Genomic DNA, 68,571 nt, shown 5'->3' with positions numbered 1-68,571 from the left:
TTTTTTTTTTTTTTTTTTTTTTTTTTTTTGGCACCAAAAGAAAAAAGCTTAGTTAAGTATAAATAAATGTAGAAATGAAACCTTCAACAGCACCAAAAGAAAAAAGCTTAGTTAAGTATAAATAAATGTAGAAATGAAACCTTCAACAGTTTTTCAAAATGGCAATTTCATGTTTAAAATGAAATATTTGAAATCCCCTTTCCTCTCTAGTGTGGCTGAACCTATGTGCCAAAATAGGCCTGGATTTTGAAGTAGTTTAGTATTCTTCATGCTTATTGATAGGGTTATGAAGCAATATAGGAGAGCAGGGGCAGTTGTCTCAGAGGACACGTGAGTGGGTTAAATTAGAGGGAAAGATTCTAATACATAAAAATAGTATTTCTAGTTCTTAGGAGCGCTTTTCACTTGTATCTCTCAAAGTATCTTTTGAAGGGCAGGGTCCTTAGTAGGAGGCCTACTAATATCTAAATAACAAAAATATCATCTGTGAGGAGTATTTTAGCAAGCAAGCACTGACAATGGAAAATAATTAAAAATGAAATACTATATTCATGATAACTTCTTAAAGGAATATGAGAACAATATCAAACAATTCTAGTAGCTGACTAGAACAAAAATGAAAATATCCAGACAGCTTATTTTATTTTACTGAAACAGAAGCTGGCATCTGACTATACAGCTATGAAAAAGCCACCGCCCTAAGAAAATGAAAATGTCTGAAGCTGTATACTGAGATAAGGTATTTTGAAACCTGGCTGAATACTCAAGATATCTAGTTGAGTAGTTGCATATTTCAACTCCCCATTTTTGACATACTTATTTAAATATGTTAGACATATAGATGTTTCTGCCAATTCCTRTTTTAGACTGCTTTTACAAACAGAGAAATAAGGACCTAGCTTCCATATTACTTCACACATAATTACTGCACTAAGCCAGGAAGTTAGTGTAAGGGTGAAGGAAAGGGATAGAGAATGTGGTTCTTTCAAATTACCTGCCTGTATTTACTAAAATTTCTTTGGACAAATGTTGGCTTCTCTGAGGATCTCCAGAAGTTCCTCCACTGATTGTGTAGGAAACCTGTAAGAAATACTAGGTATCTCCAATTGCCTGGAAGTCAGACTACTTAACTACCTAAAGATAGATGCCCACTGGAGTGACAATAGCTCTTTAAGAATGGTGACACCAGTGCCAGTCCTAGGATCCTCTTGCCTTGTTGCATAACAGTCTAATGGGTGACACGGTTGTCTGGGAAGTGGAAAATTTATGTTCTAGGTTCCTCTTAACCTGAAAGGCTCCAGACTTACACTTGCCAACTCATAGGAGTCTGTCTTAACCAGCAGGTGAAGGCCATTCTGGGATGGTTGAAATGGAAGAGGGGAGACCCATCTAGACTCTCATCTGAAAGATGGCACAAGGAGTATATGATGCCCTGCTTTTAGACATTTTACACTAGATCATCCCTGGTCCAAAAAAACAGAGACTATTATCCTAAGTGGGAGACAAGTGTTTCAAGCTTCATCAGTCTCAGAGAGCTAAATCTACACCCTATGTGCTTCAGCCACTGGGTTAGAATTTATCTGTTCCATGTTTGCTCTCTTTTTGACTATTTGACTTTAATCTTCAAGTAACAGTAAGGCCTGCCTTAAAGGGAGGGATGAAAAACAAACTCTCTCAGAATGCACAGTACCTGGTAGTGGAGATGTTTTCTTTGCAATACAAATTCAAGCTACCTCAGACTGATGCAGGTTTGAAATCCCAATCTCCTATTCTTGGAGAAGGTGCTGTAATAACCACAGAGAGACAGCAACCAACTGTCTTACATGAGACCAAGACTGTGTTCTGGGTGACTATGGGCAAACCACTTTGCCTCAGTTTATTACACCTCATTATTTTCAATTTTGAAAAAACATTTAAAGCTCACTGTTTTTAGCTAYCTTAACATTTTCTTTTTGCTCAGCCCCAATTTCTACTTTCACCCTATGACTTAGAAACCACAGATGAGGTAGAGTGGACATGGGAGCTTTGTGTCCTAAGGTCACAGAGAGTTTGTGCAAGAGGAAGAACATTTTTTTTGTGAAAAAAGAAAAAGAAATCATTTGCATAGTTGTTGATCTTTACAGTGGTAGCTTTTGTACTGCATAGTAAGTAGAAAATATGTATTTCTAAATCGATGAAAGCCTCCMGAAGTTGTCAATAATGTCCACAACAGTCCAGTCTGAAGAGCAATTACCAGCAAYGAAAGCAGAGTTTTTTTCAGCCATCTAGTCAGGTCTTTCTGAGTAACTGTCATTTGAACACTTCCTTCCAGAGGCATATTAGTTTGATAACACACACCAAAAGCTCCATATAAATAATTATATTTCACACATTAGAGTATAAAATTAGATTTCTCTGACATTTCAAAGTGTCCATCAGTTTCACTTTGGTTCTGAGAAGGAACATGCTCTTCTTAGTACCTGGTACTTGAAGACGTTATGGTGCTTCAGCTGCAGATGAAAATGTGCTGTAGTAAAAGTATGAAACCACATTTCTCATTAAATGGTTCTACTATGGAATTTTCAGCAGCTGAAATACAAATTTCTATTAAGAATAATTTTGCATTTTCAGAGAGCTTCATCAGTCATTTTATGATGTGGAGGAAGTAATTTGCGTGGGCACCATGTGTAYTTGGAATGTTTGGGATACAGCTTCCAAAAATTTGAACCTATTCTAGAGAATAACCTTTTCACTGGAAGGGACTTAAGGGTTAAAGAAACGAGTGATGAAGCAGAAACAGGTTCCTGACAAAAGAAAAAAAAACTACCATGGTGTAGCAAGAATTTATTTCAACAGAAGAAAAGAAGGATTATTATTACACTTAAGGATATAGTACTCATCATTATCTTATCTGACTTGTATTAGAACACAAAGAAGAAATACTGCGAGGCTGCAAAACTGCATTTGAAAAAACTGCTCTTGATTTTTGAAGTCAGTATGTCTGCCCACACAACCAAACTGTAGCGCTATTGTGTAGAAACCACCATAGAAATGGCTTCTACCATTAGGAAAAAAATAAGACTCCTATTTAGAAATATCCAGTCCTCCTTTGGACAAAACTCCTATTTCCGTATTCAACCATATGCAGAGATTGGAAGAAAAAACATTGAAAAGAAAACAGTTATTAAACTGAGTTGGTTTCAATTTGAACTGGAAACAYCAGTTCATTTGGACTTTTCTGTTAACTAAAAGGCCTTCAAGGAAAAAAATTAGTATGCATCCTATAGCCAGCTGTTCATAAGCTGGTACCAATCTACTCACTTAAATGTAATTGAAGCCTGTGCCCAACAGCTGTGTTTGCAAAGCTGTTGATGGTACAAAATATGTGGTTTTTTAAAAAAAAAGCAGAATGGGAAAGAAATGGAGAATGCAGAGTCTGAAGGTAATTACCCCTTCCTAAGCCTGTCATCAGAACTATCCCAAGAAGTACCAAGGAGCAGACTGGAGGTTTTTTTGATGCTCGCTCCGCTTCCTTGCAGTTTTTTTGGCATTTCATCAAGCTCCTCCAGCTACACAGCTGAGTGGCTGAGACAGTCCCACCGCGCAGAATCCCTCGTTCTGCTTGCCATCGTCTGTGTGCTTGATTTCAGTCCCTTTCTAAATCTCTGTGTTTGCTTCCTACTTCCCTCTGTCTTAAACTGCCCAAGCCTTCATCTCCAATTGTCTTCCCTCACTTCAAAGCCCTCTACTTCTCTGATTTCTTTAGTCACCTATTATCGTGGTCACTCATATCTTGATTTGCTAGGCTAGGCTATTCATCTAGCCACTGGTATTTTTATAGCCTTTTTGTTACTTCATCCTTATACTCTTCTGGATTTTTTGGACCTATTTCTATCACTTTTGTAAACAATTTCTGACCCTGATCTTTTCTGTCCTTGCTTCAGTCTTGCCCCCCAGGCTTCTGATATTGCATTAAAGCCTTTACATCTGAACCAGAATATTTATTGCATGGTCTTACTTAATCTCGCCGTYTCATTTGTTCTTTGCATGTTCACAGCTCTTACTTTAAATTGAAAACACAGCTTTTTACCATACCATTTCAGAACTACACTTTTGATTTCTTACATCTTAGCAAAGGGGGACATCTGTATCTGTATTATTTGTAGGCAAAAAGGCATTTTGGTCATGCACTTTGCGTGACTATACAAAACTGCATTGGGTGTCCATGCCACCTCTGAGGGTTCCAGGATTCTGTGTGGTGAAAAAGCACGGGGGAATTTTGGAAGATCGTATTTTCCACTGACAGCTCATTCTGAGTTGAAGTGAGTACACACAGCAGACACATTTTTAACTGTGAGTCCAAATGAAATTATTTTTTGTGGTAAAAGCCAAGCTTACCCAATATTCATAGGCCTGTTGGTATATCCACTTCCTTCAGTTAGACGCCTGGCCCAACCGCATCTACCTCTAACCTGACATTCAGCTTCAGTCTTGTGGCTTTTTTGAATCTGGCATAATCTACATAGCTGCAAAATACTTAGCAGCAGCCTCCACTAGTCTGGAGTTGTCATTAGAGCATACCTAATATGTCTTACAGAAAGGAAACTGATGATTCTGTGAAAAACAGATATGTTCTCATAAAGACAGATCCTGCATCAGACACTGCCTTATTAGTAGCTAGGTCTGAACCGTATTATCTCAGTCATAAGGCACCCATCTTGCGCCCAAGTGCAGTGCATCCCCAGAGAAGAGGAAGGAGTGTTGCCCCACTTCTTAAGCTTGGGTAAATAAAGAGTAGGAGAAAGTTTCCGATGTTCTTTTCCCACTTGCATCTCTTTAAAGGGCAGAGAAAAAAGTATCATAGCAGCAGAAGAGCATTATAAATCATACTTGTTGACAAATATGGACAATCTCCCTGATTCAATTTCTTTTGGTAATTGACTGGATTTTGTCCAGATCAGGTCGTGAACAGAACTCAGTAATAGTAACACTAATGAAGTTAATGTAGGCTAGGCACAGAGATCTCTCTGTTCAGCTGTCTGGGTACTTGAACCCAGGAGGAACATAGTCGRGGAAGAGCAGAGACAGGGACTACAGTATTGTCATGCAGTTGATCAGATTCTTGCAAGACTTTTCTGCTAGGCCCCATTCATGCTTACATCTCACTTCATGCGTTCTCAGTGTACGCCCTTCATTGGCCATGAAATAACAGTGAGTTTCAACCAGGCGTGAAAGAAAGTTTTAAGACACTGGAGCCAGGAAGATGGAAAGTACAGCTTTTGCTTCCTTGCTTGCAGTAGTTGTTTTCTCCTCTAAACCCCAGCTGTTATTTTAGCACAGTCATATCCTGAGTTGTCAATTCCAGGTCTGTTTTATGAGATATGGACAACTGTGCCTGCCATAAACAACCTCTGAAACACTCTACACAGCTCTGATTTATATACGTACGAGTGAAGGGCTTTGCCACTAACCCCCACAAACACTTTCGGGACTGGTAAAAATTAAAACCAGCTAGCTTTATTTTGGTTCCACGATATCTTTCCCTTACTCCTCTGTGGCTGTTATGTTTGTAGGGACAAACAGATTATTTCAATAGATGAGAGSTGTGCTCATAAGACAGGTTTTTTGTGCATTCCACGGCTCTGCTTGCTCACAGGAGTAGACTCTTCAGAGTGGCATGCTGGCACGTGAGTTGCAATTTTGCCATGAGTTCATTATCAGTGAGAAACTTGCAGACTTAGCTGGCCCTGATATGGCACCAAACTGAAGTCAACTGARAAGCTGAACTGTTATGCATTTTCTAGGACAAAAAAAGAGTGCCAAGCCATCTGACAATGTTCTGGATAGTTTCCTGCTAGAGTTAAGCTTCAAATTGTTTTCCCCATTAGCATGCACTCCAATCATATATATTCTGTCAATCAGATTTATAATTACCACAGGCAAAACTGCTTGATTTTCTCTGTTTGTTTTCTAGCAAATACATGTGTATTGGAAACAAACATGCTACTCATTGATGCTAACCAGAATGGCTGTTAGTAAAATTTGTGAACTGAGATCCGGGTTTCTGATAATACTGAGACACCCATGATCATTTCTAAAATCAGTTTAAGCTTCCTGACAAATAGCTAAGTGGCCAAAGACCAAGGAATCATATTTATCTTTTACTTGCTTAACATGAAATGATGAGAACGAGGTTTCTCCGTCTCAGTTCCACCAGCACAAACCCATTATTTATTGAGAAGAAACTGTTCTGGATTTCCAGGTGAAACAGTTGGTACATTTCTGAGGATCTGCCAAATTTAGGTGGCTAGATCCCATTTCACCAGCACGCAAATGAATTGTGAATTAGACTATGAAATATATAAATTACTTTTTAAAATGGTATATCTCTGCCTAAGATGCTTATAAACTACAACAGTGAGTGAAGCAACATTAACATAACTTTTTAAATTTGGATCTGAACTGAGCAGTGATTAAGGTATTCTCCCTCTGTAAGAGGTAGCCCCATAAGAAATGATTTAAATCTCAGGGAGGCAAGCCCCTGCTTGCCTTAAAGTTCTGACTTGGACATCAGTGGGAACTTTATGTAAGTGACAATGGCAGGAATAGTGTAAATGGTAGTATATGTACACAATTAAGCCTAATAGCATCTATTCTAACAACACAACAACTAAGTAAAAAGTAGGAGGACAGAAGCTTGCCAAATCCAAATATGAAACTACAACATGAACATATTTGTTTTGTAAAAACAGAGTTCTGTTTAAATAGAATAGAAATAGAAACATACAGATGCTTCCACACATATGTTAGACCTCAGCAAAATAAAATGGGGTAACTGCTTTGTCCTGCTTCAAAAAGTAAAGGAGCAAAACAAACTCTCATGAAGCTTGCTGCCTGAATGGCCAGGTGGCTTACAATATCTGTAAGAGGTACATAGAAGGACATCTACATCACACCGTGCAGCAGGAATTAGCTGGGAGGGTTTCCTTGTAGAGCAATGTGGCTCAAACATTTATCATTCATATAATTTCATCACAGCTACTTGGTCCTGTCACCACTAAACCACTGTCGAAATTGCTTTCTCTTCCCCATTAGGTCTCACTARCTAATCTTTTCTTCTTGGTGATCTCATATAATTGTGAATTTTACACACTGCTTTCTTGGATGAGTTTTGTCTTTTCAGGTGAGAGCTAAACAGTTATTTCCTGCAGCACAGATACTTGAGGTCCCTTATCTGTCTTTTTAAGTGTCCTCCAACTTGCTTTCCTTTCGTAGTTCTCCCCACGCAAGTGTTTTGAGCTTTGAGTATTTCAATTATGAGTGTGTGTGTGTGTGTGTGTGTGTGTGTGTGTGTGTAAATCTTCATTTTAGATTTTGCCGTCATCTCTCAAAGCTGCTTTCTAATGTACATCCCATGTTCTGTTTTAGAAAGCCAAAACTGCTGAGGTAGGTTTCTAAAGGGGAACAGATACTCATGGCTCTGCTTACTACAGCTGGTGKCCACCACCTGCTTTCTTCCACCACATCCCACACCTCCATCTTTCTCTACCTTCCTAATTTTTTCATTGTTTTTCATCTGTGCTGGGTGTTCCTGCAAGGTAACACCAGTAGCATGCAGAGGTGGGAGGCTCCCTGCTACAGGCCTGGATTTAGTTCACAGGAATGAGCAGGTGGGGCCTGCAGTCAGCCAGTGAACTCATGCAATCATGCAGAAATCCATTCCCTACCAAGGGAGCGATGTGTGACATCCGAATGCACATCTGAAAGCAAACATTTGAAAACTTCAACAACTACAAATCCCAGGAAGTAGTTCAGCTTCTTAAACAGAAATATTGCAAATCCATTTTGAGTGGAAAGTTTAAGGACTTGCCTGTGTTTAATAAGATTTTAAAATATTACGTACACCATTTAAAAGATATCTTTTCCCTCTACATCTTGCCTGATTGTACAACAAATGCAAAGTCTGAATAGAGTATATTTTTAATTTTCTTTGAAAATCTTAAACATCTTAAACATGCTATCCCTTAATTCCAGATACATGTTTCTTATTTCTATTTCAGCTCAGCTACTAAATTAAAGGTAGCCTTAACATCTTCTATATCTAGTACTGAATCTACAGGCTTCAAGGAAGCTATATACTTCCTTTTGTGATTTTAAAACCTTTTGCAATGGCATTACTTTTATAAGCAGCTTTCTGATGATTACAGATTATTTTTCTATCATCAAGGTTTATCATCAATCTTGAAATTCAACATGCAGATAAGAAAGCATATTCAGCCTTCTGACTCACTAGAGTGTTTCAGGGTGCTAAGATTCAAATCGCAGAGGTGATGAATTAATTCTCGTTCTATTCGTAGTAGAACCACAATTTGGGATTCCATCTTAATCACCCCCTCAGTAAGCCCATCCTTGAAGGTACTTATTTCAGGATTATACATCTTGATCAAAATGTATTCCTGGGTTACAACGGGGTGCTTGTAACAGGACACAGACAGTGTGCCTAGGTGTAATCAGGCTGGTGGATGAATAACAATGTTGCCATTTACATGTGGAGGCCCTGCTGTATGTGAGCCATCTGCTGCTGAAATAGCAGATCTGTCCTGAAGAATGGTAGATTATTTTTTCTTTTTTATTATTCAGAGAGAGATTCTCACTTGCTATAATGCTCAGGCACTGGCTCTATGCCTATTCATTTTTATTGTTTGAAAATACTTTGTAAACTGAAAATAATGTGCAATTGTGAAATTGTATTCTTTAAAAGAATATGCCTGAGTGAGTGAAATACTAAAATGAATTTCTTCATTAACACAAATGAGATCTGAAAGTAGAGTTTCAGTTGCATGAAAGTTGTAAGGGGGAAGAAAATATCAGCATGCTATCTATAGCACAGAGCAAGAGAATTTAAGCTTAATAAATTGCTCATGTGAGTGGTCTTGTTGACTCTAGTGGATTACTGATGTGAGAGAAATTCATATAATTTGGCCCACAGTTAATGACGCTACTCATTAGCAACTAATAAAAGAGAAGCAATATCAAGGACTAAGGTCCCTGATAGCATCTCTGAAGGTCTCTGATCTTGTAGCTGATGAGCAGGACTATGTATACAGAAACCACTCTAGTACCTGACTAATCATTAAAGTTTTTCAGACTTGTTGATTCAAACAGTGAGCTACAAAAGCCATTGAGGCTCAAAGAGAGTTGCAAAGATCATGTGACTTCAGGATCCATAATAAAAGGAAAAGCAAACACAAAAGTAAGGAAATAAAAAATAAGTAATCAAGATTAACTGAGAACTACGGTTGTCCCAGGTGACCAGCTGAGAAACCTGTTATGCTGAAAGTGCATTCAAAGTCCTCCAAAGCCTAAAAGGTGCTTACAGAGAAGACAGAGTATCTCCTTCACAAGGAGACACAGAAAACACTGAACCAAGAAAAAAGGCAATCAGCACAAATAGCTTCTTGGAGAACTCTGTCAGGGTATTAAAAAATTCTTCACTGTGAGAACAATTAAGCATTGCAGTAGGTAGCAGGAATTTCCCTCAGTGTAAATATTCAAGACTCAGCTTGACATGGTCCTGGATAACACAATCTAAGGTGCTGTTTTCAACAAAAAGTTGAATCAGAGGCTCTCTGGAGGTCCCTTCTAACCTAGATTTATTACTATGTTTTAGTTTTGTTGCAGTGATCTTTGTTGAGTAATAATGTTCTTGTAAAAACTCAGTAAAAGGACTGAAAGCCRCTTCTAATATCATTATAAAAATATCAAAGATTGTTTCATAAAACATGAATTCTGCACATTTGTTCTTGCTTTTACTCAGTCATGGTTAGGCGTGTCCATATATGTATAAGATTTCTGTTGCAAAGTTTTCATGATTTCTTCAGATGCTGTACTATAAATAAATATTTTCCCCAATCTGAAAGAAACACACAGAACCACAGGATGTTAACATTCACTTACTGTTTTAACATTTACCATGTTTCCTTCTTAGGAAGTACTGAATAGTAAGTGCAGCTGATTTAAACTCATTTGTAAATAATTATCCAGGCCAAGTGTTCCAAAGTGTTCAGGAATTTAGTATTCTTGATTTACTGAGACACAAGATCGAAGTATTATTCTGTGATTATTATTACCTCTGCAGAGCTAAATGTGGGCAGGTAAATAAATAAATAAATAAATAATCCTTCTCCAAGTGAGTTCAAACGCTAGAGACTATATTGTGACTTAGATTAAAAACTACAGAAGACTCCTTGACTGCAGGAGCCCAAGACTAATTCAGTGTCAAAACTCTTAGTTGCTTTTCATTTTTAAACCCTTCTCTCCAGACCATGCACCCTTCCTTTGGCCCAAGGTGAAATCTGCAACAGCAGAGCAGGGGAACAGACATTTAGCTCTGCCTCTGTATACTACTCTGCAGTTTAGCTGGATGTCWACCAGCAATAAATAGCATCTCCTCCTCAGAGCAAGAAGAGACAGATAGGGAATAACAAGTCAGCATGTTTTTTTCTTTAGGTTCCTCAGGCTTATTCCTGAAGCGACAATGTCACCACAGATACACCTGCTATTCTGATTCCAGCTGACACTTCAGAAGAGATTTCTGCCCCTGGATATTCAACTACAGTTACTAGTTACAGATCTGCTCATCGTTACAGATCTGCTCATTAGGAGCTGTTCTTAGGGGCTGTCCCCTGACCTGCTATGGTCAAAATGGGCAGGGTCCTTCCATTAAACCTGTTAAGGAAACCTGGTTTATTATGACTGAAACAGGATAGGGGAAACTCGTATGAATAGTTATGCTGGCAGACCTGAGGGTAAACTACCTTCTGGCACAACACAGTAAAGCAGGCTGCTGGCAAGTCACTGGAGACGGCCTGGAAAAAAGGTCTTTTAAGTTATACTTGCAGCTAGGAGGATGTATGGCTATGCCTTCACTGCACCTTGCTCAGGGCTGTACCTTAAACCACAAGCTGGATCTTGAAAGAAACCTGTTAAAACTGACCTTTTACAGCACATACATGAGTCTCTAAGGATCATCATAAGTCTAACATCTGCTTCATGGTTTAGCTTCAGGGAGAAGAAGGGCCAAAAACATTTTTAGAATGACCAAAAACACTTTCAGGAATATTTTTTTCATTCCAGGAATACTTTCTTTTGCATGTTTCATTTTATGCATACTGTCACTGAATAATAAAATCAGGAAAATAACAGGAAAAGAAAAGTGATGCTGTGAGACTAGCAGCTGATCTGTCACTGCTACTCTCTGAATGTGTGTATGCATGTTCATGTGTTTATATGTACAAAATCTCCTGATACTAATAGTCCTAAGAGTCCCAGGAGTCCATGACTCTACCCTTATGGGAAATCTCTGAATGAACAGGCAGCAAGTGCCACTACTGAAAACCACTCTGCAAAAAACAGAGAAAACACCAAAGCATTCCTGATATAGATGTGTGCCTTACTGAGATAGAGTACTCACCATGTTTTCCGCAATGACCTTATCCAGAAAGCAGGATTTTCCAGAGTTTGAGCACAGCATGATTAGAGCAGGGCTGCGCTGACATGTTCTTACACCTTTATTAGCATCATCTGCAGTTCTGTAGAGCAAGCAGCATGCTACACCTCATGTCTCATTTTTGTGAAGATTTGAAATGACATATTCTTCCTCGGACAGCAATCACTGAGGTATAGTGTCTTCCCGTGGTGATACTGCTTCCTGGGGAACAGCTTTCATTAGATCAGTCAAAGTCTATGTCTCTTAGTTCAACTCAGAACAATTCTGACAACTAGACAAGAGGCTACCTCCTTATGACAGCATACRTACGCTCAATGGTTATGTTAATCAGAGTATATGAAATGTTTTTCTCTCTTACTTACACATCTGTTTGCTTATCCTACCTGTTACCAACCTGTATAATAAAACTTTCAGAGTTCCTGCTGGAGGTAGCTACAAAATATCATGGTCAAGCTGCTGAAAATTTTAAGTAAAGGGACCTCCAGAAATTTTACATTTTTTTTTCAAAGTAGAGGTGCAAAATGGCTGTCAGGTATACCCTATATGAATGCAAAGCAGTTCCACTAAACTTAGCCCAAGCACTTCACTTATTAAAGCTACATTGTGGTATGCAAAACAACGCCTCAGCAGCTATGGATTCCAGGCAGAAGTCTTGCTACCAAAGAAACAAGCACCATCAACRAAAAGCATCGCGTTTGCTTCCAAATGCGGTTGCTTCCAGCCACCCAGCCTGGCTCAAATCCCTGCAGCAGGAATGTTCATGAGACAGAAAGACTGCGTGTGCACATCTATAACGCTTGGCTTCTCAGCAAGGACCGCTAAAGACCAGAATCTGTCCTTAYAATTTTCGACAATTCACTGCAAGTTGCTTTCACAGTCTTATTTCAGATGATGTGAAATGGCGTGGCAGTGGTCACACYTACTGTCTGTCTAAGTAAAGAAACACATATACTGTTAGTAACACCTTCAGTCCTTTCTCACTCTCTCTCATACTTGAATCTACAGTATTCTTTTAAGTTTCACTTACGGATTAGACCATTTTAGACTGGAAAATAAGCTGGCTGCTGCTGAGTCTGCTTTGGCATGTACAAAACCCTTGAATAGTACATGCAAATCAAAGATGCTGGCTGCAAAGAAATGGAGCAAAAGGGAGAAAAGGAGAAACGCTGGCCTTGCTGAAGTTGGTGGTAGGAAGCACGCTAAGTATAAGCAGTGCCAGGATTTCACTCCAAAACAGCATCTTATACTATCAACAACATGAGTGTATATTAAGGAACTACAGTGCAGAAACACCCTTAAGTTAAAAGAAGAGCAGAAGTAATCACAGAAGCTCTACTGACATCCAGTCCCCCCAGGAGTAGTGTATAATCACAATACTATACATCTGTGAGTTTTAAAATTATTTGTGTTTCTTTCTCTCAAAAAAGTTCTTGTTAATATAAAGCAGGTTTTAGTAAACGTATGTAACTTAATAGAATTTGCCTGGAATAATGGGTAACTCAATTTTAAAGCTTTTGAATTATGTCAACTATAATTTAAAAACATAAAACTGCTAACACCTCAATTGCATAGAATATATATTTCTTATTTCCACTAATTGTTTTTTTTTGCTGTTGTGAATGATCATTAATCATAACTACATATGTGAAGGAACAAATGGACTACATTCAGACCGCGATGAGAATATAAAAGTCACACACTTCTTTTGGCTTATGTATTCTACCACACAAGTATTTATTACTAGGAAAATACAGCAATGCCTGACAGTTATTATGAGGGATCTGCCAGAATAGACTGAAGCATTCTAACATTTTGATTAGAATCTAGATGTGTTTACTTCACAGTTACATTATACTCAACAATTAAATCCTATAACTAGGTACTTATCTATTGACTGTGAAGACATAACAGTGATATTCCTCGCGGGCATAAGTTGAGAAAGTCCTCTTTAATCATATTGAAAATGCTTCTCTCTGCTCAGGGAAAGAGATTAATGCAACTTGTGGGTGAATCTTCAATCTGTGGTCACCTTTGTGTTGTGCAACAGTAAGTCCTTTGGCTTGAACAAGAACAGCTGATGTGTATATAAAAAACAAGATTGTATATGCAGAGGTGATAGGCAATTAATAAAGGAGTTACTTTATAAAATACTGCCAATGTTCTTTAGCAAAACACAAACTGAAAAAAGCATATTTTTTACATCTAACTTTTGTTCCATACTGTAAGTATCTATGCTAACTTGTAAATATTCTGTAGAAACTATAAAAAAATGCAAAAATAATCTCAGAAAGTACCATGATTTTGAAACTTGCAATTTTCAGCTTCTAGGTATTAACAGCAAATGAGCTTTGACATTTCTAAGGTGCAAAATTTGAAATCAGTGTAATATAAGCAATACTGTTATTTTGGGCCATGAAGCTGTTATGGTACAGGCCTGTAGAACCATGAATGGCATGGAAGAGGACAAAAGAGAGCAGCTGCCCACTGTTGGTGTTCACAGTAGAAAAGCAAGAGCACAATGAATAAGCTTATGAGACAGCTGGCTTAAAAGAAAGCAAAAAGGATATCCTTGGCTGTGGAACTACGTATTACTCTATAACTGCCCTAGTCTCAATTTTTTCCCTAGTTATCTATTACTAGTATTGCTGATTACAGGGTACTGGGCTCAGTGGCYTTTGGTCTGACATAGTATGATCATTCTTGTGATTTTATATTACAGTGATTAGCACACTAGAAGCACCTGAGATAAACAATGGGATGGGTGGCATCACTGCTGCGTTAGGACATCTGCACGTAGTTTTTCTGAGGTATTGCTGCTCTAGGACAGAGGGGCGGTAAGTGCCCACCTGCAYGCAGCTGCAGTAAAAGCCTCTTCTGGGAGTTCTGCCTGAAAAGGACACACAGGAAGGGGGAAAGGAACGATTCTTACAGTCTTCAAATCTGTAAAGGGAGGTGAATATCATTTCTGTGCTAAAGAAGACAACATTTACTATTCCAGATCTTCTGAGACGCTTTATTTCTCAGCTTCTTCACTTTTTGCAGCTTATTCGCAAACAGAGCTAGCTTTCTGCTGTGGTATTTGTTAGAAATTGGAAATTCAGGGCTTGAAGGAACCTGCTGAGACTCTCCAACCTTCTCTTCACTGTGCCATGATTAGGGATGTTTTGTCTAATCTGTTTTTAAAAATAACCTCCAGTGAGCAAGGCTCCAAAACCAATTTGGGTAGTTTGCTTTTCTTTTCTCATAAAAGATTTCTCCACTATCTAATTTAAAGCTTATTTCCTGTAAATTACGGCAATTGCTTGTAATCATTTGTATACCAGAAAAAAGTAGGAATAAACTAACTTAAAACAAGGGTTTACCAATCAAATGAATATAAGGGCCAYCAAACCACAGCTAGTATGTACTGCATGCACTGCATGATTTCCATGCCCATGACTTCTACAAGTGAGGGCTCAGGCTTCCACACTTCCCCCTTTTCCACACTAATAAACACTTCACCTCCCCAGTCTCATGCCATACTTTCCTATAATGCACTCGAGAACCTTATCACTCTTTTAGTTTGTCTGTTGTCTTATTGTCTACACCTGCCTTTTAAATACTATCTTCCCAATGTTGCCCAGCAAGTTGCCCCTGCCATCTATCCCATCCACATGTAATACCTGCCAGCCTCTCTTGCCTATCAGCACACAACAAAACCACAGTGCAATGAGCCAGACTAACTGCTCTGTGAGTGCATTTTTCAGGCCATATGTTGTACAGCCTTCATTCATACAAACCATTCCAAGTTCTCAGGTAGTTTAACTGCTGAGTATTCAGCATCCGCTTTATGGGACTGGTCAACTAAGCTAGAGAGAAATTTTCTAATTACTTAAGCCATCACAAACATTTTAAATAGAGCATTAACAAAATAACAAATAGTAAATATCATTCCTAATATACACATCTGTAAAAATGCAGACAAAATACAGCCATTCTGCAAACACTTCCAAAAGCAAAGAGCCATTCCCATATAGGTTTACAAATGTCAAACAGAAAGTAATAGAAACATGATTTATTTGAATTATTGCTTGAAAATGGACATATATTTGTTATTCTTACTTCCTCAGCTAACACTATTTGCTGTCCAGGATACTCCTGATCTAGTAAAGCACTTAAGCACATACTGAGCTTCCATTTAATAGAAAAGAACCACAAGATGAACATAGAAAAAAAAAAATCAGAAGAAGTAGCTATAGCACAAAGCCCACAGCTCAAACAGTGCTGCTGCAAAACACAATTCATACAATTATTTCATTCTTAAACTGATAATAAAAACACAAGAAGGAAAAAATGTGTTTACTTATGAAGCAAAAGACAAAAGTGGTTATCATTTTCAATGATCCTTTCGCATTAGGAAATAATTTTTGTTTTACTAAGGTCAAAAGAAAGTATCTCTTTGGCTTTCATGAAGTCTAGATCCTGAGAAACGTCCATCGATGTCTGAAGTTAAAAGGTGCCATAACGCTCTTCTGTACTGTTACTGAGAGAGATAACTGGCCTGAGAAGATTTACAGACAAACAGAATGTGTCATTTCCTCCATATTTACAGCTCTTATATAGTCTCATTACTGCAGGTCTCATACACACCACATCCTTCAATGTATTTATCTCCACAGATAATGTAGCAACATGCTTCTGTTTTTGCTCTATAGACAGGAGCTCAGAAACTGCAATTCACTTGCCAGGAGTCACAGGGGAAATGTATGGTAGAGCAATCTCAGGCGCTGTCCTTGTCTGCCTGCCCCCAGCCATGCTGGCAGGAGCGCAGCCAGCCCTCTGGGCACGTGTCTGCTCGCCCCCCAGCCCGGCCCGCCATCCCCGCGGCCGCTCACGGCACCGCAGCAGTCACTCTGTGGTGAGTACTGCTTACACTCCTTGCAAAGTGAAACTCAGGCAGAGACGTAGTGGAATAATGACTGTATCATCTAACAAAATTCAGGTTCTCAGCCTCGACTGATCGACTATTGCTACTCTTACTAAAGGCTAGAACTAAAGTAAGGAAGGTCTGTCAGTTTATACTCGAGTGGCTGGCTTTTCACACAGCTACAGAGAAGCAGGAAAGCAGAATACAAGGAATAAATGAAGGTTTGTAGTGGCCAGCTTTGATTAATCAGGGCTAAAAACTGCCAGTACAGGCATGTATGTATGTCAAATATGTCAATTAAAATCAGTTTTAAACAATAAGGCCATATATCTAGACTAGTAAATTAAACAATGCTTAGGCTACTCCCAGGCACTGAAATGCTACTGTTTATGCAGGGAAATTGGTTTTGGCCCTGGCCAAAGCTTGGCAGCTAGGACATTCCAGGCGCTGTTCCAGTAGGTAGTTTGCATGTGTACAAGCACAAGCAAGGGCTATTCCAGCTAGTCTCAGCAGTAGGAGTCTTCCTGGGCAGATTTGATTTATTAGAACAAACATAGTCTAAGTGTGACATTTTCTGTAATTAGGATCTCTTTTGTTTCAAGCACTTGAATTTTTGAAGATTCAGCTCTGTGGAGAGTGCAGTTTAAATTGCTATTAACTGAGAGAACTTTAATTTCCTCTTTGCTTCTGAAAAAGACATACAAAAAGAGAAATATGAAAAATACCATCRAAGTAAGAGTAGGATAGAAATATACCTCATTGTGACAGATGACAGATCAAATACATGGCAAAGGTCATAAACACCAATGATTAAGCTTCCCAGAGTCCCCTAGTATCATGCAGTTCTCAGCACTGGATTTACATGGTATTGATGAGTGAACAGCTTATACGGCTTGGGGCTCTGCAGCAGTTTGACCTCTCCTTTATCATACTACCGGGAGTGCAATACCACCGTCAAATGGTGCAGAAGTACTTCAGAGCCCCCCTAGCGTTAATGCTTTACCTAAGACCATCAACTGAGACTCTTTTGGTGGCAGGGGCTCTTGTCAATTGACATTCCCAATTATGTTGAAGTGATTTGAAACATTGGCTGGAAAGGAGCAAAACGCTGACACAGAGCCCCATGAAATGCACTGTTCTTCCATACAGATACGCAGACCAAAGGGTGAACCACAACAGACCTCTCACTGCCACTGAAGTGCTCTTTCAAAAGGCCTTTACCTCACACTGGTTCTCATACTTCGATATGTTTTAAGGATAGTTCAGCTTTGCCAGAAGGGTCTGAATTAATTTCAACTAAACTTTTCTGTGCAAGAAATGCAAATACATTAATTGTATTTCACTGTAGTATACATCTAAGCTACACAAATACAAAATCAATTAAGCCAATTTAATAATAGTATTAGTTCTGATGGTATTTTCACTATATGAATTTGCTTCACAAATATGGTGGACTATTTTTGCATGCTTAAACCTTTATTAAGTGTTACTCTATTTATTTTTATTATTAGGTAAGTGACCTACTATTTCAATTTGTCAGAAATATTAACTTTTCACAGACAAACCTATGGTTACTAAATAATTGTGACAGCCAAAATAACCTGGACAGATTAGACTCCCTTGAATTGGTGAACTGTCATCTGTGATGCAGGTCATTTTTTTAATGACAAAAAATATCATTAAAGAGAGAATAAAACTCTGCAAATTAGGAACCATTGCTACTAAAATGCGAGCATGTACTGCCCAAGAAGGGAGGTGGCTAAGATAGATGAAAGATACCATGACTAAAGGGTGACTAGTTTTCAGAAATCTATCCAGTGGCAAAAATGTAAAAGAAATAGCAAGTACAGTGAAAACGAGCACCACCAACCTATTTGAAAAGTGAAAGAAGTGGGAAGCTGACAGTCTGCCTATACATACTTAAACAAATATCAAAAGGTAAAGATTTGGACTTACCTTTGACTTTCGTGCATACCATATACCAGCAATGACAATAACAAAAAGGAACACAAAGAAAATGCTGATTCCTGCCACTAAAAGAGCAGAAGAAAGCTACCATTAGTCATTAGGAAAAGGAAATAATTAATACCTACATTGGTGATGCAATACAGAATAGTTATATGCTACAGTAGAACTTAGATCTTTATTTTTCCTCTAAATAAAAGTCTATTTCAAATCTAGATAAGCACAGAAATGAATCGAGCATATTGCAACTCATTACAGTCAGTAATTATTTTTGGCAGGCAAAGTAACTTTCATCTTGATTAAACAAATCAGCTCCACACAACTCTCCTCTAACACACTCAAAGCATCTGTTCAGCCATGATAGGTAATACTATGCATAGAAACATATTTCTAAGCAGAAACTTAGTTTTATTTGGAAGAACTTAAATGGCCTAAAACTTCATTTTTCTTTGAAACATTCTGAAGTGAAGCACTTTTTACAATTCTATCAACAATTTCTGTGAGCCCACCTTGAGGATCTTTGGGACACCTTAAGACCAAAGTAGCTTTGCTTATGAAGGAATTTAAGCAATGTGCTTTGAATGTTTGACCTTGCTTCTCCTTTCAGGTCTCCTTGCATTTTTACAGCTGTTATCCAGCACAATAATAGATTAGATACACAGCACAAAGAAGAGAATTTGTCTAGCTATTCGTATAAACAAAAAGATGATTGTTAATTTTTAAGTAATGGTAATAATGCTATGTTAATGTCAATGATGTTGTTTAATAATATTTCAATTAATAATATTCTAAGAACACATGTTAATATTCATTTAATAATGTATTGTTAAATAACATTTATTTCCAGTCTGAAAACAGATGTGTAATTGTAAAGCAACAGCAAAGCTTTCCCTGATTTTACCTCTTCATTTAGCATAACAATATATGCTACATTCATCTCCAATTTTAGTATACCAGCATATACCGCTGATCACATCATCTTTGGTGTTGCAGTATTTAATGAAAGAAAAAGCCCCAAGGAGTAAGTATCATAATTCTAAAAACAGTAATTACTATGGTCTAGTCTAGTAAAGTGATATTCTTATTACTCATATATCAGAAAAATACAATGATTTTCAATTTAAGAGTGTCTTTAATCCCTATTCATAAAAGGATAACTTCTCAGGCTAATGTAGGCAGTCCACATCCAGCTTTTGTTTTTCATAATCAACTGTGGTAAAAGAAGTTGGAAGTTCAGAATTTAGATAAAGAAAAAAATTCTTTAAGCAGAAGTAAATATATTGAAGTTGTCAACCTACCGAGTAAGGCTGAGAATTGTTTTTCTGTCAAAAAGAAAAACAGTGAAAATTAGAACCATAAGTATACTGTACAGCTACGTGTAATGAAACTGAAAGCACTTTTCCATAGTCTTTTTTGATCACAAATCCCCCCAATTACGGTTGGTTGTTAGAAGCAAACTGTAAATAATTTTTTCCTGTTGAAATAATAGATTGCAGGTACTAACTAGTCTGGGCCAACATTCTCCATACTTATGGGCTGATTTCTGTTTGCCCTCCTTTGCACGTGCTTTGTCTGCTTGACAGGCAAGCTTTTATGTGCATGAACTCTCTCTCATTCATTCAGAGAGTTGTATATTTTTATAAATATATACAGTTGGCATAACTTAGCCCAGATTAGAATGGCAGTTTTCTTCAGATCCTGCCATGCTGACGAAGGAGGGAGCAGATAAGACTGTCACCACCAAAAGCTGCCTCCTCCTTCTTGCCTTTCTTCTATCTGTCTTCACCACTCAGCCTCCAATAGTGTCTCAATGTAACAGGTACAGAGAAGACAAGACGGAGAAATAGGGTAAGCGAAATTCCTGGCTCTTCAGGTAGCCAAACTGCCCCACCAGCTGCTTAACAGAACAATACAATACAAAAGTCTCTCAAATCTAGGTATGAAGAAGACATCAGGGTTTTAAAGCACTTGCCTATACCTATGAAGTTTTGTGCAGCTCTAGCTGGGCTTGTAATAGTAAAGTTAAGCTTGTGAAAGCAGTCACTTCATAAAGCCTCTAGAAAGATCAGCAAGAGCAGCCTATAGTTTCACACATACACACAAGCAAGTGCTGATGATCCTGCACAGAGGGGTGTCACAGAAAGATGCAAGACACTTAACAGGTCTGTGTGGGGCTATTCTGGTGCTATCTTCCTTATTAGTTTTCTTCCTTCACCATGAACTACCAGCCTATCCACTGATCGTGAAGATTGTCTGACATTTTATACTACATGACTGTTTTCTGATGTTTGACAGTCTCAGTTATTGTAGGCTTTGTTATTTGAGATGTCTCAAATATTCTTTGTGCCTCAGCTTCAGCCTCTGTAAAAATGGTGTGTGGGGGAACTGTTTAAATTCATAATGGGTTTGTAGGGCTGCTAAGTTAATTCACGTTTGCAATTTTTAAAAAGAATTTTGGACAGAAAGTGCAGTTAAAAGGTTTATCACTATGGCAGTTTCAGATTCATCTGTATTGCAATCCTGGTACCAGCAGAGACACCATCAAGGTACTGTCAGTGGCATACTCAATGTTCAGTATGGATTAAAGCACAGATAAATCATGATAAAGTACTGATGAGTTTTGCTCATAACATGTTGATACCAAAGTGACTTGGCTCTGTTCAAATGTTGCTCCTGTGAACAGATGACAGGTTTAGCCCTGTGTCCACCATATAGTGCTGAACAAAGGCGGCTGAGGTAGTACAATCAGCTGTCTTTGCCTAACTAGGCCAAGCTGCATCTCAGTTTAAACATGAGTTAAGGGTAACTCACAACATTTAAACTAGCAGGTTTTGCTTTCTGCTTGGGACAGGCTCACAGTGTTCATGTTATCTATTACTAGGCTTCATGTGATGGATGGAGGGTTGCTTGGCACCTTGGAATAATGCAATCAACTTGGCCATGTCCTTAGTCCTCCACTTCACGAAACTGGTATTTGCTGAGACTAGCAGAAGGCAAACTTTTACCTTCAACTTCTCGTGACTTAGGCAGCAGGCTTGGCAACAGCTGAGAAAAGGAGCAACTTCCATCAAACTGTCAGAGTGTCAAGGCTCAGCAGGACAAAAATCAAACTTCCAACAGGAATAGGCACAACAGGATATGCACAGAAAAAACAGACAGCTGCGCAAGAGTCACCATGAGAAAAACAAGGAAAAAATGAAAGAGTGAATTCACAAGACTCAGGTGTGCACACTGAAGAAGGAACTGAGGATTTGGAGGAAGCAATAAATTAAAAAACAAACCTGGAACATTTCCTTTCCCATGTATTTCTGGTTCAGAAGTTTCTGTGGTGCTGGAAAAAGCTGTTCCATGTGGAACATCAGTCGTTCCTTCTGTTGACAAGTGTGTTTCTCTGCTTGCTGTTTTGTTTGCAGCAACCTGCATATATTTGTAAAAATATCCTAAAATTTAAAAACAAATATATTATTGCTGGAATGTATCACACCGTTTATTATGAAGGCTGTCTGATAATTTCTTTTATAAAACCCTATTTTCAAATGCTGATAACTTGGACAATCTTGGCTGTTGTTTTGTGTGTGTAATGTTTGCCACCATTAGACTCCTCTGTATGAACATTTCAGTTGAAATTGTTCCATCATTTCTCGGAATAAGCTTTCAAAAACAACTGTCATTTACTCAGATTAAAAAAGTATTTTCACAGACATTCTCCTCAGTTATTGCAGTATCTCCACGTTTTGGAGTAAGAATTTGAAATCCATAAAGAAAAAGTCAGTAAAGCTGTATCCCTCACTAATTCTGAGCAATCTGTGAAAATCAGCAAAACCAGCTTAATGGTAAACCCATGAAATTACATTGCATTTTCTTTACTTTGAAGACACCTGTTAGGATATGACAGCTAAATTCTCCTGAGGTATTTGTTGATATCCATGTTCTTTCTCAGTTTTCCTCTTGCCTTATATGCTATGCGAAGCGATCTTATCAATATAGTTGATGCAATGCATCAGGTTGCTTTAGTTAACAAATGAAAACATCCTTTCTTTCAAATTCCTCCTCAATTTCAATTGCAAATTAATGAAAAATAGAATTTGGGGAAGGGTGAAAGCTACTTTCCTTGAACTTTTCCTGCACAGCAGCAAGAGAGAAAAAGTATACACTCGGTTCCGTTACTGTGGATGTTTTCTTACAGTATCTCAGTTGTGACATTAAAAACAGAACAAAACTTCTGTGGTACGAAGTTTAGTCAGTGAAGTCCCAAGAAGTTTTACATAAGAAATAACTCATTCTGATACAGCACGGGGGGACAAAACTGCAGCATGTGAGATTCTTGGAAATATAAATTAAATAAATTAGTGCTATCAAATATGTCTTAGATAATTCTGGTCTACCCTTGGAGGTCTTGCTTTCTATACAGTTCTTGCTAGAATTATAGCATAATCTCCACATATAATGTCCACAGCTCTTCTGAAAGGGAGGAAACAGGCACCCATGACATTGCAATAAGAAAGACCAGTATTTATAGACGGATGTTGCCCTTTTTTCTGAGAATATGATGCACTTGCTGGCAATGGATTTAAGTTGCTCCATGGCTAGCAGAAAAGCTTGCTTTGTCACTGTGAGGCCTTTATAAAACTCATGCCAAGCACAGCACAACTCCACAGACTGGGCCTGTAGATATACATATCTCCATGAAGTCTTTCGGAAAAGGACAACATAAATTTTCAGTCAGTCCCGTGATCAAGCGAGTCTATGTGCTTTCATAATAAGAAGGTCCATTAGCCAAAAAACCCCATCTCTTAAATTCTTGCTCAATCACTGCCTTTAGTGCAATGAAGGTGTAATGAAGAAAGTCTCTTATGTCTTTGCACCAATCTAATCCTTTTTTTTTTTTTAATTTTGGCAAGGCAATATTCTAGTGAAAACTAATGAAACAGATACAGATTTTCCGTTATGTCATATTCAGCCACAAATTGTAACCACGAAACATGAACTGCTTTCAATAGACACATGATATAGGTGGTATCTGTTATGCCATATTCAGTCACAACTTCTCAGCATTAAATATAAATGCATTCATCTAGACACAAATAAAATGAGGAGCTGGAGTATTGCCCTCCAGGTACTCCATGCAACTAGTCAAGTCCTAATAATGCAATTGGTGCAGATGGGAAGAAGTTCATGATACTCACAGAGTGAGACACCACCCTTCCTCACTGCTCCTCAGCGAATTTACAAAGTCTTTGTGGTAGATTTAGGAAGATCTGGTGCTATGGTTTAACGTCCTGAACTCATTCCTCAACTAGGAATCAGTTCTGGGGTTTTTGCTCTATTTTGCAGCATCATTGAGATACTGCCACTGTACCTGTAACCAGCAGTGCAAATAAAAGAGATGTATTACATGTATTTGTTAACATACCTCTAGTTCTAAATTTTTTTTGTTACAATACTGATGTGTCTCTTTCTGCACCTGCAAGGAATTTCTTTGAAAAACAACAACCCAACTTATTCTTGAAGTTTGATTATTAGAGGCTACAGAAATTTGAATGGCAAAATATCTTTATGCTTTATCCTGTTTTTAAGTGAGTTTAATCTTACTGATAGAGATGTTACTGAAGTAGTCTGTCATATGGTACAATAGGATAACGCATAGAGAAAACATCATCAACAATTGAACAATAACTTATAGATCAATTCATACTTATTTCCATTTAGAATATATTTAGGTGTCTCTTCATACAGTAATTAAAAGAATTGAAGAGAAAGTAAAGGCTAAGAAAACAAGTGTAAAGAAATGTTCACTCACCTGTAAGCAAGAGAATGAAAGTAGGTACTGTCTTATACAACTTCATTTTTTTCCTTATGTTTTAGCACAGTGCAAAAATGCCAGAAAACAAACCTGAAAAATCCCCTTGTCGCTGTCCCAACAGCAAATAAAGTTTGGTTGTAACTCCCTAAGACAGAAGACCTCAAAAGACCGATCCTGCTGCACTTATCATTTCCTGAGCAGTTTACTGGTTGGATCACACTGTCTCATAAGCAGCTGTTATAAGCAGTTAAACACCACACCAGCTGCATAACTTTAGGAGTTTTGGATGAACTAAAAAGAATTTCCATACTACAAACTGAAGTGTGCAAAGAGCACAAAAATAACAAAACTAACAACTAAATAACAAGTTCTAGTTGTATGTAAAAACAAGTTCTGAACTGCACATTCAGTAAAATACTCTAGTTGTGAATGATGAGGATACTCTCACACCTCACTCTTACAAATAGATTTTCCATAGATCTCAAAGCCCATTTTAAGCATGGAAAATTAATCTCCTTCCATTGGCCAGCTTTGTCCAGGAGAAATCTGGCCCATATAAGCGAAAAGCCTGTTGATCACAAAAGACAACCATATTCTCTTGCACTAGTCACAAATCATACTACATTCCTAAATATTCACTGCACCATAAAAATAAGTATCCAAAACAAAATCGTTGCCACTCTGTAAAGTGTAACTTTGAACTACTTCGGATCCTTTAAAGGAGAAAATTCTTCACCAAGATGGTGCCTATGCTTGCCCAAAGAGATTGTGGAATCCCCCTCCTTGGAGATATTCAAAGCTTGACTGGACAAAGTCCTCAGCAACATGACCTAATGTAAAGTAAAAGTAATGTAAAGTTTGTCTGCTTAGAGCTGGAAGAGAGGACCTTCAACTTATATTATTCTACAGTTCTTTGATATACAGTAGTGTTATACTTGAGTCCTTCTTGCACCTCATTGAATATGGAGTTCCACAGAAATCAAAAAGTGAAGCAGCTATTTCATTTTTACAAAGGCTATTCAAGGCAATAAACACTACTTGCAAGATCAAATTCCTTACTTGTGCACTTTCAGGAGACTTTGGGAAATTAATGCAAGTATTTGCTACATAAGCAGCTATATATAAGTTTGTCCATCAAACTTATTGGGAGCAATTCGTATCCCCAAACAAAGGTGTCCAGTGCCATTTCAGATAGCATAATTTATCCAAGACATCCACATGGGACTGACAGTTATGGCACATGTCCAGTGGGAGACCTACATTCTTCTGGAACTGAACAATGAGGCCAAGCATGCTACTGTAGGCTGTCTAAAATGCTCCTAGATACTCATGGTAATGCAAGTGAATCAGTCCCCTTACATGTAATTCTACGTAGAATTATCAAATACGCATCACAGAATCACAGAATCAGTAAGGTTGGAAGAGACCTCTAGAGATCATCTAGTCCAACCTCTCTGCCCAAGTAGGGTCACTTAGAGCACATCAGACAGGGTTGCATCCAGGTGGGTTTTGAAGATCTCCAGAGAAGGAGACTCTACCATCCCTCTGGGCAACCTGTGCCAGTGCTCCGTCACTCTCACAGTGAAGAAATTCCTCCTCACATTCAGGTGGAACTTCCTGTAGTTCAGTTTGTGCCTGTTGCCTCTTGTCCTGTCTCATGGCACTACTGAAAAGAGTTCAGCTCCATCCTCTTGACACTCTCCCTTCAGCTAATTCTTCTGAGCAGTTATGAAATGTATGATCTTAGCATGAGTACTGGAAGAAATTACTTCATTTGGAAACGAGTAGCAGGATATAACTGGACGTAATAGATGGCACATATTTTTGTATTTTAGATCTCTCTCAGGAAAGGGATCTACAAATACCTTTTACTAATATATGCCTGACTAAATGCCCATTGAACTTAAATTGCAAGTGGGTTCATAGTCACCAAAAGCTGAGGCCCAGATCGTTAAACTCCTTATCTCRGTGGTATGCAGACAGATGTTCAAGCAGATCCAGTCTCTATAACAGAACTACTCATCTGAGTAACTCTTTTGAAAGTAGCAGATTCACCTTATATGCTGTACTACCAAACTTAACCCATACTTAGTTGATTTATTGGATTTAAAACTTTATAGACCCTAGTCTGAAATCACCTTGAATTAGAGACATGCTAGAAACTTAGGAACAAAATATTTTTTCACCATCATAAATTGGAACTGAAATACACAATTTACATGTGTACTTTGTTTTGAAACAGGTCTCTCTATGGAATGTTGTACTAGTCATCCAAAGGTTGAAAAAAACCCTTCATGAAGTCAGTTTCCAAACTAAGGTCTCTAATGAAAATGGTTTCTGATTCCATAATTGCTTTCTTATGTAGTTAGCTCTGTAASAATGGGTTCAGACAAGAAATTCAAGTTCATGTTATCGTTGGCTAACCTTTTTTTTCAGGAAGTTGCTGTGTCACCAATTATTAAGCAAAAAAACTATATCTGTTTACAATTTCTTTGCATCAGTAAAATTGTTAAATGGTAGCCTAACACTTGCTTGTGTTTCATTAGCAGTTTTTTTTTTCCTTATCTTTTCTTTTTCACTCAACATTTGTTTATCAGGTCATTGCAGAACCCTTCTGCCTTTGAAGTCTACTGATAACTAGCACAAGAAGCCATTTTCATTATCCATTTTTTTCAAAAACTGCTCCCAAACTGTCATGTAACCAATGCTTTCTTCTCAGACTTTGAAGAATATCTCCAATAACAATTATATTTTCTGTCCCTTATGATAGTATTTTACTGGACTAAGAAATTATTATCTTCATACATTTCCAGTGTATATAGAGAAAAGCATTAATGCAGACTCACTCTACAAATGAAGAAACCATGACTCCTGTTCAAGGAGCAGTATAGACAGAGGCAATCCAGAGGTAGAGTCCCATCTAGGTGTAACTTCTGAAATGCCAGAATGTTCACCCATTTAGAAGGATCCTTTCCCCTGGTCTCAAAAGCATGAAATTCTCAAGCCCACTGTTCCCTGACAAAAGTCTTTTAATACTGAAGCAATCTCCTTCCAGTACTCTTTAAAAAATAGTACCAAAAGCCACACAATCCCCTCTTTAGGAGATACTCCTCACCTAGGTCACCAGACTTGCCAGGGAGTACTGATCCCTGTTAGTTCATGACCTTTCCTGAATTACATCCTGTCACATAAACCCCTTCAGAAGGAAGGACTTGGGGTAAAGCAGTGTATATAGGAAAGCACTGCCATCTCTTTTACAGAGATCAGGAGTTTAAAAGGGAAATCATCTTTAGGACTATCAGACTTGAGCACTATTAAACTATAGTATTAGGACTAACAGACTTTAGGACTGTAGAAACAGTCTTTAGAACCTCTGTACATTCTCCTAAATTTGTATTCAATAAACATCATGCCTACTAAACCACCTCCACTTTACTAAATGATGGAAGTTACTTCTATAGTATGTTACAAAGAAGGGAAAAAATATATACATATATGAGTATATACACGTTTTTGCTATTTTTACTATTTCCTCTTACTCACTGGTTTTGGAAAGTTCAGTTTCTAACCAAAGGGGTCAGATAGGTGGCCAGGTAATTATATAGTTGGAGCCTACTCTATCTCCACTTCTCATACTTTGGATCAAACCTATTTGATGCTATGTCACAGGTACAGGTCTCTTCTTTATTATCTCCTTACCTAAGTTTTGGGATTTGCTTTGTTTATGCCTAGTTAGAATCATTTAGAAAAAAAAAAATCCTACAATATATTTTTGTTAAAATGTTTTCATTCTGAAACAGTTTTGGGAGATGGTCTGGTTTTTACAAACATCTAATCGAAGACCATTAAACTTCTACCTGCCTAGAAAGTTGTAATCTCAGAGTCTTGTCAGTTCAGATCAGACACATACGTGGATTGTTTTGGACTTGGGAATGCACAGAAGCCAGGCTCATAAGCAGCCTGATAGATAGGTAGACACAGCCAGGATTTTTAGGGTTCCTTGGTGTATTACTTGGAAGTAAGAAGTTCAGAAGTTTCAACTGAGAAGACATATTTCCAAAATTTGTGTCCCTTCATTGCCTGGTGGCTGAAGTGAGCCTTGAAATCTGAGGATATGTGGACCAGCAACACTGAAGAGCTATATTTGGGGCACTCTAAATTTAAAAGGCAACCAAAGTAATAGGCTTAAACTGAAGTCATGTATCTCTAAAATCAATCAATCTTGGAAGTCATCGATACAGGAATTTGGCCATCCTTGCCAAATTTTACTGATTCTACTTCTCTTATTTTAATAGAAATTACAGGAATGATAGTTAATGTAACAGATGTTTTTATTATAAAAGTGGAATTAGTTATGATGGGTCATCTGTCCAAAAAAGAACTTGATGGACACCATGTGAGTCCACACAGTCTGCTAGCCTGGACACTGCCAGGAGATGGGCACTGTACAGGTGCTTGATGAGGAAACAATGCTTAAGAATTGCTTGAGCCTCACACCTCTGACTCCGTACACCAAATAGGTAGTCTACAGACATGCAGTTTCAGGTAAAGCTGCCTAAATCAGTGTTCTATGACTCATGTGACCTGAGTTCAGATTCACTGTAATTCTGTTCTCAAGTTTAGAGTACTCCAAGTACTGAGAAACAGGCTGTTATTAAATCTTCCTTTTTCTGTTGAAGGGAATGTGAGTCTCCCCTGAAGCTGGCATCATATAGCTATCTTCTCCAAAGGAAATCAACAGCCACGATGTCAGTGAAGTTGTCATTGACTGGTTATTGATTGCTGAGAAACAGATGCATATCAGACAACACTGCCAGAGGAGGACAGATGCAGCAAAGCAGCCATCTGCAAAAGATAAGCTCCTAGATACAGGACTTGCTATGTATTTTGCTCTAATGTGATTCTGAGAGAGACCTGATCTTTCTTTCAGTTTCTCCATCTCTTAGAGCCCTTATTCTCTAGCAAGTGCTCTTAATCTTCCCACCTGCTCTTTACTCCAGTTACCGTATCTAGCATTTCTGAAAACTGTCATTGTCATTACTGATGAGAATGCTAGATTGAATCCAGTCTTCTAAATTTAAAAGACACCATAGCAGCAATAGATACACTGTATCAAAAGCAACAAAAAGAAGAGCAGGGGAGCAGTGGAGAAAATTCAGAAAACCACTTTCAAAATCCTTTGATGAAACTGCAAAATAAAAAACCATTTTGTCAGCTCAGTTCTCCCTAACAAGTTGGGTAAACATTTGGAACCCCTTTTCTCTCATGCTGCTCATCTCCTTATTCTTATTTGTAGTCATTTACCTGTCTGTTGTCATCCATTCAAATGTAGACACCTCAAGGCACCTTCAGTGACAGCAAAAATAGATACAGGTAACACAGGGAAATAATTAGCCATGAAAATATTCATGGTGGCAGTCTCAACATCTTAAAGTTCAAGTGATTAGAGGCTGCTAGGCGAATGTATAGTTGAGTTAAGATAATTCATCTGAAATCAGTACAGTTAGCAAATCTTCACATCAAGTATATTAATCACCAGGAATACAAAGTCACTCACAACAGCTGACTTACTCATTTGCCTGATGCTACCATGGGGGAAGTGATCATCCATTAACATCAGCTGAGTTGCATTAGCTACTGCCCACAGAGGAATTAATTGTAAAAAAAGTAGTGGTACCATCCAATATGCAGGATAATAGAAAGGAAGTATAGTATCTTACTATAATAAATGTTATCCTTTCTATTGCCTTCTACCCTGTAAAATTCATTCCATCAAACATGAAATGTTTATGGAATGAAATCTTATAGCTCTATAAGACAGAAAGCTTGTCTTCACATTTGCATATAAGGAAGCTTCTGTATGCCGTAAAAGTGTAATGGCTTCTGTATGCTGCAAAAAATTGAATGTCTTTGATAGTAATATTCCTGGTAACAAACATTACAGAATAGTATGAAATTATCCTTATAGAGTCACTTACAAAATGTCTGAAGAGTTAGACATTTTCCCATTGACTTCTGTGTCACGTGATCATTCAATGACTTGTTTCAGCATTTAAAAAGCATACAGGCTGAAGTTCTAAGAATTTTGACTTTTGCAGACTACTACTGCCAGCAGAAAAATCCGAACTATAAGCTGAAAAGCCTCTCTTATTTGCCTTGTATCTAACAAAATAGTTTGTTATATCGAGTCAAATAAATGCATGACTGTTTCCATCTTCTAAACAGATCCCATAAAGTTAATTTGCAAAGAAGAATCCATCAGAAAGTGCTCATATGACTCAGTTTCACCAGCACCGCTTTGCTTCTTGCATAGTAGGTTAGGCTTTACATACAGAATTTGATTATTATTATTATTTATTTTCAGCAGTGTAGAATCCTTCAGCTATTTAGAAACTTCTTAAGTATCACATGATTGCAAATAGCAGTTTTTGCATCAAGTCACACACACTGATTTTCATGACTATATTACTGTATGTGGCTTGGAGCTGTGGAATGATGCTTAGTGGTGGACTGGTATGAACAGATAATTATGACTGGGAAAAATGATAATCATTTAAATCAGAAACTGTATTACATCCAAGGATCAAACTGTATGGCAGCTTCTACTCGCTTACAAAACAGTGAGATTCCTCTTAACTGAACGGGGCTTTGTAGCAAGCTACCTCCCACAGGGCAACTCAGAATGATTTCTGCTGAAGATTAAGTCATATACATTGCAGTCCGCCAGTCTCTCTTTCTGTTCCACATGTACATATACATGTGCACACGTATCTATGGTTCTTCTCCCTAGATGAGGCTAAGTAGGAGCTTTAAAGCTCCAGGGATATCCCTGCTGAATTTTCCTCAGAATGACTTCACTGAAAAAGAAGGGCTTATCCCCCTGAAGAACTAGCTACAAGGGTCCCTGTTTTACAGGTTTTCACAGAGCTGGCCACCTTTTTTCTGTTGACTTGTATAGTACTCTTGTTACACAATGCCATCATCCATGACCGAGATACTGAATCAAACAGACTTCTTAAAACTCAGTGGTTAATGAGTAACATAGCTGTCGCATGTGGAAGAAAATTTGCCTTGTCTGACCAGCAGAAACTTGCAGGTAGATTCTCACTTGAAAATGTATGCAGAGCGTAGCGGATATAGGATGTGGAGGTAAGTAGTTCACTCCTCTTCCTGCTTGCCTTGGCATATCTTCTGACACCACACAAGAAGTCTCAGAAAACACTGCTGTCTCCCAACTCATACTTGGAGAACTTCCAATCTCATTTTATTATCTTTGCTTTTTGAATGGAAAGTAGTGTGCTGACCTTTTCCATTAATTCAATACCCCAGCTGTATGTGTTAGCACATCAAACATTGAAATTTGAAGGATTTGTCCTCTTTATATTAGACACTGTAAATGTGTATAATGCAAAATTTCTGTCTCAAAGCATTTTTAGTTTAATTCAGGACTGTCCTGCTTCTCTCTCCTGCCTGCCTGCCAAAACTACGGATTTCCCATAATGCCTACAAGAAAGAGAGGAGATTGATCTTTAAGCTGAATTCCCACAAAGTTATTGCACAAAACAACCTCAAGTTATTTAGGAAGCATCTTTCTCATGACTGGTGAAAAACTAACCCTGGTAACAGATGAAAGTTTGTATCCTGTAGCAAGCACCTCATATAGCTCTCATATTCATGTTTCCATGTTTGTTTTACAGTGGCATGATCCGTCTTCATTCACAGACTATAGGTAGTAGTTTGAATTCAGCACCATATAGAAGTTGCTGAAGTGAGAGCCTGTCAGCTATTTATTTTTTCACATGTGAGCATTTCATTCAGGAACTATAAAATGCTTCATCCTCTCGACATTTTGTAACGGAGAATAACTTTGAGTCCCCTGTGTTTTAGTTCCCTTGATCTATATCCACCACACATTTTAAGGAGAGGCTGACAGCTAGCATGTCAGTTATTTTCAGATATCTGTCTCTGTCAGATTCAGAAATCCCAAGAAAACAAACGAAGTGCAGGATTATAAATACATGTGAAATCAGAGCTGTCATCACTCTCAAGGATTTTCCATTGTGCCTGCTGCACTATTTTTAAGCTAAGATTTCCCAGATGTTTAGTAGGAATGTTTAGAGAGTAAAACATTTCATTTTTCTGATGGCTGCAACACTCTTAAATTTAACCTATTCTTAATTCAATTTATTAATTCCCCTGTGCCTGATTTGTTATTCCCACTTGTGTGGGAATAACGGTCTGAAAACTATTGTTTCAAATGTTGAGGTACATTCAGTTATTTAGAAGAACAGAACAGTGCTAGAGACACCCTGAAAGAAAGCTCCTCATGTGTGTTCACTTCAGAGGCTAGCACTAGGTCTCTGTTGCTCTGAGCCATACAGTAGAGTAACAGGGTAGGCATTATCCTCCACATCGTGATCCTTCCGCTAGCCAGTGGTTTACTGAATCCAGCTCAGAGAAGACTGATTTCAATTTCCAATTTTAATTACGATTTACATTAGCAAGAAGGAAAACTTCATCTAAAACTTTAATCTTATTTTACCTTGCTAACTGATATAATCTAACAGCATCTTCTTTTTAGTCAAGCCATAGGATATAGTATATCTATAAATTTTAAAGTAAATAATCTTTTAATTTAAGCATATTTATTCAGAAAACTAATTTTTATGATGGTGAGAATGGTGATTTATCCATTTTTTATGTCTCACATGGTTGATTTTTACTTGCACTTTTTTTGTCAAATTGCACCTGAAAGAAAATTGGATTCCAACAGAAAATACATAAAAGCAGAGTTTCAGAACTAGTAGATCTTATACCGTCACATTCACAATGAGTCTTCTTGTATTTTTGTCTCTCACTCAGGCTCAGATTATGAATGTGCCTGTTAATACAAATATAAATGCAGGAAATATTCCCTCTGAATCCTTAGAAGAGGCTAGTATTGTCAAAATAAGTCTAAGGCATCCACTGCCTCCAGTTGCTTATAGAGTGACCCCATCAGTGCAGTGCTCTGGCTTTGCTTAAAAAATCAGCAGTACACATTCACTACTTGATTACTATTTTTCTGTGTGGCATAAATTATTTCAGGGCTACGAGGATGATCAGAGGGCTGTAGCATCTGCCCTACGAGGAACGGCTGCGAGAGCTGGGTCTCTTCAGCCTGGCAAAGAGAAAACTGAGAGGGGATCTTGTCAATGTGTACAAGTACCTGAAGGGAGGGTGTCAAGGGGACAGGGCCAAACTCTTTTCAGTTGTCCCGTGGGACAGGACAAGAGGCAACGGGCAGAAATTGAAGTGCAGGAAGCTCCGCCTGAAGGTGAGGGGGAATTTCTTCCCTGTGAGAGTGACAGAGCACTGGAACAGGTTGCCCAGAGAGGTTGTGGAGTCTCCTTCTCTGGAGATCTTCAAGGCCCGCCTGGATGCAACCCTGTCTAACATGCTCTAGGTGACCCTGNTGTGGAGTCTCCTTCTCTGGAGATCTTCAAGGCCCGCCTGGATGCAACCCTGTCTAACATGCTCTAGGTGACCCTGCTCGAGCAGGGGGGTTGGACTAGATGATCTCCAGAGGTCCCTTCCAACCTTACTGATTCTATGATTCTATGATTTTAATCGGTAGCAGTGACCTCAAAAAAGTTCCTGAGCTTCAGAATCAGCTTTAATATACTTAGTTTAACAAATAAAATATACTTAATTTAAATATACTTAATTTAAAGTTACAATGTTATTTTTATTTTTGGAGTCTCATAATAGTTTTACTTTGCACCTCCAGGTGCAAATAGGGCTCAGGGCTGATGTAGATTAACCATATTACTTTTTTGATCTATATTTTCATGATGGGCAAGTAGGGTTGAGTGAAAAGACTGTGGATCATGAAGGTCTGTAAGTTTGTAATGATTTCTCCCACAAAAGATCACTGCTTTCAAGTCCCCATGCCTTCCATGGCCTCTTGCAAACTGAAGAAAGAAAAAGACAGTTGTTTCTTGCACTTAAGCTAAACTGGTGAGTTTTAACTATCTAAAGTTCTAAAAGATGATAGTAGTGGATTCCTGGCTCTGAAGCCTTTTAACATACTGTTTCCCTGACCCTAAGGAAGCTCAAAAGACCACAATATTAAACAACGGCAGTAAAACCAGTCTTATCAGATGCTAGGGCTTGATTTTGTGGCTGATTCATGAGAATCTAGTGCCATTTGAGATGATGTAAGATATCCAAGGTATCCATATGGGCTGGAGGGTCTAGCACAGGATGTATGGCAGACTTGTGCTTTCTATAGTGTCAGTGAGGGCCAAGCAGGATACTGTAAGGCATGCCAAGTGGTAATAAACCTATTGGGAAACCTAATCAAGCCCCTACTTTAAGTCTAATGATCAACCGCTGAAAGTATTAGCAGGAGAATCTACTATGATAGGCCAATAATCCCCAAATTTATTTTTCCACAGACCCCCATGAAGAATGGGAGCTGATGCAGGTTTCCTCGGCATATGTCGGGCATGACAAGCTATACGGCTGCAAGGGGGCAACAGTATGTGCTACAAGCAAGATCATGCTTCCTAAACAAAAAGACCATGCTCAGGGGTGAAGGTGCTATACTAAGGCAGTACACTTCCCTTTCCTTGACACATGGCCTAATATGCACTGGTAATAAGTTACACCACTGTGGTGCCTCCAAAAACATGCCTTTTTGGTGCCTTGGATAAGTGTGGCACTCCGGATTGCTACTAACTTACAGATCCTAGACTTAGGACCCTGGAGACCTGGAAAGCCAACATATTGACAGGATAAAAGTATTTACCTTAAGAACGTTCTGCTCACATTTGAATAAAGAGTCAGACTGCTTTGTATTCCTTTATTAAAATAAAGTTTTCCCCTTCCAAAGTTTTGCTGTACCTTGCATACAGCAAGCTACTGTAATTCACTTTTCTGCTAAGATCTCCTATAAGCTGCAGAAAGGTTAAGAAGTTGTAGCTAACTTGCTTATGCTCATTGCCCATGGTCATCAAATGACATCAGAAATGAAGTCATATTTGACTTCATTGAGTGAAGAGACTGTGAATCAGGAAGGTCTGTAAGTTAGTAATAATTTCTCCCACTTCTCTTCACTTTGCCAGTCAATATACAGATTTTAAGACTGCACTTACAGTCTGTGTGTAAACAGATTTGGCATGGTTTATATTACATGGAAGATTAGCTTTTGTGTACACCTTTTTTTCACACTCTCTCTGCTTCCCATGGAAACATACACTTGCTTTCATTTAAGAGATGCTCAAAAACTACAATGCTGAAGTTCCTTAACCCAAGGCCATTAGCCCCCTCTGGACAGATCTAATCAACAACTGAATCATCTAAGAGTTTTAGGCATCTGATCTCTGGAGAAAATTTCAGAATTCTGCAGAACGTCTCTGTGTGGTGCCTAGAAAGATGAAGGCAAGTCAGAGTGGCAATCTTAAAAACCTGCATGCTAACTTGTGTGCTATCATCTACGAAGAAATGGAATTGTGCTATGTGTCTTAAACACTGAGTTTCTCTGCTGCTTATATACTTGAAATAGTTCTGCAGGAAGATGTCTTCATCCACCCAAGACTTTCAATCCATCTCGGGATCCTTCTCTTTTACAAAGTAATCAGAGAAGAGGGTCAACTGCCCATCTCTTCTGTAACAGACTGCACTTCAGAGGACTCAGAAATTCAATTCCTTTATCAATATGAAAATACTTAAACCCACATCTCCAGTGTCCTTTATCACCAACCAGGAGGCAAGTATTAGTCTTTCTTTTAAAACTGGATTACAGTGCAGCAAAGAGTTTAAGACCAGTGGACAGGGTGAGAGAGTATCTTAAGATTTCCATCCCTGCTCTAAGAATAATTTCTGTACTTTATATTGTTTTAATACATCTATAAAATAGTAAAGCATACATCCAATTAACTCCTTTATATATTATTTTTCTTGTTCTGTTTGTCTGAGGGCACAGTTTAACATAATTCTGTTAAACAGATTATTTATTATTTACACATCACCAAGTTAACATTAGCTAAAGAAAACTTCTCATTACTTAAAGTCTGAGTGAAGAACCGAGATCCACTATAAGGGAGACTCCATGTATCTTTTTTAGAAGAGAGCTCTACCAAGACACTTCACCTGAGTCCCTGGACCTCTGTAGCTGCCTATCACTTCCACAGCCAACAGGATAGCTGTTAAGTTCAGAGTTGCTCATTATATTATATTATTTTGACTATCATATATTATTTTGAACGACACAATATTATTTGGAGTCAAATCTATGAGATACGTTTTCCTACTTTTGTTCCATCTCATATGAAACAACAGTCTGGCCTTATGCCACAGTGTGTTATATTACAACAGATGTCATAATAACTAAAATCTTAAGTTGTGAACCATTGTGGTCCTTTACTATTATTTTTATGAGCAGGTACTCATTTTCCTGGCTAAATTCCAACTGGCTAGTAACAACATTACCTACATTAAGTCTCATGTGTAGCTACAGTCTGCCCTGGTTGAAGCATCACATTTCCAAAGTAGGTCTGGTTCCTTTTCACAGAGCAGGGAAGTGACAAATGTCTGAAACAAAGAAAGAACGTACATGTGAGTATTCTTGTACAGTAAGTAGTTTTCAGGTATATTCTTCAGCAGAATTTGGCAAACTTTGTACTACCTGTTACATTCATTCTTAAAAATAAGTTTCTTACAATTAGCATACATCTTTTGCTTTCCCTGCAAGCTATTTTGATCGAAAACGCATAATAACAATATAAAGTAAAGAAACTAAATAAATACAACACATAACGTAGTGGAAAATTTGTGAAATATTTCTCAGCTATTAATGGAGCTTAATTAATTAACTACATTAATTTTCCATGCAATCACTTTGCATATAAAATGCTGCAAAAGGAAAGCTGGTAACAGAATTTTTAGCACTGAAGAAAGGGATGTTGCTGTATCTCACGTTCATGAGAAGAAATCTTTGGAGAAACTCTGATTAGTGTTCAAGGCATTGGGCACTAGAGGTCACCAGTGCAACAGACACGGGGAAAGGGATTGGTTTTACGATCATTAGTAATACAGACAGAGGCCTCAATCCATCTCCTGTGACTTTCATTTAAGTTGTTACTGGAAGTTCTTTGGCGTCTTGGTTTTTGGAAGAGTGAGAAGATTAAACTATTTCTTTCAAGCACGATATGTCTCAGATGTATAGCTGTGTATCTATTTGAAAGGGATGGGTGTCTCTTGAAAATATGATTTATTCGTCCTGCTGATACTTGAGAGTTCCTTGGCTGATACCTGCTGTATTGGAGCTCTGAGTAATGTTGTTGAGAAAGAACCACAGAACACCCAGCAGAAACACATGTTGTTTCAAATGAAACAGCATGGCCCATTTCAAGACTGAAACAGTGCTCCTTTACTGGTTCCATGTGTGGTGTGTGAAGGGTTCACTGAAGCAGAACATTCAAGAACACCAGTTACATTTTTTGACTAAGAGACCACACCATCTTGTAATACACTCAGGACTTTCCATTTCTATGAGTGATACTTATGACAAAATACTACAAGTCCCCATGAATGCGAAGAGGCAGAAAGTGCTCAGAAATCTACATATGACAGATGTAGATATGCTGGAACATAGTTATTCTTTAGAGAAAATATATCCAGCCTTTAATTTCTAGAAGATAGAAATGTACTTAAAATATATTATATCACATTAATAGCTAAATTTTTAACAACCTTGAAGTCTATACACTGTATCAACTATTCTTGTAATGAATGATGCTAATGCAATCCTGACTACAGAGTAATTTCTAGCAGTGATTCATTTTATAGAAGCATGGAACTGGTACAGTTTAATAAAATACTACTGGAATTATGGAGACCGACTATAACCAAACTATTACCTAAGAAAAAGTCTTCTCAGTACATTGAACATCATTCTCATGTTAAATATCCTCAAAGATTGTTTTGACGAAAGATTTCATAAGATTTTGGATATTAAGCCTATCACAAGTTGAAATTTTGGTGAGAAGTCTACTGAAATATGATAAACCCTTTATTTTTAAATTTTTTTTTTATGTTAAATAGCAATACCACACAGGGATTTTTCATGCTTGCTTTCTTCACTTAGGTTTCATCTATCTCTGAACTTCTTTTACTTTGACATATAGTACATAAAGAACGTTTTAAGATATGCAAAGTTAAAAGTTAGGCAGTCAGGAGAAATCTTACCGTTAAAAGAAGTAAAAACAACTGGACACTGTATGTTATATATTTTCACTACTTTGTTTAAAACAGCATATTAGTGTACTTAAAACACTTCAGATCTGTGTGTTATTTATGATGCTGTAAATATACAGAAAAGCATGAAAGTCACATTTTCCACTGCATCCAGGAGACAAATTTAAAATTACAGCTATTGGAAATCTGCTTTTTGAGTTGTGTGAAAGCTGTAGTTAGATGCAACACTACAAACTTCAGTCTACAATATCCTGTGTACTGCAACTCCTAGATAGTTGTTAAACAGAACAAAATATATCTAGCTCCATTGAGACTTCTGGCCATGTTCAGATTGTTTTACAATGAATTTCTTTTCTTATGAAAAGAAAGCAAAGGTACATGTAAATCTGGCCTATGTCATACATATCCTAGTACTAGTGAAACACTGCAAGATACAAGGTAATGCACGACTTATAACTGAAGATGAGCAAGGACACAGCTCAGCTCAGCAGTGAGGGTTCTCAAGGCTCTCAAGTGTGAAGCTTTGCAAGTTGAGARGCGTATCTAGGACACAGAACTTGGTGGAGGGTCTCCTTCAGCTTCCACCCATGGGCTGCTTCTCTCTCTCCTCCTCTGCCTTCTCCCACCAGCTGCCAGCCATGAGGGAACACCAGCACAACATAACAGAAGCACAGTGCGGTGTAACTACAACACTGCCATGTCCCAGCCCAACCCAAGGTATCTCCTATACCAAAGCACATGTGGGAAGGAGGATAAAGGGCCATCAACAGCTGAGAACTCTCCTTACATGGGGACTTTACCATGGGACAAATCTAATTAATTGCTTCCTGCTTCTTTTGGGCAACCTCACCAGTGCCTAGCAGCAATGGTGCCTTCCAGATATATAGTTTTCCCTGCCAGCAGTATTTATCCAGTAAGTCTGAACTAGACTGCTTTAAACAAAAGTTGTACTTTACCTTAATCTTATTGCACTCTCATAAAGGCCATTACCTGTGAAGAAAGGGACTTACACTGGATTATGAGATACAGCTCTGTAACCACTTTACCACTACCACAACAACATCATCATACTAGTTTTCAGCTGCATCAGCTGTCAGGAAAGCATGTGTCAATACAAATGCTGGTGCTGGCACAAGACAGCAATCACAGGAAGAGAGGGAAGGATGAGACTAATCCTTTTGGCAAAAGTGTGAATTAGCTTGACTGAAAAGTCATCACAGAACTGCAACATGTATTTTATGAATACGCCAACAAAAAGACAGAAGTTGGCATCAAAAGACATGAGAGTAGGCCCTAAATTCCCCCTTTCGTGTAAAACATCCAAAGGTATTGATACTCAGGATATGCTGCTAAGCCCATCTCAGGCTTTTGTGGATGTGGGTCTCAACAGAGAGTAAGAGCATCAGCATATGAGATGGGGCAATGTGGCTGGGTTTGAGGAACTAAGGATTTTTTTCTTTGTTGATCTCAGGGAAGCTTCTGACATTTTTACTGTAATAAYTTACTGCAGTTTTCATATCTGGCGAATATATGTAGGTCCTGGAAAAGCTCTTGTGTATTTACATAAATCTACTATAAATAAGACTCATTTACCTTCATCCATCCGTCATATAGCTCTGGAACTAGAGGAAGTAAATATTGGACCTGGCAAATACAATATTTTATGCCTTCTGGTCTCTTCCCATTTTCTTAACTTTTCATTATCTTTCAATATTATGTTTCTATTTCAGTTATTCAGTTCTTTTTCTGTCTTTCTTGATCAGAAAGCTGTGTTCAACTGAAAAAGAGTGTTCTGATTAGCAGAATATATGCTCAGGTTGCTTATTGTACCCAGCAATACAACAGATGGGCCAAATGCATCAGTTTTGTGAATCTTTCCTCTAAGTAGCTGAAACCCTAATTGTTCTCCTTAGAGAACGACTGGGTTGCCCAAGTCTTTGGCCTTGCTTAAGCTGTTTTGCACTAACTTTGCAGAGTAAGGTAACTCTGAAGTTAGTTTACTCTGCCACTTGTGGCTCCCTGTACAACTTAAAAGCAGCTCCCCCTTCCTAGCTCTGTGTTTGTGTTCAAGGGAAACAGGCTGCAGTAACCACCATATTGGCCCAGAGAAACCTGGCTGCTTGTGGTTCTTAAGAGTTCTGACGTGCTGAATACATCTGGGTAACTTTGGGCCTATTTAAATTGTTGAGACCTGAGACCTGAGCAGATAGCCCTGCAGCATTGGGGAGGTGACAGAGGTGGCTCCCTATGTGCTTTGTTCATGGAGCTCAGCATGCATCTCCAAAGCTGTTAAAAGTTTTCTACCAGGTTTGTGCCATACCGGCAGTGAAGTTAACCATCATGGTTACCTTTGTTGTCAGAGTCCCTGCTGCCAAGGCAGGAATGCAAGTACAGGCTGATATCCAACTGTCCTGAGACAGTGTAGCTGCTGGACTTCAACAGAAATCAACTTATAACRCAGAGACTATGTTGGTGGGGGAAGGGACAGCACTATATCCACGGCCACCCACGGCCTAGAAAAAGTCTGGCAACAGGGGTGTTATTCTTGTTCCATTGGCAATCGTAGGACTTCTGCTAGACTTGATCCTAAATGAATGCATTTTTCTGACCCAGAGTCCTTTTATGTGGTTCGGTGTGGAAAAGTGCCATGGTATTTGTCACAAAAAGTCCTTGCTGGCTAATCTGTTTTTAAGATTGTTGATGGTTTATAAATTAGAATTATTAGTCAAACATTGCTCTGTGTGTGTGAACTCCTAGTACAGACTGGGGCCATAGGGCCAACACTGAAYCACCTTTCTACCTAACCTAAATAGTTCTGCCATGAAGAAATGTCAGGAGAGCAAAAACAGAAGGAATCATAAGCATTTTACCTCTTACATGTACTGTAACATGTCTTAGCTGCTGTACAGGCCACTGGACTTTATACAACATCTCCAAAGAAAGTCAATTCATTAGGCAGTGAAGCTTTGACAGGTCCCATTTAAATATGCCATAGGCTCTGTGCTTTCTGGCAACAAACTGGCTCGCTATTTCAAAATTACCAAGTAGATAAGAATACTAGTTCACTTCATTCAAAGGACAAGTCCTTCAGTAGTGCAACAGCTTGCCATGCCTGATGCAGGATGTCCATCCCAGAGTTGAGCTGACAGAGGCATTTAGTGGTGAGACTCCTATACAGGTGGATGTCCATAGATCCCAAATCAGGGAAGTTCTGTTACTGAGAGAAGACTGAAATAATGAGGAAATGAAAGTTGGCAAGTATTTTTGTAGGCCTCTGTGTTCCTGTGCTCAACTGAGTTTCAGATGTCATACCGCCAGATTCTCTTATTCCTTTTCTTTGTCCTCCAGATTCCTTGTTTATCCAATTACCACGAGTATAGGTATATAAATATATATATCTTGTGCTAAATTCTATGAAACTCGTAGTTCATTGTTCTTGAACKGATCAAACTTGTAGTTCTTGAACCTTAGAAGTATTCAATACAGCAAGAATGTCTCCAGCTGTTTATCCCTTGCAATCTTTTGTCATCCCAYATCTGGCTCATGAGCTTTGTCAAATCTTCGCCAGTTCTCTGAATGGACTCCTTGCAGGTGTTGGTAATCATTTTTTGTACCAGATTTGGTCAGTGCTTTATGGATAGACTTTTTTTTTTTTTTGTCATACTCACAAAGAAAGATATTCACAGCTTTTGGAGAATGATTTTATTGACCCGTACTTTTTCTGATGATGGCATCCAAATTCTGTACATTCCACTCTTTTTCCAGGAACGCTAACTACAAAATTAATACAATGTGCAAAACAAATAAGTCTAAGGATCAAATGGAAAATAACCCTCCTGTTTACACTAAAGCAAAGTTTAGCATTGAGAGTAACTATGCTTGCCTTCCCCCATGTACACATTCAACTTCATTTAGAAACCTACTAAATTTATTTGCTTTGATATGCATTTCAGCCAAAGGATTTCACTCTCTTCTCTTTCACAAAACAGACTTAAATATGTATCTTTTGTGTGGTTGGCACAAGATATTAAAAAGATTAAAAAGATTTGTATTATTCACAGTCACATTAGGGTGAGAGCATAACACAGCTGTTAACTGCCTAGAATAAAAAAAAAAAAAACAACTCCAATGAACTTTTCATATATATGTGTGTGTGTGCGTGAGAATATAGATAAACACATACATAATACATATGCATGCAATGTCAGCTTCCAGGCAATTCCTCTAGGGTATCTGATATAGCTGCTTTTTTTGAGCGGTGCTTTGAGTGATGCTAAAAGCTATAYGAACAATTGGTTGACCTATTGTGGCAAAACTTCTAGACACAAACAAAATTTCATGGGAATTTTCTTTGCCAGAATTAGTTGGCCAACTTCTTGTATAGAAGAGGGTGCTGAAGCAGTGACTTAAACAGACTGAACGCTCACCTAGCCATGCAGCCCAAAACTCACAGTTGTTTTAATCCTTTCGATCTCACAGGGGAAAAGAATGCCCAGAATTGTGGTGTGTCTATAAGACACATAAATGCCTGAGTGGAGCTCAGACTTCATGGGCTTTTTCGGGCAATGGAAGTCTTAATGGCATAGCATGAAAACTCCTTCTCTCCATCTAGACAAGGAGGAAGTACTGTCTTTCTCTGCTAAAACTATTTTTTCTCTCTACTCATCACTTTCAATAGCCAAGTTGTTTCAGCTGAAAGAAAGGAGATGATGAGTGCAGGTAAGTTTCTGTATCTATACCTTTAAATGGATAAAGAACTGGTTAAAAGATTGGAAACAGAAGGTCAGAGTCAACAAGTGAGTTTTAACGTCAGAGAGAGATTATCAAAAGAGTATTGCAGTTCTCTGTGCCASGGCATGCTCTGTTCTACTTATTTGTAAATGATTTAGAAAAGGAGCAAATAATTTGCTGATGAAACAAAGTTATTCAAGATAGTAGAAATGAGAGCTGACTGAAAAATTGTAGAAAAGTCTTACTAATGTGAGTGACTGAGTGATAAGATGGCAATGAAATTCAATATTGAAACATAAAATTATGCCTATGCAATAAAACAATCTTAATTTCATATAGAAAATTAAGAGTTTTGAGAGGTTTRTTAATACCTGGGAATTAGATTTTTGGTTTATAATGAACAGCTGCATGAAAGCATCAGTTCAAAAATCCATAGGAAACCATAGTTAATCCATAGGAATTAAGATCCATAGGAATCAAGATGTGGATTTTCCATAGGAAATCCACATCTTAAATGCTGTGCGCTGTTCTTGTCCCCTCACCTTCAGAGCAGGACAAGAAGGATGACGAACCACATAAAATGGCCTCCATGTGACGAATGATTAAATAGGCCAAAACTCTTCAGATCTGAAAAAAGATAACTGAGAGTGAGAGTTTATATTCTCAACTCTGTAAAATAAATGGCATGGAGAAGGTGAGCAGAGGACTGGACTGATCATTGTCTCTTCCAGTGAAAAATSTAGGAGGAAATGCAATGAAAATAACAAGACGCAAGTTCAAAACAACCACAAGCACATGACTCTGGATGCTAGTGTTTCTAAAAGCAACCAGAAAAATCTGTAGAAGAAAACTCAAGCAATTATTACATACAGAGACTCTCTCTCTGGCACAGGAAGTCCCTGGACCACAAACGGACAAAGACTGGGAGAGTGCTTTGGTCATGCAAAAGTATATGCTCACTCTCCTCTTACACTCATCTCTCGACAAACACTGAATGTCCATGTCAGCCAATGTGCTTAGAGGAACCTTTCGTCTGCAGCTAAGTTATTTCAGCTGATAGAAAGGAGGATGGTAAGGGGAAAAACAGACTTAACCCGTAGAAGAGTTTGAGCTACTGACACACAAGAGAATTTGTTTCATGTAGAGTCAAAGACAGTGGGGATGTGCTCAGCTTCTAAACCAGCAGTAAGCATAAAACAAACAGAAGCATGATCTGCAATGGTGCCAATAAGTGGCTTTTCATGTCTCCTTTCAACTGGACATGTTGGATGGACAAAGGACATGTCTGTGTAGATCAGAAAAGATCTACTGTATCAATACATAACAACAACATGTGAGATCGAGCCCGTGCTGTATGTGCACAGAGTAAGCTAAATTGCATAAAGTACCAACTTGTCATACATTCTACCACGTCAGTGAGCATGCTTTATCTTTGTCTACAGTTACTGCGAACAGAGGATAAGCACCCATTAGTCTTTATCTTTTACCTACACACTGCCAGTAACAGGTGGTTTTCAAAGTGTTAACAAGGTGCAAGTTAGAGATTTTCAGTGACAAAGCATTATTTCACTTCTAAAAGCACTGAGCATGTGAAAACAGGAAAGAAAAATGCAAAGTGCTGAAAAATGAAAACTCATGGACTATACAGTTCTGGCCATCACACAGACTGTCATTTACAGTAATGGGCTGTACCTACCAAGTAAATCTACAGAGAACTGAAACAAAGTTAAGGCCTATAAAGTGTGCATGGATGAATTTGAGATATGAACTCAGTTAAAATACTTCCTGCTTGTCTTTGCTTTGTTTTTCCCTCTGTTTAGCTTCTCTCGGTTAACCAGTTCAAGTTAAGATTGTGCTTTTTTGCAGTATAGGCACATCTCAATTGTTGATGATAGTAATTAACTTTAATTAACTGTAATTACTTTGGAAAACACGTATTTTTCCAAATATGGCTAAGCCTATATGAACTTTATTTTCTCTCTCGTTCTTATCTTTTCTCCTCTTTTTATTTAGAAGATTCTCTAAAGAATTCTGAGATTAGCCCAGGTTAGAAACTGAGTAGAGTGAAACACAGRGAATTTCATGAGTGGGCACAGAAACACTGGATCTAAAATACAGAAATTACTAAATTCAGCACTAGCTGAAACTGCTCATATGCCACTCCCTCTGTCACAGTTTAATACCGTTTACAAGAAAAGGAAAGGAATGGTCAACGCAAGTTGTGGAAAGCATGAGTGACTCTGGTGGAATGGGTATCATGTACATTGCTCACCAACGAGACATCTGTTTTCAACTATGAGGCACTCAATAACTGCTGAACAAAATATCATGGAATCTAAGTACCAAAGCTAACTCTTGTGACAGTCACAAAATTTCTTCATGTCAACCCTGTCATTCTCCATTAGTAGTGTTTCCCTGTTTGAAAAATATACTGTAGTCTGCATATGTGTATGTTTGACTGACTTCTAACTTGCAGTTACTACTACTACACTTCAGTCATCACTCTGGGATAGGCCATCATGACTGGGGACATCACAGAGCTAAGTCCAATTAATTTGAATGATGAAATTAGAGCAGTAAATAGTATTAAATGTCTGGAACGGAATTAACCCATAGAACCTTCCTCTCCATTTTGCTGAAGCTTATCCTGTAAAGATACACAACACAGGTCTGAATTTTATTGGGGTGCATATTGCCAGCAAACCATTTTGTTGATATACAGGGAGGTTTACAATATAGAAAAAAAATCGAATATCCTTTGGAAAAACAGTCAGGAGTATTGCAGACAAAATGCAAACAATCTCAAAACACTAGTTCTTTTTCTAAAGGTAATTGGGAAGGAGGAGTTGTTTACATAGTAGTCTTCTCCCAAAACGCCACCACATATAATATTCTCACTGGCTTTAATAGTTATAGTAGGTGCAGGTTTATAGTTGGGTGTAAGGATGTTTCAGTCTTCACCTCTTCACCTCTTATTAGCACTTGTCTTCTACTTTCTTGCCACAGTTTAAGCAGTCCCAGATGCTGTTCAGYACCAAAGCTCCCCTCTAGCTTCCATAAAAGTAGAAAAAGGTATGTGGTGGACTATATCATGTGACAGATGGAGACAGCGCAGGAGTGGAAAGGGGAAAGATTCTCTGTGGAATATGCCCTGATGAACAAAGTATGGTCTCAGCTCACTGTTAATATCAGAGTTAAATCTAACCTTTCCCTGATTATACAAAAATTTACTAGCTTAGTGCTTTCATTATTACAAATACCTTCAACAAAACTCATTTAATTTATTTTAATTTCTTAGGAAGAAATGTTTTTATTAGAACAGTGAAAGGGTAATGCACATTAATAACCTAAGGATCTGAAACATGAATAAACAAAACTACATTCAATTAAAACAGCTATAAATTTTCCATTGTCTTCATGAATGAATCTGTTTAGGCATTTCTAAATTATAGCAAACTAATAACAACCTATAAYTGCAGTGACTAGAATAAATGCAACTATGAAATCTTTATAGAGTATAAAAGAACCAAGACTAACACCATTTTACCAGAATAAAAAATGCATGGGATTTACTTTATCCTAAAGTCACCATTTAAAAATATCACTTACATTGCTCTAAATCTGGAAGAGGTTCCTACAAAATGTCTTATGTTGTAAAATAACATGGAAAAATGGATATAATTCTCTCTGGAGATGAATATATTCTTCTCAGAGTATTACACACTTTGCAGTTATAAATGATACTTTCCACAATGCTGTGGTAAACAGGCATATTAACTTGCCTGTCAAAAGTTGGCCATAATTAAGAAAGATGGGTTAATCACTCTGTCTCTCTCTCTCTAGCTCAGCCAGAAGGTAAAGATTCATTTAAAGATACACGACTGCCTCTTCAGTATTCTTTTTCTTAGTAGCCAAATGCCCCTCCCTCTTCTGGCAACCATATTCAGTCGGTCCTCGTTATTGTGGAGCCAGAGATTCTGCCTTTAATATTACTACTAAAATGGCATGCAGGGGGCAATTCGATAAGACAGTGATATATATGCACTGAACACCCAGGTATTCACTTTTGAAATGCCCTCAATTTTTTCTAACTCCACAACAGGAAAATACCTTTTTCTTATTAGACTGCCAGAGATCCCAAAATCTAGTTGATATCTGTTTCCAATTTGTCTTTGTGGAAAGGAAGCCAAAGAGTTGCTTTTCTTCCTCCTTGCAGARCGCAGCCAAAATGTAGTCTAACCTGGGTGCACCCACCCACACTCACCCGTATGTGCATTCTAGTCATGACTCTAGTTAATAAATTTGATTAGCTCGTACAGTGCTCCAAGCCAGCAGCCCACAAGGCAGGTTCAACCAGTACCTTTTCTGCACTCGCTGCTCTCAGCAGACCACCAAGGCTCTAGTTTGTATTTTTAAACCTGGGTTAAATTGTGGCATAACCACAAACCATTGTATGCGATTAACAGTGGGGTTCCAATGAATGACTGACAAACAAAATCTTAGCACACTGAGCCGGCTTCTCCCAGTAGTAAACACATGTTATTAATGAAATGAAATGAAATGAAATGATTCTAACAGGCTACACAATTGGAAGCTTTTTTCTTGATTGACAGACGATCCTTTTCTTAACAGGCGAAACAAAGAGGACATAAAGAGTACACTTATATTTTTTACTTTATGAAGTAAAAGATATTGAATATTGAATAAGAATATTGAAATGGTTTCTCTGCTAAATTTTAACCTAATGTAATAGTTGTATGGCCAGTCACTGAGTAATGCATTAGCTGGATACATACTCGCTGTTACTCTGAACAGGCAGGACTCACATTTTCAAAAAGCCTTCTCAAAAATCTCTGTTGCTTTCTTTCCACTGCTGACCCACTGCTCTCTCATCACTGATACAGCTTAGCAGGAAACCATGTGGATTAAAAAAAAAAAATCAACATGCACGTAGTATGAGATCAGGACACCATCATTCAGAACTACTGCAGACTAGTATCGTTGAACTGCCAGCTGCTCAAAACAACGCTTGGGAGGCTAGACCGGGTATTATGTAGCAGGATGGAACAGATGGGTTGCTCATTCATAGACAAGATAGTTCATATTCTTCAAAAGAAGCAGGAACCATCATAAAACAGGATGAAAACYGTCACACAGTTTCACCATGCTTCTTTTTTTCTGCCACAAGGAGTGGATGAACACATCTTTAATGCCACAACTTTCAAGACTTCTAAACTGGACCTAGGACAATCAGGAACTTGGCTGCACATTCAGTAGCAGTGTTCTTCAGGCTATTATTAAGCAGTCCTCACTAATTCAGTCTCTGCCCAGGCTGTTCACATACCCAGCTACAGCACCCTGTGTCAGACTGGTGAAGAACAGAGAGAGGAAGGAGGGGTTGTTTTCGTCGGTGCTGCTGCCAAAAAAAATAAAAACGCAAGTCAAACTCTATCCTCAGCTGGATGAAACTGATCCAGTGGCGACAGTCCACCCGACCCTAAGGATTGTTTCACCCRGTGATGCCACCAGCCAGTAATCACTAACACACAGGCATGCCCTGAAGCTAAACTTGCTCCTGTGCTCAAAGGGAAGGTCTGGCATACTTGTCTTACGCAGTCTGCCACAGCAATTTGCACAGTAGAAGTACTGTCGTTACACTGTGTTTGGCCTTCAGAGTTGCAAAGAGAGGACAAGATGCAATCACTTGAGGTTCAGAGAATATTCTTTTTAGGTGACAGAAAAACAGCATTTTAACTGAGCACATTCAATATCATCCCTCTTTCCTTTTTTGGCTTRATAAAGACTTAAGGAGTACAGTGGCAATGAAGGTAAAAGATGTATATTAATAGTTATTTTGAGGTTATTACAAGCAATCATTCTGCCASATCACCTACATATGAACAGGACTTTTGTCAGAGAAAACAGCTTCAGGAGATTCACTGTTTTATTTCAAAGAACCAAGCTGTGAACACTGAAGGGAGATTTCTTCCATGAAAAAGGTCAGAATGCGTGTCAGAGCCATCTGCTACAGCTGAGTCAGTGGTATTTCCATGCTGCACTGTTTTCTCAGTATGTGGTGCATGGCATGCTGAACCGCCTGAATTGGTATTGTCCGGCTCGCAAACCGTTTGGCTGGTTGCTTTGTTGTTTATCATTGACCTCCCTTTCGGAGACAGATCTCGTATCTCCCAACTTTGCAGGCTTCTTGGGCAGCAGAGTAAATCTGTGGGCGAGAGGGAATAGAAGCCTAGAAGAGGAAGGACTGGAGGGAATGAAACGATCTCCAGACAGCAGTGGTAAAGTCAGACAGGATTCTGTCAGGCTGTGACTCTGCCTTCCTCTAACGGTCCACGAGGGATGGCCTGGATGCCCTCCCAGTAACTGCTGCAGATTTCCCAAATGGTTGTGTAGCCTGATACCTGCTGCCTGTTTCTGTACCCACTCCTGTCCTCACTCCTTCCTGTTCGTGTGGGCAATCAAGTGCTTCCTCCTCTACAGCTTTGAGAAGTGATCAACCCAGAAAGCCAGTGGTCCCACTACTGCGGTGCACCACTACCTCCTTTTCGTGGCTAAGTAGTCGTCACAAGCTTAGCTTAGAGGTTTTCTTCAGGTTTTGCTCCCGGGGATCCTGCCTCCCAAGAAAAGAATAATCTCTCTTCAAGCAAAGCCAGGGAAGAACTAAGTTACCTTCTGCCTGCTCAGTTAGTATTGCGTTATCTTCTGTTTCCCTCATTAAGAACATTTCATTTTGCCAGTAGAGTGGCAAAACAAGACCCACCTTCCGCAGGAGAAAGGGAGAATGGCAAAACAACAGAAAATGATTCAGCTGTAAATCGCTTTAAACACTAGGCTTAAGCAAGGATTTCAGTCAAGGCACTTTCATATCCCYCAGAGCATGCAGTACTCTAAAATACGGTGACATTCACATATTAAGCCTTAGCAATTAACAAGGAATTGTCTTAAACCCTAAACTTGTTGCAAGTAGCTTCAAGAGGATTAATGGCTTAAATGAATTAGTATAAATGTTAATACTAATTTTCATTATTACATGGTAGGCATCAGGTTAAAGGTAATCTGAGATACTACTAACTAGGGATTCCTGCCTTTCAAAGACTGAGAAGAGAGAGAGAGAAAGAGACTATGAAGCCTGAGTTTTATCACTCCAGACTGGCTGGCTGTGATGAGGGCTTGATTCTCCTATCATAAAACAAGGGCACATCCCCTTGTTGTCAATTAGACTCACCAGTATTCTGTGGCAGCAGCATTGGGCCCCTGGGATGTTATTTGGCTTGTTTTACTATGCAAACAGCATGAAGTAACCCAGGACACAGTTGAGCAGGCAATTTGCAGCATGCTAAGTAAAAGTACATAAGCTTGTGACTGAGAGTCAGAGAATAAACAGTAACAACATCCCTGGGACATAATATTGATTGGTCTGGAATCATCAGAAATATATATGCAAGAAAATTCAGGGGCTATTTAAAATAAGACACATTTATTCTTCTGATTCTATGGATATAGCAACAGAAGGACTTGACACCGGAGAAAAAATTGTTAGCTATTCACTTTGATTTTAACATAGATCAAACACAGCTTCTTTTTTTTTTATTTTTTTTTTCCTGCATAGGAACTATTCTGGGGCCTGATCCAGAATCCAATCAATTTGATAGAACTTCTTCCCCCTTCCTCATTTTCAGTAGGCTTTGAATCAGTTTGTAAAACCAAATCTTCATTCTATACCTGTGTATTTATCTATTTGTGAATGTAAAATGTAAGATAATATCTTTATATGTATTTTAGTATTTGTGCAAGTTAGGCTCCCTTTGTCTGAAAAAGTCATCCTATATTATATCAGAAAATTTTTGCATTTGTGCAAAAAACTGTAGCATAAACTTGTACAAAACAGGATTATAACAGATTCAAGAATGTGTTCCTGAGTGTCTTACTCTCCTTTCTGACCCACAGGAATGTGATATGCAAGAATTTTTAAATCTATCAGAGTTCATTGATCAAAGAAAACATTACATAAATCCATGTTTATTAACAGTGTTTGTGCTTAAATAAAACTTTCCACAGCACACAAACATCAAAATATCTCCCTTAGTCTCTYGGCCCTCATTGTTTATGACATTCAGCACAGAGAATGCCTTCCCACTCTCTCATTTATAAATAGTGTTTTCCTGATGGTACTCTTCTATTATCAGCTTTACAACAGTATGTCATTCTGTCTTTGAAATTTCTAGATAACACTGCAGAAAAATTGCATAGTTTACTGTTTTGAACACAGGCTTGAGAACCAGGACTCCTGGTTTCTATTCCTCTCTCTGTCAGCTCTTTGCCAAGTTACTCATCTTTTCTGCTCTTTGTTCTGCTAAATTTGCCAATTTCCASATCCCTTGTTTAACATAATCTTGGATAGGTGCAAACAGTTTTCTTCTACAACTTACAATAGGATTGAAACTGCTGAAGGTATGGAAAGAAAAGATACTTTCAGCCCAGACAGACTTTTTTCTGAGCAGACTAGGGACTGCTGAGCAACAAGAAAAAAAATCTAACCAGTGATGTGAACAGCCCTATGCACTGTCCAGTACCCTGTGCCGAGGAAGGAGAAGCTGAGCGCACAAGACAAACCGTGGGAAGAGATATTGAAGTACCCGATGAAGAAAGAAATGCAACAAAAGAGCACCCAGCACAACCCTGGCAGGGCTGGCCTCRCTCGCTCCCCAGCATTTGCTTCCTTCCAGAGCCAGGCAAGTCCTGGCCAGGCAGCGGCAGCCTGCGACCGCCCAGTTGCTGCTCATTATTTGACACAGTCGGGCATGGGAGGTGTGCTTAACTGCTGGATAACTAACTGCAGGCAGCCCTACAACCACAGCTTGGTCATCCCTCTGATAGATAGCATTAAAATGGCTTGCAAGGAATTATCACCAGTGTTTAAATTTTCTCTCTCTCCCCCTCATTCTTCTTTCCTATCAGAAAGAAAATGTCATCTCCTCATTTGAGAAGGCCTTTGCAAAACAGTTTATGAGACAGAGCAGACGTCTTTCAGGGACCTTTTATAGTCTTTACTTTCTCTCAGCAAGGGAACTTCTGAGACCTCAACAAGCAACGCTATTGTAAGAACTGAAATCTTCTCTTGTGCTAAAAACATCTCATGTTTTACATAGAGACATGGCTGAGTCTTCTAGAAGAGAGTGAAACATGGGTCACCATTCTAGAGACAGTGAATTTATGGGAAAGTAATGCACACACACATTCAAAAAAACATTTTTTTTAGATTACACAAAGACAGCATAAAAAATAGATGACTATATGACAATGTGAGCAATGGATCTGCCAAACTAAGTTAAAACTCAGCTCCATAACAGAATTATATCCCATCAAGTGGCCTGACATGTAATATTTCACTTTCTGGCTCACTACTACAGTGTCTGTGAGAAAACGTAAAACCAACATCTTTGCAGACTCTATTATTCATATATTCTGAAAGTGTGTGGTATTAATTAATCAGAAAAGATGCCAGAATTCTTATACAAAATATCTTTCCATTTTAATCCTAATTAAAACAAGCTGAATACAAAAATTATAAGAACTGATCAGGATCAGCAGTTGCAAAATAAGAAATATATTTACCATAAAGGTGTCCTTTGATTCACTCTTAGTTTTATTATTTTTACATAATTGATCCAAAAGATAGTTCAGTGAATGATGTAACAATGGATTTTTTGCAAGTAATTCATCCTTTACTCATTAAATTGAAAAATTCAGTGTTTTTGATCACTCCTTTTCAGTGTTGCAGTGGAGAATAAGTTTCAGAAAGTGAGAATTAGTGTGGATAAATGATTCCATTACTTTCCAGCCATCTGGAGCGCCAACTTTCAGTGCTGGCATTAAGCAGGTCTCTTCCGAAAGAGAAATAAGGGTGGGTACAAAGATGTCCTTGTTTGTATGTGTATATATATATATATGTCCAATATTTTTCACTAATGTATGCATACATTTATTTTCCTCAGTTTGTGGATTTTAATGAGATAACTGTTCACATTGTTTAACCCTTTAAATAGTTGATAGGACATCCTGGTCTATAGGCTATATTGCAACAAAAAATAAACACCATACAGGAATGACATTCCCAGTACTGACGATGCCTAGTGTCAGGTCAGAAATGATTAGGTAGTTTACTATATTATACCAACATCCAAAATTGTAAGCATTCAACAATAATTATTGTCTAGACAAGAAACATATTTCTAAGGTACAAAATTGCAAACTATGTCAAAACCATATGCTGAGCAAGATCCATGTTTGTGAAACTTGAGCCAACTAAAAGCATAGTAGCTGCGCAATACAGCTTTAGAGAAATGTTATAGTTGGCTCCTAAGAACATGCCTTTACTTTTTCATTAAAAAAAAGAAAATTTCTATTAGTACAGGAAATAAAAGCTGATGACAACTACAACTGGTTCTGCTAACTCAGTTGAGATCTTCAGTAAACAACAGTGCTGCTAAGCACTGAAGAATAGCTTTCTGTGGAAATTTACATTATATCTGTTTTAATTTCTGCACAAAATTTCTAACAGACAAATCTCTCACTGTTTTCAGGCATAAGACTCTTGGCAAGCCTGAGGAGATTTGTTAGGTGGTGAAGGCAGAGAAGAAATAGTGTTTTCCTCAGTTGTCTGCTGCTGCAGCCCTGTACCCCTTACCATCTCCAACTCTTTCTAAGCAGAAATCTCAGCTCCACGCTGAGGATATTTCACATGGCAGTCTTCTCCCAAACATTATGTACCAGTCCTTCCCTCCAGCTCTTTCTCAAAAGACCCAATCATCTGGACTGAGATATAACGAAGGAGAAAGAATCCAGAAATATCTTGGGAAAGATACAGGAACAGAAGGAGAAAAAAAACACGAGTCATCTCACTCACCATGCTATCTAGTGCAACTCCTCTGGGGATGTTCCTAGGATAGGACCTGGTGAAGACCCATTTGCAGAYGAGTTCCTGGAAGTAACATTGCTTTCCCTCACTTTCTTTTTCAGTGCTGTGCTTTTTCATCCATGTCACTGACTAAACAGTATTGTGTACCACCAAAGTAGTTCTGCCAGAGCTGTCCTCTCTGTATACCTCCTCGGGCTCAGGGGATGGAGTAGTAACTTGTCTGTCTATCATTTACTACTTACTTCACAAGAATTCAACTGTATAGACAGATGTCTGGTCTTATTTGCTTTCTCCAGAGTATTTCTCCAAAATCTAAAGCCTTAAGAGACTTTTGTTCAGTTATATAAGAAACTGAAGTTTATAGGTTTTTACCAGTGCTGCCTTCTTCCTGCACTTTGTATAACAATACCATAGGCACATGTTCATATACATTTGCCTCAATGAGTTCCTGCAATTATGATCCCCCACATCTCCCCAAAATACAATAATTCATATACAAAGCATTTTTCAGACAGAAAATTCAGCAATTAAAGAGTGATAATAAAGCTATTGAACTCAAAACACTGACCACAGAAGAAGTCATAATATACAGGGAAAAAGTCAGATTCTGAAAGTTTATTATTTTACTGCCAAATCTATCCAAGCAATAAAGACACTTCTAGTAAAAATAGAACACAAAACTGATGAATGCTGATATTAAGCTGTTTGAAAACTTAAAAATAATCACTCAGCCAAAATTTTTTGATCCCCGATAAACTTTGCAGAGCATGAAATTTCTCATAATTTGCTGCTTCAAGGCTATTTTAAAGTGGTTACAAATTGCCGTAGATAATGTGCAGTTCTTTGACCAAAACAGAGGGAGAAAAACTGCAGAAATGTGCCCCAAACCTGAAAATAATTGCAGATCCCCMAAAGCCCACCCACAGATTCAAAAATAGTGGGTTAAAATATTTCTTCCTAGGCTACACTAACTTTTGCTCTTCTTTAATGCAATAAAGATTGGCATAGTATCATGTTAAAACATTGTCCACCACAATACATTGCTCCTGAGAGACGACAGGCTCTTGGGGGATTCTGCTGCTGGCTATCTTAATAGTCTTCAAATATTAACCTATTTCTTTGTGCCTCAGAGCAAGAGTTTGTAATAATACCTTTCTGTCTTTTTAGAGCACTTAGTAGCCTACACAAGAAAATGTATTGTTATTTCTACATATTTCATAGTTCATACATTTTACACTAGAAGTTCTAGATTTTTGCTAGATTTTCATACAACAATAAGAAGCTCTATGTCTTTTTCTGCCAATATTCCATTCTGACCATTTTAACATAATTATTTTTATATTATTGCACTGCTATTCTCTGAGGAGTACAAACACAAGAAACATATACAAAGCAATAAGAATATTAGACTATCAAGTATTCAGTTTGTACAAACTGTCTAACGTGAGGAGAAAGTCTGGAGAAGAGAAGGCTTTCCTTTGGTTGAGGAGGATAGGATTAGAGACATTCTGGGCAGGCTAGACATCCACAAATCCATGGGCCCAGATGGGATGCACCCATAGGTACTGAGGGAGCTGGCGGATGTTGTTGCCAGGCCGCTCTCCATCATCTTTGAAAGGTTCTGCAGAACTGGAGAGGTGCCTGAGGACTGGAAGAAAGCCAGTGTCACTCCAGTCTTCAAAAAGGGCAAGAAGGAGGAACCAGGCAGCTATAGGCTGGTCAGCCTCACCTCCATTCCTGGAAAGGCGATGGAACAGCTCACCCTGGATGTCATCTCCAGGTATATGGAGGAAAAGAAGGTGATGAGGAGTAGCCAGCATGGATTCACCAAGGGGAAATCCTGCTTGACCAATCTGMKAGCCTTCTMTGATGGAATGACTGACTGGGTGGATGAGGGGAGAGCAGTGGACGTTGTGTACCTTGATTTCAGCAAGGCTTTGACACTGTCTCCCATAACATCCTCCTAGATAAGCTCAGGAAGTGTGGGTTAGATGAGTGGACATTGAGGTGGATTGAGAACTGGCTGAAAGRYAGAGCTCAGAGGGTTGTCATCAGTGGCATGGAGTCCAGTTGGAGGCCTGTGGCTAGTGGCATCCCCCAGGGCTCAGTACTGGGTCCCATCCTGTTCAACTTCTTCATCAATGACCTGGATGAGGGGACGGAGTGCATCCTCAGCAAGTTTGCAGATGATACCAAGCTGGCAGGAGTGGCTGAGAAACCCGAGGGCTGTGCTACCATTCAGGGAGACCTGGACCGGCTGGAGAGTTGGGCAGAGAGGAACCTCATGAGGTTCAACAAGGGCAAGTGCAGAGTCCTGCACCTAGGGAGAAATAACCCCAGGCACCAGTACAAGCTGGGGGCTGACCTGCTGGAGAGCAGCTCTGCAGAGAAGGACCTGGGAGTGCTGGTGGGTGACAAGTTGACCATGGGCCAGCAATGTGCCCTTGTGGCCAGGAAGGCCAATGGTATCCTGGGGTGCATTAGGAAGACTGTTGCCAGCAGGTCGAGGGAGGTGATCCTGCCCCTCTACTCAGCCCAGAGCAGGCCTCATCTCAAGTACTGTGTCCAGTTCTGGGCTCCCCAGGACAAGAGAGACATGAGGCTACTGGAGAGAGTCCAGCGGAGGGCTATGAAGATGATCAGAGGGCTGGAGCACCTGCCCTATGAGGAACAGCTGCGAGAACTGGGCCTCTTCAGCCTGGGGAAGAGAAGACTGAGGSGGGATCTTATCAACGTCTGCAAGTACCTGAAGGGAGGGTGTCAAGGGGACAGGGMCAAACTCTTTTCAGTTGTCCCGTGGGACAGGACAAGAGGCAAYGGGCAGAAATTGAAGTGSAGGAAGYTCCGCCTGAASGTGAGGGGGAATTTCTTCMCTGTGAGAGTGACAGAGCACTGGAACAGGTTGCCCAGAGAGGTGGTGGAATCTCCTTCTCTGGAGATCTTCAAGGCCCGCCTGGATGCAACCCTGTCTAACATGCTCTAGGTGACCCTGCTCGAGCAGGGGGGTTGGACTAGATGATCTCCAGAGGTCCCTTCCAACCTCACTGATTCTATGATTCTAAAGAAAAAGGCACATACCCTAGCAGAGAATCTAGTCCTGGAGCTTACCTAGGACTACCAAGGTTATCCAAACACAGTAATGTACACATATTCAGTAGTAACGTATGTAAATATAATCAGTAGTAATTGCTAGCTACTATGCAACCTCAGTCTGACTGGTAGAGCTCTTCCAAGAGCGTACTGTGCAATGCAKGAGTTTACACCCCACCGAGCAATGCTAAAACGCTCTGTACTCTCCCTGCAGGAATCTTGTCCCTGGAAGTCATCTGGATTTTCTTCATGCATGTTCTCAGGACAATGAGCAAAGAAGCGAACTCATTCATTTGGAGATGTGGGGTAGAACCTTGAACCACTGAGAAAACTACCAAAATTTCTAATGAGTGTAATAGATCTTCTGGTATGTCTTGGGGATAAACGTTTCTTTTTTTCTTTTTTCTTTTCTTTTTTTTTTTTTTGATATTTTTCTTATGCTTATGTTTTAAAAATACACACTGGAAGTACATTTCACATTAATTTTAAAACTTCATTACTAAAAGAAATGAAAGATACAGGAAATATATTTTTACCCTACAGATTTTTAAAATGTAAAGTATCTTGCTATATCTACAACATCAAAGACCCAGAACTGTGCAGACATTTTGAAAGTCCATGGACACTTTTTTATTTGGAAAATGCACATCATATCAAGGACTCTCAGAATTAGGGAGCTAGATGAAGAACTGACTGCAACAGGCTGTTAGTAAAACTTCAGCTCCTTCAACAGATGAAATTGCATCAAGTAAGGATCCCCTTATCGTCCTTCATTATTTACTTTTAAATATTAAGAGGTGGGTTTTGGCATATTTTGAAAGGAAGAAGTTGCTCTAGTCTGATTTTTCTTCAGCAGTGTCTACTGGTTGTGCTAATTGTGCTACATGGTGCAATAGAGAAAAGAGAATCATTCCAGGCTRTTCAACCGATCAGTACAATATGCTTTAAACCATTTTTTTAAAGGTGAAAACCCAGTATATTAACACCAGCACAGCCTCTGAAGTTTGTAGTCTAAAATTTAAGTCTTCCATTATAAAATCAAGGGATGTACTACATCTCCTACCTGTTAAGTAGATCCATAAGCCACCTTTGTGTCAGAGACTAAATGTTACCGTTCCCTGGAATGGAATTCTAAAATCTCTATGGAGAATGGCTCTTTTAGAGAGCAAGCAAATATCTCCTACTGAGGATATTTACTGGAAAAATTGTAAATGCATGCTCCATAATAAAGATGGTTGGTAACTAATTCAATATCTACAGAAGACGGATGAAAGCCAAAGCCAAACAGGTGTCAAATTCAAGGCTTTCCTTTGCCTAATCTGGATGAGAACTTAAGGTTTTATCATAACGGGGAAAAAAATGGAAAATGAACTGATTGCCTTGCAATCCTTGAGAAAAGGCATCAACATTTGTTTCTGGTCTCTCTGAAGAATCCCTTTAGATGATCATCTGGACTGAAAATAATTTGGTTTGTTTTCATAGGTCCATTTCTTCGAAGCTCAGACAAAACAAACCTCTCCTGTGGGCCTGATGGTTTGTGTTGGTTCATATGGCTGGGATTCTCTCTATCATACTGCTAAAATATTACACATCTTGAAGAATACAAAACTGGCTATGCCTTGCCTTGATTTCTGCAAGTTCCCTCGATCAGTTACAAGTTTTTGTGAAAGCATGAAAATGGGATTCTGATAAATTCCCTATGAATTTTTTTTTTGAGAAACTATTTTAAACTGTATTCAAAAGAAAGCTGATTAATTCAATTTTCGCCAAAAAATGGAAAACATTGATAGCTCAGGTAGCTCTCAGCTGACCACTATATTTATTTTCAGCAACGTATACATTAGATTTGTTAAGACAAATTCAATAGTAGTTCTGCTGAAAAAAGACTGGCAGCCAGCGAGCTTTTGAAATATCTTTAGATAGATGTAGTAACGTACATGTACCACAACTCATTCAGTAGTCAAGAGCTTTAAATGGGAGAAAAAAACCCTGATCCGCCAGTATCAAYGGTATTTGGAAATGCAACCAAACCCTGAGTGCTATAAGCTACAGAAGTACACTAAAACATGAAAATATAATAAAAAATCTTTTTGTTATTTAACTTTAGCTTWACACATATCTTTAAGTGCCAACTGAAAAAGATGCTTTAGTCTGGTTGCTAGTTAAAGTCAAATATAGTCTTCTATGTATCTAGTGATCACAGTTTTAGTTCTGTTGAGTAAAACAGTTTGGTTTGGAACTTCTAATCCTGGTTTCATAGCAACAAATGTAAAGGCTTTCTTTTTTCTTTTCTTTTTTTTTTTTTTTACATTTTACATTTTTGTTATTTTATTGTTACTTTAAAAAAGCAAGTCTTTTCAACCTCCATGTCTTTCCTGGCCATTCTTTGAGTATTTTTCTGCTTGTCCCTGGCTATTAAGCTTCTTCAGTGACCATTTAGGAAAAAAAACACCTTGTAGGTAAAAAAAACCTAGGAGAAAACACCTTGTAGGTATGAATAATGAATAATTCTCTTTTACACATCAAGCTGCAATAAAAACACAGTGTATGCTTGCCAGATCAAACTAGCAATTTCTCTGCATCATAGTGATACTTATTAGTGTATGAATATCTTTCAGCTATAACCTACAGCTAAATAGATCTAATAGTACTCACAGATCTCCTGGTAACAGTCCAATTTCAAGATCTCTTGCTATATATCCTATTTTTGTTGGGACTGAGACAACATACTTAGCTGTCACAAAGAATAAAGCATTAAGGCTTGGGCTCAGAGTTGCTGGGAAGTGTTAAGTGTTGGTGACAAAAACGACTTGATTCTATTAAACAGTTTAAATATATTACTTTTAAATGGTAGGAACATGCTTACAGACAATTCCAAAGAGTCAGTGAAATCTGATGTGAGAAAATATATCTCAATCATGCTTTCTGATGTGCAGAAGATCCTCTATGATAGACATGCTCTTGTGACAAAAACTATCTACAATATGAAATGAAATATCTGGAAACTGTGCTGACACAATAACACAAAGTTCTGCATTAGGACATCCAGAAGGAGAAGATAACTGTCCTCAGGCATTAACAGACAAAATAATTATTAATGTCAAAATTTCCTCTCCCAACCTGAAGTGATGAGGATCTAGTTTATCTAGATGAGATGACAGCTCTAGCCTATAAACTTTTTGGTCTCAGAAGCCCATGACTAAGACATCTGTCGAGGACATTTTCTCCTCGTGGTCCAGAAGTATAAARTAACACTGCTCATCTACCAAAATATAGAGGGGTTTGGGGTGGGAATTGCTAGTAAGTGACTGTATTTTCCAAGACCARCTATCTCCCAACAAAGAGAAGATTTCATGCATTGTATATAGCGATATATTGCACAGTGAAGGAGTTATTCATTATTGCTTGGGTTCCTGCATTCCCTACAAGTAGATTTTGCTCAGGCATATTCTCAGCATCACTCCAAGCCCCATTTTGGAGGTATGTATGTCCCTTGACATGTGTATAGTTTTAATGCTAGYTCTAACTCACTGCAGACAYACAGTTTGATGTAACTCCGCTTTTAAGGCTGACACAAGCACAGATCAAAAGCATGATGAGCTAAATAACTATGTATCAATGTTGGAAGTGTTGCATCTAGAAAAATGAAGCTCTCAGAAAAAAAAATCTACCATATCCAGATTAAAAATAGGACTGCTTTAGTGAAATAAGATCTCAAGATTTTATAATTTCTGAATGAGGTCTTCTCCTGAAAATATATATACCTTGGTAAATTATCAGAAACTGAAATACAGCCTTTGAAAATTTTGTCAAAGTCTTACTATTTCTCCGGAAATCCAATTTTACATTAGAAAATCATACCTGTAGTCATGATTCACTTCTCATGAAATACAGGTAAGAATTCTAAGCAGACCTCACATAGGAGAATTCAGTACTCTGCTAAACAAATCTACTTTACAGATAGTAAGTATGTTTTGTTTTAACTTTTCTAAATGGAATTGATGTATTGTACTTTTTCAATTAGAAACTATTTCCTTTGACTAAGGAAGACTTAGTTCCTTCTACTTTCCTTTTGGAAACYGTAAGCGACTTTGTGATGCAGAGTTCTAGATGCAGGCCACATCATCAGCTTCGCTGAAGACTTGGAAGTGTGGCAGCTGAGTAAGAGCAGTGCAGAACAGCACTCCCCTTCGCCTGCCTGAACAGAGAGAGTAGGCTGTTGTTTATAATGCAAGTGTGATATAGTAGACAGCAAGAAATGGTGAGTCACAGGCCAMAACAGACAAATAAAGCAGACATTTCTTAAGGCTTGCCAACAACTCAAGATGACATCTGTAATCAGTAAATCAACACCATCTTTAATATCTATCAATGCTGTCATGAAAATACATACCTCACACAGGCAATTTTTGATGGCTGCTTGTAACCTTTTTTCCCAGCTTCATCAACTTCAAGGTAAAATAGTTTAGGTAAGAAAGTCTAGTACTGCATAGGCTGAGAAAATTTCTTTATAAAACCATAAAGATCATATTTAGCATTAGACTTTGCTAACACCTCATATTTTAAATTGTGCACTAAATGTATAGGCAAAATGCAACCTAATTTGCTTGGTATTTTTTATTGGTAAATATCCTAGAGCCATCTGTGGGGGTTCTGCATGATCAGAAAAAGAATGTCTGCATTTTCTGATTGTACTTTTTCTGTAAGACACGAGTCACTTTTTAGTATGAACACTTGAAACATGAGAATCATCTGAAAATGAGTTAAATGAAATTATGTTACAAATATGTTAGATCGCTCAAGATTTGCAATAAGAAATCATTCTTGATTCCACAYAACTGTCTTACGAACTTTAAGTTATTTTTCAGCTGTTGGAACTTAAGAACCCAAAATTTCCAGTGAGTTTTCTACTATATCTGATCATGTTTGGTGTTTTCTTTAGGGTTGCCAGCATTTCTCATAAAAGTAGCTGAATTTTCCAGATGTTTCTTCAGGAAAGAGAGCTACTTCAGCTTTCTAGTACTCAAATTCTTCCTAAATTGTAACCTATTGTGTTTACTGTGATCTATAAACCCCTACAAAGTCCAGAAGAAGGCTCAGAGGAGATGGGCAAGGGTGATGTGCCCATGAAACTTAGGCAAGAATGCAGGAAGTGACGGGCCACAGATGTTGCAAAGCAAGCTGAATTCATCTCAACATAAAGAAGAAGGAAGGTGACYCTTGTTTAGGTATATTGGTTGAGTGGATCAACCAACTATATCAGTTGAATGAATCAACTGGTGGTGTAAATGTTTTTCCCTGAGTTACTCAAAAGAGTGTGACYATCTCCCTGAGCTAGCCATACCAGCATGGAGAGAGTGTATATGTGGTTCAGCCCAACAGACAATATAAAAACTGAATAACGAGCAAAAATAACTTTAAGGACAGCAACAGGCTTGAGCTGGTTTCAAAGCACATATTTTTTCCTGGCTATTGGGGATGTCTAGCATCCTGACAGTAAGCATATTATAGAAACCAGCAACGAAAATCAAGTTGGTATTGTGATTCAACTGTATATTGCAATTGCTATATTCTGTGAAGTGTAACTTATGCCTGTTTTCATTTTAATACATTACTATATCACTCTGCTATATCAAAATCTTGTGTAGTGTCAAAATCTACAACTAAGTAAATTTGGTATTAACTATTAAACCTTTCACATGTGGAATATCTAAAAGAACCTAGTCAGAGGACATACATACTTCCATATTCTTTTCACAAGATATTATCAAACATTATAGCTATCGTTATTCGTCAGGCTTCATATGTTACATTCATACGGTTGAGAAAATTCAGCAAAGTAATTCAAACATGGCATGTTCTGCTTGAATTGTGAATTCCGAGTAATCTTAACTGTTTCTGAAATAACAGCTTCTCTCAGCTCTCCTAGTCAAACAATCAAGACTGTATGTCCTTGGTTATTCTAACATTATCAGAACATTATGGGATATTGAGACTTACTTCAAACTATTGCAAAGTTGTGGTTATTAAGAATCCCAACAATTTGCATCACCATTTCAAAAGATCTTCAAGCTGCTGCTAAGATGCTTTTGCATATATTACCACCTGAAAAGTAACACTGGGAATTGTCGCATTAGGAAAAATAAATGCTTTACAGCTGATCAGGCTAAAATCTCCATCCAGTTACTCATGTCTGTTATAGCAAATACATGGGATAGACAAAACAGCATCTTTACTCACACAACTGATGAAAACAGAAATACAGTGGCGATAACCTACTTATTTCCTTGCATTAAACAACATAGGGTAGCATGGAGTACTTAGAATGGAAAAGAAAACAAAATGTCATTAAATATTAAGTAGAGCATTATGAAAAAAAACCACTTCCCATAGGAAATTAATTTTTCAAATTGTTTGCCTGTTGTTGATCATCACGACAATAAGGCTAATAACATCAAGGTAAAATTGAGAGAGATTAATCTGTTGGGCTGCTCAACATGAGTATTGAAAGACAGCCACTAGATCGGACATAGATTGTTACATCTAAGCTAGCTGTCTAAAATGCTTTTATAGACTATGGAGAAAAATCAGTACTTCTAAGGCATGAAACATCTTGTTCCAAGGTTACATAGATTTGATGAACCACACCCAAGAAAAAACTATTTCTTTCTACTGACTAGAAAAGGAGTTTAGGTGACTAGTGAAATACTGGTCCTATAYTACTGATATTTAAAGCAAATAGAGGTGAATCCCTCCCATGACATCTGAATCAGAGCTCCTGAAAGACAGAAAGGAGCATGATGACTTGAGGCCCTAAGGTTGTGTGAAGAAGCAGAAACAGAGTCTGGACCAACAGAAGGTTAATGAACGCATTTTACATTCTTGGTGCTTAAATGAACTAAGTCACAGAGATTTGAGGCTTGCCCTTTACTAGCTGGCAGATTAATAATTTTGGCACTCAGTTTTTGTGATAATGTCAGATTGATTATTTTACCCTAATCAAAATTTGAATAAACATGACATCTTGTTTATGTCAGCCCTCTTTTTGTTCTCCATGTGTATAAACAGATATACCACTGCTAAATAACTACAACTTTGTGTTACACATGCAGATAAAGAGCAGTATGGAGGCTTTCAAAAGGCTGAGTTACCAAAAATAATCTTCTACCTATCATCTTGTGCAACAACATTTCCAAAGATCGTGCATGCCATGTACACTGCAAACTACTGTTCACATTAAGAAAACCTAGTGTTTTGCAGGATTTGATTGCACAACAAAGAAGATCCCATACCTACAAGTTCTACACTGAATATTTAGCTGAATATGTTTTAACAAAGTTCAAGAAWCATTCTAAAAACACTTGCAGTTTACCAGAATTTCACCAGGGTGAATGGTGCCAGGGAACACCATTTAAGCAAGTACAATTCTGTCCATACTGCAAAACCTAACTGAGTCTTACTGTGCTTAGCTCTGATAATGGGTCTTGCAACAAAGCAGTTACTTGTGGTGTTTTCCCACAGCACATAGGCTGTGTTCTTAYTGGTGCTCAGAGCTATTTATGAAATAAATAGCTTTACAAAACCCCTAGAGCTTGCAAACTTTATGCAGGTGAAGTTCTCACTGAAAAGGCCAGAATTAAGTCAAACAGCAGCCTGCTTATCCTTCAGTTCTTTTGTCTCTCTTTAACAAAAGACATGTCTACACTGCAGTCAGAGGTGTGACAGTGGTATGTTTAGGCATTCCTGAACTAGCTCTGATCTTGCCACTAGCACTGTAAATATAGCGGCAAAGGCTTCAACATGGGCTTTACAATCCCACAGGACTCTGGTATTCACGCCAGCTAAATAAAGCTAGCTGGGTATGTCTCTTTCCGCTGTGGTCACACTTATGATTGCCATGCAGACATAGTCACCCAGCTTGATTTTTCATATTTATGATCGAGTCTAACTTTCTTCATGCTACCAAGCCTTATGGTGGCAATCTTTTCTTCCGAGTACAGTCAGTCAATATACTCTGAATCTATTTTCAAGGTTCTAGAAAGAAAAGGATGGAAAAGCAGTATAAATCTTCCCATATTTAAAAYGATTACTTATATTTAAATGCATAATCCTTATTTGAACAAAACTCACATAGACCTCAGCGGGAGTTCTGTTCAGTTAGGGACTGAAGTATTTGGCCCTTAAGTCTTTATTCTGCCTTGCTATCAGATATACTGATATTATGAGAAACTTCTGCAATAATACTCCACACTTACATAGCCCCTGACTTCTAGAGGTTTCAAAAAACCCTCTCTGAAATGAATATTAGGTATCCTCACATTACTGAGGATGTTAAGTAATGTGCTCAAGCCAGACAGAGATACAGTGTTCATCGTTTATGTAGCTCTTCAAAAAATACATGAGGTTGCATTGATAAATACCATCCATGAAACAACGCATGCCTTCATTAACCTATTGTAGAAAAAGATGACTAAAGAAATGCATACAGAATTACAGAAGGACGCTTAGGTGCCCAATACCAAATAATGTCAAATCAGCTGTCCTTACTTGAAACTTATTTTGCTTTTCAGACTCTAGAACTCACMTAACAAACACAAAGCTGTAAGTCTGAGTGGGACAATAATGCAGTTTCTGTTTATGCTTGCTAGTTTGCCTGCCTGTGTTTTTCCGTGGGCTGCAGCTAACTGATCACATACCGTATCTGTTCCACTGTGGTAAACCAGCGCTATTTGCTTTGTTTTTTTCCTCAAGGTACTTTTTAAAATGCTTCCAGACACCAAGCAACGAGTTCCTCTGGGAGATCTTGGACCTGATCATGCTCCATCACACAAAAAGTGGCACATGGTAAGCAAATGCTCAAAAATAGCCATGTAATGAGGTGCACAGTGTACACACGACAATTCCAAATCACAAATCAAGAAGCCTGTGTACTGTCGGGAAAGCACAAGGGCAAAGAAAAATAGAATAGCTATAATATCAGGGAGAAAGTGTCTGGCAAACCAACCATAAACAGTGAAGCATTCATGAGAAAGAAAGGGAAGGGTCTATTTTCAGTCTCCAGCTAGCTACAGTTCAGCCTTCATTATATGGTGCTCTGCTATCAAGACTCAGGAGTAATACTTCATTGTTCTGTCAGCTTTTTCAGACATTCAGAAYCACAGGATTACATCTCTCCTCTGAATTTCCCCGTGAACATTTCATAGCTACTTTTGTCAGCTGTTTTATCTCCTTGTACCTTCTCTCTGTGGGCTTTGAAAGTGATCAGATAACATAGTACCTCACCTTTTGGACACTTCCAGCTATATTTTTTTCTCGACCATATGAAGAAATACCGCATTAGAACTGAGTGTAGCTGTCATGCTGAAACACGAAGGGGCCCAGGGTGAAAATAACTACTTTTGCTTTAAACGTAATGCATTTTTCTTTGATTTAGTTATATTAATTTCATCACACAACAATCTACAGACAGAAGCAGGTCCAATTGTCTTGAAAATGTTCTATAATGCAGGGGCTCAGATGTACGTGCTTTTTTATATATATATATGTATGTATGTGTATATATATACATATATTTATACACATATATATTCCATATGCTGCTGAAGCATTTGAATGGCTTAGAAATGTAAAATGCATGCTTCACAATCATAAGTCACCACATACATGTTGTTTTAAGTGTATAAATCTGCCTGAAAGTATTGCCGTAGAAAAGGGGGAGGGAAAGAAAGCGAGACCAAGTGCGCTGCCTAGCTGCCTACAACTTTTGGCAGTGGATCAGACAAACAAGTTCAGCAGAAAGTCGATGTAATTTTATTGGACCACACTGTCTCAAGCAATTAGAAAAATATTTGTAAAACATCAGATGAGAAGGGGAAACGTGGAGCCCAATAATGAAAAACAATGTTTATAAGACAGAAGTTGTGAAACTGGAAGAATAAACACAATTACTCTATCAGCACCTCCAGTTCTTCTGAAGATTACTTAGCTTAAAAGCAAAATGTTTTCTTGTTGCATTTAAAAGAATTCATAGAAAAAAACTGTTTCATAACTGTACATGCATAGGTTATATGCTATATATGGATTTTTATTGTAAAGCTATCCAGTGTTCATTGGCAGAAAATTACATACTACATGGATGAACTCTATGTACTGACATTCACATGCGTATTTGGGCAAGGAATTCAAATCTGTGTTTGTGCAAAGAGGGTAACTTTTAGATCTACGGATACTATTTAGAAGAACTACAGATCGTACAACGTGTGTGTAAGCTGTTCAGAAAAACTAGTACTGCATGAGGTAAAATCTTTCTTGGGAATTATTATTTCCTCCCTTTTAAATATCTATGCCGAGGAAAACAGTTTTGACAACTTACATACTGCAATATCACACACACAACAACAGAGATGGCAATATAGCGTTTCTTTTTAAGTTGCTGGCTAGTCAGAAACTCGTCCAYATCTTAAGTCAGCCCAACATTTGTTCTTTTCTACCAAGTAGAAATATTTCATTTTCTGCCCCAATTAACATCATAAGGCTTGTCACATTAACTGTTCTGTTAAAACTCCAGTTACTTAGGCATTAGCGTATGGGGAAGGTTTATCTGTTAATTCTAGGATAACACGGTATTGCCTGACTGTTGGCAGTTATCTGAGTAATAGGATTGGACAAAATGCAAGTCTTGCTGTGTCTATTAAAAGTTCTATCAAGATTAATGGTGATTGTGAAAGGAAGATTCAGATGAAGATCTTGAGCTCCCTGGAATTCAGGTGTGTTGTGGATATATCTGCAAACCTATCTTCAACCAAGACTGAAATGTGTTGTCTATGTTTACTCTTTGTGTAAAGAGGCAAAGAACTCAACCTGCTGAAAGGACTCTCTGTTCCAACCTGAGTCTTAATGAAAAACACAGCATGCCAGATAAGAGTGATATTCAGGAGAGAAAAGGGCAACCTTAACAGAGATCCATGGCGATGAGTGACAGAGCCAGGAGTTTCACAAATACAGGCTGTTTCACGCTAACGAGATGGCAGCCCAAGCTCTTGAGGAATGCTGCTGTGCCAAAACTGCGAGGAATTCTCAGTGTAGCAAAGACAGAGATCTAGGAGTTGAAATTGCTACAAGTTTCAGTAGTTTATAGATCACTACAGTTACTCAGTTGACGACTTCAGTGGAAGCGAGAATAGGCCTTTATAACACCAACTTTCAAGTTTACCTACTGGGCTTGAATCCAGTGCCAACATATTCCAGTAAAACCCAGAGAGAACAGTCTATGTTGCCCAAAGAGTCTAGTTGCACCTAGCTATACAGCAGCGACTTCTGGGCAACGGTGAAAATTATCTAGAGTATAACAGACTTTTCCCACAAGCACATTCACAATGAAAACAAGCTGTGAAATTCAAGGATAAATGTAA

At 38.3% G+C, this 68,571-nt stretch overlaps 1 protein-coding gene across 4 annotated transcripts; it reads right to left on the bottom strand.

The window, feature by feature from the left end:
• Positions 1-15,521: 15,521 nt before the first annotated feature.
• LOC146591255 (uncharacterized) lies at positions 15,522-36,738 on the bottom strand. 4 transcript variants are annotated; one of them, XR_014896848.1, is made up of 6 exons: positions 24,160-24,396; positions 21,641-21,799; positions 19,658-19,681; positions 18,869-19,569; positions 18,351-18,427; positions 15,522-17,081 (listed from the first exon to the last, which is right to left on the bottom strand). XR_014896848.1 is itself a non-coding variant. In XM_085313204.1 (5 exons), exons 1-5 carry the CDS (start codon positions 36,650-36,652, stop codon positions 16,937-16,939), a joined length of 417 nt encoding a protein of 138 aa, XP_085169330.1. In that variant the 5' UTR covers positions 36,653-36,738; the 3' UTR covers positions 15,522-16,936. The 4 variants fall into 4 exon arrangements, 3 of the variants coding, with proteins under 3 accessions (XP_085169330.1, XP_085169331.1, XP_085169333.1); XM_085313204.1 differs by lacking the exons at positions 18,869-19,569; positions 24,160-24,396 and adding an exon at positions 36,641-36,738; XM_085313205.1 differs by lacking the exon at positions 18,869-19,569.
• Positions 36,739-68,571: the final 31,833 nt, after the last annotated feature.

Source organism: Rhea americana, unplaced genomic scaffold (genome assembly GCF_003343005.1).
Source record: "Rhea americana isolate MKP2758 unplaced genomic scaffold, rheAme1 scaffold_38, whole genome shotgun sequence".
Lineage (NCBI taxonomy): Eukaryota > Metazoa > Chordata > Aves > Rheiformes > Rheidae > Rhea > Rhea americana.
Note: the sequence above shows the minus strand (reverse complement) of the source record. Positions and strands in the feature narration are given on the sequence as shown.

Excerpts from the sequence above, each read along its gene's own strand:
- LOC146591255 (XM_085313204.1), bottom strand. Across the intron at positions 19,682-21,640 it reads TGGGAAAGGAAATGTTCCAG|AAAAACAATTCTCAGCCTTA; the intron begins GTTTGTTTTTTA and ends TCTTTTTGACAG. Across the intron at positions 17,082-18,350 it reads GGTATGCACGAAAGTCAAAG|AAGCAAAGAGGAAATTAAAG; the intron begins GTAAGTCCAAAT and ends TGTCTTTTTCAG.